The 59,452-nt window shown below is 42.1% G+C and overlaps 2 protein-coding genes across 5 annotated transcripts; one reads left to right on the forward strand and one right to left on the reverse strand.

Moving 5' to 3' along the window:
• Nucleotides 1-1,246: 1,246 nt before the first annotated feature.
• Lrrc34 (leucine rich repeat containing 34) lies at nucleotides 1,247-33,264 on the reverse strand. Of its 2 annotated transcripts, XM_006971152.4 has the most exons (11): nucleotides 33,058-33,264; nucleotides 31,085-31,205; nucleotides 29,589-29,710; nucleotides 29,426-29,490; nucleotides 28,893-28,976; nucleotides 12,188-12,316; nucleotides 9,858-9,953; nucleotides 6,495-6,649; nucleotides 5,775-5,930; nucleotides 4,574-4,700; nucleotides 1,247-1,894 (listed from the first exon to the last, which is right to left on the reverse strand). In XM_006971152.4, the coding sequence occupies exons 2-11, from the start codon at nucleotides 31,192-31,194 to the stop codon at nucleotides 1,691-1,693; spliced, it is 1,248 nt and encodes a 415-aa protein (XP_006971214.1). In that variant the 5' UTR covers nucleotides 31,195-31,205; nucleotides 33,058-33,264; the 3' UTR covers nucleotides 1,247-1,690. The 2 variants fall into 2 exon arrangements, with proteins under 2 accessions (XP_006971214.1, XP_076430029.1); XM_076573914.1 differs by lacking the exon at nucleotides 12,188-12,316 and having other exon boundaries at nucleotides 33,058-33,258.
• A 6-nt stretch (nucleotides 33,265-33,270) lies between these two features.
• Nucleotides 33,271-55,854, forward strand: Lrriq4 (leucine rich repeats and IQ motif containing 4). 3 transcript variants are annotated; one of them, XM_006971194.4, is made up of 6 exons: nucleotides 33,271-33,651; nucleotides 35,308-36,363; nucleotides 41,901-42,074; nucleotides 45,200-45,338; nucleotides 46,081-46,277; nucleotides 55,689-55,854. In XM_006971194.4, the coding sequence occupies exons 2-6, from the start codon at nucleotides 35,326-35,328 to the stop codon at nucleotides 55,839-55,841; spliced, it is 1,701 nt and encodes a 566-aa protein (XP_006971256.2). In that variant the 5' UTR covers nucleotides 33,271-33,651; nucleotides 35,308-35,325; the 3' UTR covers nucleotides 55,842-55,854. The 3 variants fall into 3 exon arrangements, with proteins under 3 accessions (XP_006971256.2, XP_042134839.1, XP_076430027.1); XM_042278905.2 differs by lacking the exon at nucleotides 46,081-46,277 and having other exon boundaries at nucleotides 33,273-33,651; XM_076573912.1 differs by lacking the exons at nucleotides 45,200-45,338; nucleotides 46,081-46,277 and having other exon boundaries at nucleotides 33,273-33,651.
• Nucleotides 55,855-59,452: the final 3,598 nt, after the last annotated feature.

Raw genomic sequence — 59,452 nt, forward strand, 5'->3', positions numbered from 1 at the left:
AACAAATGTCTCTGTAGCAGGATTAGAGTCCTTTGGGTATGTGCCCAAGTGTGGTATAGCCACCAGATCTTGAGGTAGATCTCCAGCTTCCTGAGGAACCACCACACTGATTTCCATAGTAGCTGTACAAGTTTGTACTCCCACAAGCAATGAATAAGTGCTCCCCCTCTCCCACATCCTCAGCAGCATGAACTGTCATTTGTTTTATTAATCTTGCCTATTCTGACTGGTATAAGATAAAATCTCAAAGTAGTTTTAATTTGCATCTCTCTGATGACTAAGGATGTTGAACAATTAAGTGTTTCTCAGTCATTTCTATTTTATCTTTAATTTCAGATTATTTTTAAAGTGTGCCACTTAATTTTTTGCCTTCAGAGTTAGAGCATTATTAGTATAATATGATCCATGACTATAATCAGCTTTTTTAAAGCAGGATCTTAAAAGACAATTGCTAAAAGGGAAGTAGAAGCCATATAAAATGTTGTAATTTTATTCAGTGTAAGATGTACAGAGGAAGTGGAGTTCTCCCACAGAACTTATATGTCTCCTCGAGTCCTTGCCTGAGTAAGGATAAGTCTAGTGGAAAACAGCTTCTTAGCCTGCTCATCTTTTGGAAGAATGCTTTCTACCTTATCTCTCAGATGGTATCCAGATGTATAGAGGGAACTAAATGACATAAAAGCATCAGAATAAATGTGTCTGAGCATTCTGCTGGCCTCTGAGGCAGTAAACAAGGACCTGTAAAACTGCATTATCAAACCTTCCCTAAAAAATAACTGCTTCCTTGTTAGAACCAGTACTTGTCCACTGAACTGGCCTGACCGCAGTTATGTGTGGACAGCTCATTAAGGCTCCATCTTTAGTAGCCCAGAATAGTTCCAAATACAGGTTGATCATATACCTCCCACTGCAAGCTCAGGCAGACTTATTTGCTGTCCCTTTCTATCTTACCTGCTACACCCCCCCTTGTAAGAATATGTAAACATTTGGCCCTACTGTAGCACACAGGAGTAGACTGAGACCCACGAAAGCCAACTGCATTGCTAAGGGATGCTTGAATATCTAATCCTGAAAGACCATCTCTACAGACTCCTGTGGGTTCTTCCTCAGCGTAGGATGGACTACTACTTCAAGGCAATAAGAAATGGACTGCAGCTGCAATGAATAACATGAGTGAATTGCACTAATATTGAGTGAACAAGAGCCAGACACAGAAAGGGTGTATAAACTCAGGATAGTCACTGTCTATGCAAGAAAACTTTTTATTTTCTTGTGTTATTGGTACTAACACCTGTCTGCAATGCCTAAAAGTCTATGTGGAATACTTTGGAACTTTAAACTTGGAAATCTGAAATCCTCGGGAAATTTCCCAGCTGCATCCTTTCTACTATACCATTTGGTTAAGATGTCTGTTGTGACCTTTGCTTGTTACTCCACTGTCTGTGTTTTTTGTGTTTGTTACTTGTTTTTCATTATAAAAAGAATTAGAGTGGTCCCATGGTTTCTTCAGGGTTGACAGTGTAGTCTATATTAAGAATCAGTTTTTTCTCAACAAGGGGCAAGTACACAAAGTTTTAACAAATTTGATTAAAAAAAAACTTGTTCTAATTTATAAAGGAAAAATAGACTATAAAATATTAGTCTCTAAAAATGATGAGACAAATGTGTGAAAACTATTCAAGCTTGTTTCTTATAGATGTTGGCCGACTGGAACAAGAGCAAAGCCTGCAGTAGATGCATGGTCATAAGCCTCTCCATAAGTTGGCGTCCAGTAATAATGCCTTTTAAGACCATTGGAGACTTCTGCAAGGTAGACATGTCCATCCACCACATATGGTTCCACATCTGTGTTATCTGGCTTTAGCCGGCCACTCTTCATCAAATCTGAATATGCCTAGGATTTTTAGAAAACTTTCATTAGGAATATAATTTATTTAATTCACAGTTGTTGGGCAAACAAATAATCAACTTAGCTGTGTTATTTTGTAGATTGAAATAAAATATTCTTATTAACATTGCTTAACTTTAGTATTATTCCAGATAGTATAGGTAAATTTTATTATTTAGTTATACATAATGGAAATGTAACTTATAAAATTGATTTCTAAGTTTTAACATGTGAAGCATGTTTTCATATGTAAGTCCTTTTGTGAATCTCTGAGTTAATTCTCTATAATACCAATTTTGTGACCCATGGCCAGAGGTTTTCATGTACTCTTAAGAGGTGGTAGTTGGCAGAGTGAGGAGTCCCATGTACTGGCACATGCTTTTATTCTCAGCACTGCAGAAGCTGAGGCAGGAGGATGGTTGAGTTCAAGATCAGCTGACCTGCATAGCAAAATCCTGCCTCCCTCAAATAAATCTGATGATCAGTAGGGCCTCACACCTCAGAATAAACAAATAAATAAACAGCTCCACATGGAGTTCAGTTGATAAGTCCCCTCAAGTCAGTACGGAAGTTTAGTTTTAAAAAAAAAAAGACAATTCCATAGTGTTAAGTCACCATTTAATCGCCTATCAATTGTTTTTTTACTCTAGAATTTTCTTTGTGTGTCCCTGTGGCTTCTTGGTGTATATGTTGAGAGTGTCATACACACTTGTGAGCTGTTTTGTCAATAAAGTTGATATTGTAAAACAACAGGGGAGAACTTTTGACAGGAAAAAGATTTCCAACTTTGGTTTTGCTTTCTGTTGTAGCTTTTCATTATTTTTGGTTCCATAGTCTGTATTCAGCTTGTGCTGTGTGGAAACCTAAAGAACATGAGTGTTTCTCTGAAAACTATGGGTAGTTTTTTAGGCCCGTTATTTTTAGCCCATCCTTTTACAAATCTTACGCTTTTTTCTCCTCCCTTTTCAAATGAAAGCTTTTTGTCACTATGCTTTCTGTCTCTAAAGTAGTATGATTCTCAGTAGCTCATGGAACTTTTTCCAAAACTGACCACATACTCAAGCACAACACAAGTCTCAACAGACACAAGACAATCTGAAATAACATCCTGTATTGTATCTAACCACAACAGAAGCTGTATTAACAACAAAGTTTCTAGGTTCATGGAAACTGAACAGCTTGCTCCTGAGTGGAAAAATAGGCCAAGACAGAAATCAAGAAGGAAATTAAAAACTTTTTAGAATTGAATGAAAATGAAAACACAGCATACCTAAACCTATGGAACACAATGATGGTGGTTATAAGAGGCAAGCTCATAGCACTAAATGCCTACATCAAAAAATTGGAGAGATCTCATTAGTAACTTAACAGCACACATGAAAGCTCTAGAACAAAAGGAAAAAAATAGTATTCAAAAGGACTAGGTGGCAGGAAATAAACTCGTGATTGAAATCAATAAAATAGAAACAAACAAACAAAAACCACCACAAAGAGTCAATGAGACACAGAGTTGGTTTTTTAAGAAAATCAGTAAGATTGACAAACCCTTATCCAAATTAACTAAAAGTTAGAGAGAGAAGATCCAAATTAATAAAATTAGAGATAAAAGGAGGGAAATAACAGATACCAAGGAAATCCAGAGACTCATAAGGATACACTTTAAATGTCTGTACTCCACTAAATGGGAAAATTTAAAAGAAGTGGATAAATTTCTTCATATATACCATCTACCAAAGTTAAATCAAGATCAGATAAGCAATTTAAACAGGGCTATGACCCCTAGTAAAATAGAAGCAGTAATTAAAAATTTCCTAAGTAGGACCTAGAGAGATGGCTCAGCAGTTAAGAGTACTGGCTGCTCTTCTAGAAGTCCTGAGTTCAGTCTTCCAACAACAACAAAGAAAGCCCAGGGCCAGATGGAGATATATATATATATATATTGGCTTTTCGAGACAGGGTTTCTCTGTGTAGCTTTGGAGCCTTTCCTGGATCTCGCTCTGTAGACCAGGCTGGCCTCGAACTCACAAAGATCCGCCTACCTCTGTCTCCCGAGTGCTGGAATTAAAGGCGTGTGCCACCACCACCCGGCTCTACCAGACTTTCAAAGAAAAATTAATTCAATATTCTATCCCACTAAACAGAAGGACCATTGCCTATTTCTTTTTACCCTGATACCTAAACCACACAAAGACCAAACAAAGAGAATTACAGACCAGTTTCCCTTATGAACACAGATGCAAAAATTCTCAATGAAATACTTGAAAACCAAATTCAAGAACACTTCACAAAGCTCACCCACTGTGATCAAGTAGGCTACATCCCAGAGGTACAGGGATGCTTCAGCATAGGTATGTAGTGTGAAGGACTCGGGTTCACACACATGAACACTAAGTGCTACAGAGCTTCTACAGGTGTCTCTGATTCCTCTTCTTGACACACGAGGAACTTTGCTACATCAAATCAATTGTAATTTTTGTTTTCATTTGGAGGAATTGGAAAATTGTGCAGCTTAGTGATCCTTAATACTTGTATATAGCATCAGATATCTTTCCTAGCAGCTACTTTTTAGGGTTTAAGTTAAAAATTACCCAAAGTATAGTGTGACACCGTTTTTTGAAACCATTTATGAAAGGAACTTACAGGTATTGCAGAGTCCAACAGAACTCTTACTTACAAAACACTTACCACACACGTAGCATCATCAAATTTGTTCCCCCAAATGTAGATATGAGATAATATGAGGTTTGTTTTCATTGACTGTGAAAGGGCAACCAGCCCTTCTCCCTCTATCTTGTTGCTGACTACAGACAATCTGTAGAAGAGAAACATCGTGGAATTCTGAAGTCCAGAATCTTAAGTCAGCATCAACACTTACTAAATCCATTTTATCAACATGTTTTAATGTGGTGGTCTAAATATTGCCTGAAGAGGTCCTTTAATCCAAGGAACCTATTTTTTTTTTAATTGAATGTGTCATATACCCAGGAAAGTTCCCAATGTTTTAAAAATAGCCTGCTTGCTTCCCTTCCTTTCCCTTCCTTTCCTTTTTTCCTTTCTTTCCTTTCCCCTTTTTTTCCTTTGCTTTTTTCCTTTCCTTTCCCTTTTTTTCCTTTCCCTTTTCTTTCCTTTCCTTTTTTCTTTCCTTTCCTTTCCTTTCCTTTCCTTTCCTTTCCTTTCCTTTCCTTTCCTTTCCTTTCCTTTCCTTTCCTTTCTCTTTCCTTTCCTTTTTTCTTTCCTTTCCTTTCCTAAGATTTATTTATGTATTTGGGTGCTTTGCCTGCTTGTACGGCTGCACACCAGAAGAGGGTATCTGATCCCATTGTAGATGGTTGTGAGCCATCATGTGGGTGCTGGGAACTAAACTCAGGACCTCTGCAAGAGCAGCCAGTGCTCTTAACCACAGAGCCTTCTCTCCAACCCCTATTTGGTAAATGTTTTGAGTAGATTACAAACGTAAGTATTGTGTTAAATGCTTATGAATTTTCTGTTAGCATTCAGGATAAATGAGAGTTTGGGGGGCTGGAAAGATGGCTTAACAGCTAAGAGCAATTGCAGTTCTTGCAGAGGACCCAGGTTCTGTTCTCAGCACAGGCAGCTCACAACCATGTCTTAACTCCAGTTCCAAGGGATCTGATTCCCTCTTCTGGCCTCTATGTATGCATTTGGTACATGTATAAACAAGCAAGTGGATACACACACACACACACACACACACACACACACACACACACACACACACACATATATATATAAATAAAAAGAGAAATAAAGATTTTTTCTCATGAATTTGAATACACAATTATCTTATTAGAGTCACCCATTTTTAAAAAAGATACTCCTTAGAATTTTCTTTACTTATTTTGATTAAATATAAAACCATACTAACGCTTTAAGACTCCTGTTGTGGGAAGTTAGAGTTTCACTGAGGTACTTTGCGCCTGCGTTTTCTATTCTGTTAAAAGAAAGATCTATTACTTCCAGGGTAGTATTGCTTTTCAGTACATCAGCCAAATACACCATTCCATCACGAGTTATTTTATTGCTGTGGAAGGAAGCATATTGAGCAACATTTAAAAACACAAAGTATTGTTCTTATAGTCATAAGCTACTTGAAACCATATAGTAAACTTTCTATTTCCAGTTAGTTTGCTCAACTTCCAAGAATAAAAATTCTCCATGAGGGGCTGGAGAGATGGCTAAGATGTTAAGAACGCTGGCTGCTCTTCCAGAGGTCCTGAGTTCAATTCCCAGCAACCACATGGTGGCTCACAACCATCTGTAATGAGATCTGGTGCCCTCTTCTGGCAGGCAGACATGCATACAGACAGAACGCTGTATATATGATAAATAAATCTTAAAATAACCATCACAACATTTAAAAAAACTGCATGAAATAATGCTTCCATATGTCTAGCAATCAAGTTATTACGGATATATTACTATATAAGCTAGCCTAATAAAGCCTACAGCTTGATAAAAGTTCAACAACAGTTAGAATTTCTAGTCACTGAAAATAATGTCTAACACATATCTCACATACTCTGAACATTTGTGTAGACTATCCTCAAGACTTAATCTTTGCATTATCATGTAAATTACCACTTACCAGCTGACATCAAGGTAGCGTAGGCTGCTGTTCAGAAACAGCGCGTTGCACAGCTGTTGCATACCAAAATTTTTTATGCCATGTTTACACATATGCAGTTCAACAAGGGAGTGATTTTCTTTCAACATGTGGCCCATGTGAACTGTAGACTCTTCCTAAAAATAGGTAAGGTCTTTTCTGAGTTTGAAGTATTACTTGTCCATTTCAAGAGCATATATTTTCTTAAAGTTTGGTGGATTTTTGTTTTGTTTCTTGGTACAGGGTCTCGTTATGTAGCTCGGGCTGATCTCAACCTTGTCTCTGTTGCCCAACCTCCTGAGGACTGGTGTTACAGGTGTGTGCCACTACATCTGGCCTTAAATTAGCTTGTTAAAAATACTGCATTAAAAACAAAACAAGGCCGGGCGGTGGTGCCACACACCTTTAATCCCAGCATTCAGGAGGCAGAGGTAAGCAGATATCTGTGAGTTTGAGGCTAGACTGGTCTACAAAGTGAGTTCTAGGACAGCCATGGCTACACAGAGAAACCCTGTCTCCAAAAACCAAACACCAAAACAAAACCAACAACAAAACACAAACAAAAAACAACAAGTCTGGGTGGTGGTGGTACACACCTTTAGTTCCAGTACGTGGGAAGCAAAAGCAGGTGGATCTCTGTGAGTTCAAGGCCAGCCTGGTCTCAGAGTGAGTTCTAGGATAGCCAGGGCTATATGGAGAAACCCTGTCTCAAAAAAACAAAACAATTTTATTAAGACTCTTAGTTTAGGGTTAAAGCTACAACTCCCTGGGTAATGAGGACCTGAGTTCTATTCCCACTATTCACAGAAGCCAGGCATGGCTGCATATTCTTGGAACCTCATTGCTGGCTGGTAAAGACAGGCGGATCATGGACTCTTATGTCCAGTTAATCTCAGTGAACTTTATGTTCATTGAGAGGCTCTGGCTGAAGGCAATAATTCGGAGAGCAATTGAGATGACCTTTGGCTTCCTCCTCTGAACCCTGCATGCACCTTTACAGGCATACACAGTCACATATATATGCATATACACATATACAACAAAAAAGAGTCATATTTGCACTTGGCATATCTTTTTTTTTTAAATAAAACTATCATTACTGCCTCAAATTATATCTCGTGTGTGTGTGTGTGTGTGTGTGTGTGTGTGTGTGTGTGTGTGTGTGTGTGTGTGTGTGTGTAAGGGGAGCACAAGGGAGTGGACCAGGTCTCACCACATAGCCTGGGCTGGCCTGGGAATTCAATATCCTACCTCAGCCTCCCAAGAGCACTGGGGTTGTGATGTGTACCACTATGTGTAGTTCCAAAAGAAATGTGTACCTTCTTAGAAATAGGTAGCAGGAACTTGTATTTAAAAAAAAAAAAGCAGTAACTAAGTGACTTACAAAGAGGATGGATAATGGGTTTACAGTAACAGTCATAGTTATTTTAAGAGGAAAACTAGCAAAGCAGTTTTTTATATCTTAGTGCGTAGACTTCGCCATTCCCTCGGTGTGTCACCGGTCATCTTGATGGCTTAAGATACAAAGACAGTTCTCAGTGTTTTGAGACCCTCAGCTCTGTTTTGTCTGCCTGCCTGCCTTTTGTAGTGATTTCAAGTTCTGGAATATGTTTGTTCATTTTTAAAGTTTACGGTCTAGCTGTTCCTAGGTGAAAGATATGTGTGTGCACGTACATTTCCTTCCTCAAAGGTAGTCTTGAGTTTTTATCCACAATGAAGCGTAAGTGGGCCAAAGCAGTTTTGTTAGGAAGTCCCTGTAATATGCTTTGTGAACAAATCATAGTATTTTACTCATCTTAAAAAAGTGTTTAGACTTATTTTATATGTGTTTTGCTGCATGTCTGTGCACCATGAGTGTGTCTGGTGCTTGCAGAAGCCGACTATGAAAAGTAGCACTTTAAAATATGCTTACTTCGCCGGGCGGTGGTGGCGCACGCCTTTAATCCCAGCACTCGGGAGGCAGAGCCAGGTGGATCTCTGTGAGTTCGAGGCCAGCCTGGACTACCAAGTGAGTCCCAGGAAAGGCGCAAAGCTACACAGAGAAACCCTGTCTCGAAAAACAAAAAAAAAAAAAAAAAAAAAAAAAAAAATATGCTTACTTCTCAGTGACAGGAAGGAGGAACAGTGAGCCAGATAATTTTAAATTATGGACAATATCTGAAAGTTTGAGGTTTATGTGAACAGTGAACCTCTGAGTTCATTATTTGAACTAGATAAAATGTGCTGGGCCTTCTTTTCTCCTCTCACTGAGACCTGTCACAGAATGAGTTCTTATTTATGAGTTTGTTTTTGTTTTTACATTTCCCCAGAGGGGGTGAGTGTGCATGCACATGTCACAGTGCACATGTGGAGGTCAGAGGTCAGCGACAGAAATCAGTTCTGTTCCTCCACCATGTAGTCCTTGAAATTGAACTCAGCTCATCAGGTTTGGCAGCAGAAGCTTTTTAACCCCTGAGCCATCTTGCCCGTCCAAGTTTTTTATTTCTTTAAGAAGACTCCCACCCGGGCTGGCGAGATCGCTCAGAGGCTGCTCTCCCAGAGGTCCTGAGTTCAATTCCCAGCAAACCACATGGTGGCTCACAACCATCCGTAATGAGATCTGGTGCCCTCTTCTGACCTGCAAGCATATATGTAGGCAGAACACTGTATACATAATAAATAAATAAATCTTTTTTAAAAAAAAAAAAAAGAAGAAGAAGAATCCCACCCAAAAGGCTGTGGAAAAAAGAAGCCACAGTGTCATCTCCCTCCAACAAGAACCTTAATCTATAGAAGGGATCAAGTTCAGACTCGCCAGACTTTATGCATGCATTTGTGTTATGTTCCAAGATATGGTCCAGCCATACCAATATAACAAATGATAAAACAGCCGACATTGGGTGTAGAACATGGCTTATGAAACTTTAAGCATACATATTCTTTCTGTCTTACACAGAACCTGAGTTTTTTTTTTTTTTTTTTTTTTTTTTTTTTTTTTTTTTTTTTTTTGGCTTTTCGAGACAGGGTTTCTCTGTGTAGCTTTGCGCCTTTCCTGGGACTCACTTGGTCCCAGGCTGGCCTCGAACTCACAGAGATCCACCTGGCTCTGCCTCCCGAGTGCTGGGATTAAAGGCGTGCGCCACCACCGCCCGGCTTAGAACCTGAGTTTTATAAGCTTGCTGCTTAAGTAACAGCAGCTAAATGCATGTGAGTCACCAAAAAGTGACATAATTCTCCTTTAATAGGTTTACAAGCTGCAGTTATATATAATAGGACTGTTGAAGAATGCAGTGTATTCATGTACCATAAACCCCAGTTGGACCCTAGTCTTAGTCCTGTGGACACTGTCATCACTTGAATACTGACCTGTTCTCCATACAGTATAGGTCGGTTCAGGTTTATCCCCTTGATTGCTTGGTTTTGAGTCAGTACTGTAGAAAATGCTATCACACTTTGCAGTCCCTACAAACAGGTAAAAATCCATTAAGGAAGTTAACAGTGTATCACTCTCCCTGCATAACAATTTCAAGATAATTATCCGAGTTCTGATAAAATTGTACAAAAGTTAAAACATCTCTTCTCAGAAGTGAATTGTTATCATATTCCTCCACCATGCCCTAAAGTCTGCAGCATGCATAGGGGGTTTCCCAATGTTTCCGTGCCTGTTTCCTACATGTGACTCTGGGCTCGCTCCTCAGTCATTTAGGTTCTCCACAAATGAGGAGACAGCCCTGTGGGTCCCCACCTAGTCTCCTGCACAGACACGCTTGTGCAGCCATTCCTGTATTCTTACTGGCAGTCAGTGAGTAACTAGGAAGGCTGTTAGACACACTTTTATAGCTCCTGTATGTCTCCAACTCCGCCTGGAGGGCCTGGCCCTCATCTGTGTGAGGACACCACACACACACACAGCCTCTTAGCTGATAAATGGCGATCTCTTGCTGCCTCTCATCCAGTTGGTCGTTAAGTCTAAACACCTGCCTCCAAAAGATGTCTCAAATTAGTTCATCTCCGGATGTTTCTGTGGTGGTTCCTCCTGCCCAAGCTCCTCGCCTCAAACCTGGATGGCTGCAGCAGCTATCCCAATGGCCTGTCGGCTTCTTGCTGCCCTCCACTTCCCACAGAGAAACTGGTGACCCTTCAAAGCACTGATCAGATGTCCCTCAACTTTAAGCCTTTCCATGATTTGCATCTATATCAACTTCCTCTTCTCTGCCCCAGGATCTGTCCATGAACTTCTGTTCCTGAGGGCACTCTTAATTCTGCTCACACAATCACCTCCCTTATGACCTGCCATAGTTCCTGCCCTGGGAGAAGTTTAGTACTGTTTTACTGTTTAATTAATACCATCCTGTTCATTTGGTTTTTTTTGTTTTGTTTTGTTTTGTTTTTTTCTGTGCTGAGGATTAAGCCTAAGCTCTTATGCATACTAGGCGTGAACTCAAACTCAGCCCTTTTTAATTTTTCTTTTATCTTGAGACAGGGTCTTGCTAAGTTGTCTAAACTGGTCTTGAATTCATTCTGTAACCTCCAGGCTTCCTGACTCTGAAGTATTACCTTCTCAAGTTTCAGGCATCCATCTTATCAAATAAAATTGCCTCCTCCCCAACATCAGAGTAGTTGGTTTTCTTGGAAGTACTTTTCTCTGTTGATTGACATTTCCTCCGAGTAAACTGCAAAGCCTCATGAGATCAGCGAGCATCTCATTCACTGTTGCAGCCTTTTAGCGTCTCATGTGACTGGTGTGTAGAAGCAGCAAATACTCACCATTCCCTAGAATTGTACCAGCTATATCTTGCCCTTTAAAAACATCTTTCCAAACCATTGCAGATTTTGTGACCTACTGAACTGGCATTAAATCTGAGTTTATGCAACAGATTTAAAGGTCTCAAGACTTGAAAGCACGACCAAGAAAAGTGTGATTTTACAATTTGAAGACATGCAAAAAATGCAGATCTTGTTATCTGGTGGGTGAAGCTTCCAGGGCCATTTTTTAGCATCATCACCACTTTCACAGTACATACAACATACTCATTGCAAAATATCTTCTATCAGAAGAAATCTATATTAGTATTTATGAAGTAGTATTTGTTGAATGTAAATGAGCATATCATTTTCTGTAAGTCACATACAAGTTGAGTTATGCATAGAGTTTAGAATATCTTTATTATGCTAGTTGTTGTCCAATTATTGTTTGCTGTACTATGATACTTTAAAACTTTACCTTATATACAAGTGTCTTGTCTACATGTATGTATGTGCACCATGCATATGTAGTGTCAGTGAGGCCAGAAGAGATACCAGATCCCCTAGAACTGGAGTTACAGGTGGTTATGAGCTGCCACATGGGTACTGGGAACAGAACCAGAGTCCTCTGTAAGAGCAGTAAATGCTTTTAACTCCTGGGCCATTTCTACAGTCTCTATAATCTGATTAACAGTCTATATCACTGTGTGAATGGAAAACCACATTTCCCGCGAGGGTAGAGTAAACATTAATGTCTTGTCAGGGTAGCAGCATATGTGTGCAGTTCCAGCACTTGGGAGACAGGTGGAAGAACTGTGAGTTAACTGGCTTGGGCTGCATGGCAATCCTTTGCTCAGAAACAAACCAGAAGAAACACGTCTTCTAGCTTCTCGTGCTGTTTCCCTGGGAGAAGACCCACTGCACCAGTGACTTTCTCAGAACCAGCTCACCAGGTCACAGTCGCCCAGATCCAGTTTCTCCAGGGATGCGTTTATCTGCAGCATTGCAGCAAAAACCATGCCGCCTGTATTTTCAATCTTATTTCCAGTCATTCTCAAGTATTTGAGAGTTTTGTTTTTCTGGAAAAGAGAAACAGTCAAAACCTAGTTGCTTAAATTTGAATTCACAAAATTCTCAATTAAATGAGTCAGCAGGTTATATTACTATTTGCAAACTAATTTTTATAGAGAAAGAGTAGGATATATTCTGTGAAAGCAACCTGTAGTGCATTCCTGCTGAGCTCCTGGCTTGGCTCCAGAGAGCAGCACCTAGCCCTAATCCTTCCTTTGTTTAACCACACCTTTTGTTTCTCTTAAACCGCCCTATATGAATCTGGTCTGAGAGTCAAGGATCAGAGAGTCTCCCAAGGATCAAAGGCCTATGCAAAACTTGGTTCTGGAAACCCAGAAAACTGAGTTACCTGATAAATCAAGTAATTTGTACTTGGCATTTGGTCTCTGGAAGCTCCTTTTGGGATTCTTTGAAGGTATGGAAATTAACTGGCTAAACTGTAATAGTAAATAAAAATGCCCTAGGCGAAGGGAAAGTGCTTCAGTCCTTTGAGGCTGGACTCCTGCAGCCATGAAAGGCTAAGTTCGTTCTTAAGGTGCCTCTGAGTCTTTATTCCATGGACCCACGTGAACCCACACACCTTGTGGAGACCAGTTACATTTGGTGCCCAACATGGGGCTTGAAGAAGGACAGAGGATCTGAAGGACAGAGGAGCTGGAGAGAGCACTCTCAGGGTAAGAGGACTCCAGGATTGGCTGGGTCATGGGGAATTTAAACTCCCCATCTCAGGAGCAACAAAATTTACAGTTGCTAAATGCTTGTCAAATAAAAAGCTGTAACTGCACAATCTTTAAAGATAGAAATACAGTAGCTTCTGAGACAGGAAATAAATAAAGGAAAAAGACCTTTCTCAATAGAGAAAAGGAAAAGAAAGAAAATAAAAAAGGAAATCTTCCCAATAGAAAAGAGGGAAGGAAAGGAAATAAAAGGAAATTTCTCAATGGAAAGGGGAAAATGTTTAATCAAGAAAAAAGGATTTTCCCGGTAAAAAGGGGGAAAATACTAAAACTAGGCCTAAAGAGTATAAGGCCCTGTAAAAGAAAAATAAAGAAAAAAAAAAAAGCACCCCTTCTCAGTAGTAATAGAAGAAGAAAAAGTTCTTTCCGATTACAAACATTTCAGGATAGCTAAAACTCTGAGCTCTTTCTGCCTGCAAGCATCTGAGTTACAAAGAATCAACAGGTGGGCCTCACTGCTGCTGGCTGAACAGCAAACCCAGAGCTTAGAATTATGTCGTCTGTTTGCTTAACTTTGGTTTTTAAATGTTTTTTTATTTTTCCCCCAGAGCAGGGATAACTCAACATTAAAGATCCCTTCGTTGGAAATGTTTTTCTGTTTTTCACTAATGATGGGAATAACTCATTATTAATAGTCCTTTCATGGGAGAAAGAGGAAGTTTAAATGGGCCCAACTTCTGGTGAAGAACTGTTGCAGTCAGGACATGGAATGCTAAGTTGATGCTGTTTGAATTTCCAGAGATATTAATCATTCAGTGTATAGAGGTTGTTCTCTTCTTTTGATTGTCTAATACTCTTTGGATGAATGTTTGATTTTCATGGTAGATAAACTAAAGGAACAGGATTCATAATTTTCAACTATATATTGGGTATACTCTTGTCTGTTGATCATTACTGAGAATTTGGCTCTGCTCTTTAAGTTGCTTTCTAGAAATTCTTGGTTAAATTCTATAGAAATGTTAAACCTGAAACAGATTGGGTTGTCAGCTTATTAAATAATATGATTGCTAGGATAAAAACTCACAGAAAATAATCTCTTGCTGATAAAGAGATTACAAAAATTTTTTTCCAGTAAATAAAATACAGATAAATTGTTTGATCCACATTGTTAATAATTGACAAGTTGAATTAATATGTTACTTAGAATCTATAAAAAAGATCCTCTTTTTAAGATTTTATAAAAATACTCCACAGTATTGCCTAAAGTTACCTCTTAAAATCCTATAGAGATTGGATTTAATGCTTTTATAGGATATATATATATATATATATATATATATATATATATATATATGACCATGGAAATAGAAGCTGGTGATAAAATTGCTCAGTTATTATTACTTCCATATCTTAAACACAAAGTGGCACCTATATGTAGGACTGGAGGCTTTGGAAGTTCAGGGGAAAAGGTGTTTTGGAAAACAGTTATCAATGATAAACAGCCTGAATTAAAAGTAAGATTACATGGGGTCGAGATTGAAAGGTTATTGGATTCTGGTGCTGATGTATCTATAATTTCACAAGAATCCGGGGAGGAAGAGATTTGTTACAACAATGGGATCTCAAATCAATATTCCTACAATTTCAAAAACAGCTTATAAATTGATATTTAAATTGGGATATATTCCTGAAAGAGGCCTCACAAAAAATTATAAGGGAAGGTCACAGGCTATTCAGGTTGTATAAAGACAAGATAGGACAGGATTTGGTTATCCAAATTTAGAGTAGGGGCCACTGTCCGTAGCCTAACTTTATATCAATATTTTGTAAATCAACCACTGGAAATGACTTGTAAACAATTTCCTTAGTCTATTATTTATCACTATATGGATGATATTTTATTGGCTGCCTCTGATACAGATACCTTAAAAAATGTTTAACGTAGTACAAAAAAATTTTACCCTGTTGCAGATTACAAATTTATCCTAAAAAATACAAAAAACCAGATTCTTTTAGCTATTTAGGCTATAAATTAAATAAACTGAGAATTCAGCCATGGAAAGTACAGATTAGGAAAGATTGACTGCGTACTCTTAATGATTTTCAACAATTATTGGGTAATATTAACTGGTTGTGGCCTACAAATGGCCTACTCAATAATTAACTAATTTGTTTCAAATTTTGCAGTATGGCTCAGATTTTAAACAGTCCAAGGCAGTTAGCAGCTAAAGTTGAAAAACAATTAGCTCTGGTAGAACAAAAATTACAAAATGTCCATATGGATAGATTAGACCTTACAAAGAGATATATTTTAGTAATTTTACCTTCAAATCATTCCCCTACTGGACTCATTATGCAGAGAGAGGATTATATTTTCGAATGGATTTTCTTAGCTCACAAACAGTAAAAAAATTAAAAACCTATATAAAAAAGTTTCTAAAGTAATCATAAAGGAAAGATTAAGACTTCATCAATTGTCAGGTATGGATCCAGCTGAGATTATGGTACCCTATACCAATTCTGAAATTAGGCAATTGTTGAGAGATCTAACCTCACCCAAAAAAAGATGCTTTTAAACAGAAGGGGAATATGAGGACCCCAGAGATAGACTGCATAATGCCCTACTAATTTTAAAAGTTTTTAAATGCTAATGAAACAGGAACAACATTGAGTTATGGAAAGAATTGCTGGATCGAGTCAGCCCATGTAGTATAAATATTTTAACACCAAAATAGTCCAGGGAAAATGTTAAGTTAGGGCAGAGGTTATGCTTATGTTTCCACAGGAGATAATAAATTGTGGATTCCATTGAAATTGATAAAAATCTGCCATGAGTAAAAGACATCTCCAAGATGCTGAGTTGCAGAATGCCTCTGCTGAAGTGGAGACACCGGAGACCTTTGCCACGAACAACTAATCCTCCCGCCTGGGGACAGATGAAGAGTTTGTATGACAAAGGAGAGAGGATACTTCGCATGACTCACAAGCCTCTGAGTGCTACAAACTTATTTCTCGTCATGCTTTCCATGGTAATGGTGCAGGTAAAAACAATGGATCCTAATTTTGGGCTTACATCCCCCATCCTCCAGTTAACATAGCAGTAGGTTGTGGGGATATGAATATTCCTTGCTACAGGTCACAGGAATATATTATAAGAACTCAACTGGTGATGGCAAAGCCACTCACTACCTGAAGGGATCAAGGAATTCCTTTAGAGGAAGCCAAATTCCAAGGAACATTTGTTGTTATTGGGCTTGTTATATATCACCTGTCTTCTGTTATGAAAATCATGTGTGCCTTCATAGTTTTCCCAATTGATTTTTTCCTAAGAATTGCTAACAGTGTGGACTGATCACTATTTGGACGTATACGTTCGAGGTATTTGGAGAACAACCTCAGGAAAGACTTCCTTCCCTCAGGCCCATCCATTCTTCTTCTTAGAGCTGGAATCAGATCTCTCCCTTAGCCACATTCAAGGACTAACAGGAATAACAGTCCAGACCACCACATGCTAGTCTCCTGATTTAAGGTAAATTCCACAAGGAGACACCGCCTAGGCCAGGTGGAGCTTAAGTAATAGCTTTGCACAATTTGGCTCAGACTCTCCTTTTCTTACAGCCTTACTAACTTTATAGACCTCTAACTACTTACCTAACCACTTCTAGGGATATTTAGATTACCTTCTGAGCTGACAGCTATGCTCAGCCAGAACCCCAGTTCAAGCCTCCCTGTAATTATCGCCATTAGCAGCATCCGGCCAGGTCCATCGCCAGATGGAGGAAAGTACCTTATCAGAGATACCTCTGTACTCTCTAAGAACAGACTTAAGCATCCAGACTACCCATTTGAGAAGGCCTGGCGGATGTGCCAATTAAGCTTAACTTTCTCTTTTCCCAAATCTTACCTCTAGTTCCATATCTCCCTTTAACTATCACCAGAGGCATCTAGCTGTACACAGGTTGCCTAGCGACCGAGCATACTTTCCCCCACCTGGCAGAAAAACAGCAGATAGCTTGGGCAGATAAGGGTCAAAGGGATAAAAAGGCAGTTTTATTTTCAGAGAAGGATAGAACATAGAGGTATAAGGAGACGGGGAGGAAGAGAGGGTAGAGAACTTGAGGACAGAGAACAGAGAGGGATAAGGAGGATTTTGACCAGAGAAAACGTGTGGACGAGATGGAAGATGAGGAAGAGCCAGATGGGGAAGTACTAGCTGGGTAAGAACAAGATGAGAAGGACCTAGATGAGGCAGAATTAAGATGAAAGAATTAAGATAGAACTTAGAGGGAGCAGTGGATAAATATAGAGAGAAATCAGGTAAGGAAGGAGGTAGGCACGAGAACAGAACTGAAACTGTGTAGATAGGATGTTATCTCAGAGGAAAAAAGCAAATGGACTGAAGAACTTGGTGTACTTAGATTCATTTCCCAAAAATAATTCTCACCACTCGTAGGTTTATCTTCTGAGCCCCTGGGAAGTATATTAAATAAGGCTGGTCCTTTATTAACATACAAGAATTCCTGTAATGGTTAATGAATCTTCTTGGCTACCTGGTCCTTATGACAACAGAGGTCCCGCTCAGCCAATGGAGGAGGGTAAAGTGATTGACAATTGCACCATTGGAGTACAAGGAATTCCTATTTGCATGGGAAATGGAATTCAGTGCTTAAATATAACCTCTCAAGTATGGCTATCCATAGTCAATACTACCCAGGATTATGGTAATAAGTTTTATATGCTTCATGCATCCTGTTTTAAAGGACAGAAGATTAATACTACTAATTCCATAAATCTACCATTCTGTGAGATGAGGGTTACCAACAAGGAATCTGACTGGGTACATTGACAACAGTGTAAGAGTGAGAAACCTTGAGTGCTAATTAATATTTCCCAAGGAGACATCATTGATTAGAGCTTTTATGGCTCCTCTCAAAGAAAATATTCTCACCCAGAGTTAAAATGGAAATGATGTAATATAAATGGAACTGTAGAAATCAGTGCTTCTATTAATGAACCTACTCAGTGGCATGGAGTTGGAATGGCAAGTCCTCTCCTACAATTGGGTGATTCAATTCAGACTAACTTGCAGAAATTGGAAAGTGCCTTCCACCCTCTTAAGGTGTGGGAAGGAAAAATAAACATTAAAGATAATAAGTACACTGTCTTTTCGACTAAATCAAAGCCATCCTGTTATGGCATGTGTACCATTACCTTACTTGCTATTAAAGGGGCCTGTACAATGGCACCCAAATAATTACAGCATCACTTGTGAACAGTGCCCTTCATACCTGTGTTAATTCTAGTATGTTTTTAAATTTGACCTTTAAAAGTTTATATATTCTTAGAGCAAGGCCAACAATTTGGGTACTAATGTTGTCGAGGTCATGGTGTAGTAGGTAGCCATTCCAGCTTTGGTCTGGAAGTTCCAACCCCCATTGAGGCTTTGGTAACTGTCACGCCTACAAGGCGGGGCCAGGAGAGGACGCTGAAGACCCGAGATCCGGAGGGGCGAGCTCTCTGTTCCTGGACCCTGGACGGTGGAGGTTGACCGAGCAGAGCTCCAGAGAACACCTCTGGACTGCAATACACCTTCCCCAGACCCTGCGACCTACCTATCCCTTCATTTGTAAGTTACGCCATTAAATAAATCTCCTTTTAACTACGTGGAGTGGCCTTAATAATTTCACCAATATCATGGCATGGTGATCCTGGTACAGAAGCTCGCTGAAAGAATATTATAAAGAACACGTCGTGTGGCTGGACTGGTGGTTGCAGTTATTGTGGGAATCATTGCATTGACAGCTCCGGCAGCACGGCTGGAGTAATACTTCATAAAGAAATCCAAACCGCATTAGAGACTGGTGTAGACATTCAGAAGAACTTTGGACTGAACAAAATAATATTGATAATGAAATAGTAAATGAATTAGCTGAATTAAGGCAAGCTGTTGTGTTGTTAGGGGATCAGTTAGAGATTTTGAAGGAACAGGTAAAATTAAAATGTGATTGGAATGTTTGTTGTTATTGTATCACACCCTTAAGATTTAATGAAAGCAAATATGATTGGGAAAAGGTTAGGATGCATTTTTTTGGGTCACCCTAATTCTTCTCAAATGTTTTTTTGATTTACAGAAAGAAATCAAAGAAACTTTTGCAAAAAAAAAGTTACCTGATACAAAAGGAATGGACATTATGGAAAATCTAGCAGATACTACAGCCTCATTCAATACTACAAATCACTTTAATAGATTTCTTATCCTAGCAGGTATTACCCTTGTTCTAGCAATAGTAACTTTATTGGCTTTGAAATGTGTTTTGGTCTACTTACATAAGATTGTGAGACAAATAGATAGGAAGAAGGCTATATTTACTGTAAGGCTACATAACCTTCGAGATAATTGATTTTTTTTTAAAGGAAAAGGGGGATTTGTAGTGCATTCCTGCTGAGCTCCTGGCCTGGTTCCAGAGAGTAGGGCCTAGCCCTAATCCTTCCTTTGTTTAACCACACCTTTGTTTCTCTTACCTTTGTTTCTCTTATCGCCCTATGTGAATCTGGTCTGAGAGTCAAGGATCAGGGAGTCCCTCAAGGATCAAAGGCCTATGCAAAACTTGGTTCAGGAAACCCAGAAGCCCAGGATAACTGATAAATCAAGTAATTTGTACTTGGCATTTGGTCTCTGGGAGCTCTTTTCAGGTTGCTTTGAAGGTATGGAAATTAACTGGCTAAACTGTAATAGAGAGTAAATAAAAATGCCCTGGGCAAAGGGAAAATGCTTCAGTCCTTCAAGGCTGGACTCCCTGCAGCCATGAAAGGCTAAAATCATTCTTAAGATGCCTCTGAGTCTTCATTCCACGGATCTGCGTGAAAACACACACCTGTGTCGAGACCATTCAGTTACAGTAACCTCTAATGTCTCATAATAGCTGAATATTTTAAAAAGAATGACCAAGAAACAAATACCCAGCAAATAAAGGAGATTTTAATATTCTTTCATTGGAAATTCTATAAATTTGTTTCATAAGAAAAATGTATTACTGAGTTGAAATTTACATGGCAAGAACTGACCATTCTGAAATGTTCAATGGCATTTACTTCATTCGCCATGTTGTGTAGCCAACACTGCAGCTAGTTCCCAAACACTTCCCACCATCCCTTGAAGCAGCCCTCTATCCAGCCATCATTCCCCATTTGTTGGGGGTGGCGGGATCAAAATCAGTGCCTCATATGTGCTCATGGTGGTTCTCAACATGTGAGTCACAACCCCTGGGGGTGGGGTTGAGCAACCCTTTCACAGGGTTCACATATCAGATATTCTGCATACCTGATATTTACTTTATAATTCATAACAGTAGCAAAATTCAGTTATGAAGTAGCAACAAAATAATTTTATGGTTGGGGGTCACTACATCATGAGGAACTATATTAAGAAGTTGCAGCATTAGGAAGGTTGAGAACCACTATGTTAGGCAAATGTTCTGTCATTGAGATACATCCACAACTCCGAATTTTATTTTATGTGTATGTGTGTTTGCCTGCATGTACATATATTGTGTACATGCCTGGTGCCCATGGAGACCAATAGATGGCATTGGATCCCCTGGAACTAGAGTTAAAACCAGTTATGAGCTGCTGTGTGGATCCTGGGAACAGAACCCAGGTCCTCTGCAAGAGCAGCAAGTACAGGCAAAATAAAAACAAATAAATCTTAAAAGCAAAAAGCCAACTGTTGTCTGAAAACAGCTCACCTCATTAGCAAAGGCACAGGACTGAACACGGTCTAAGAAACAAATCAGTCTTAGAAGACAGACGACCACCATGGAATCATTAGGGAACACTCCACCCAGAAGATGCAGTGATTGCAAGTACATGTGTAACAGACACTACTGGACATAAAGTGAATACAATGATAATCTATAATTTCAATATCCCACTCTCCTCAAATATGTGTCAGAGAAAAAGATCAACAAAGAGACTGGAGTTAAACTGCCATAGCTCAACGTGGATTTAACAAGCCAGGCATGCCAGTGTGTGCACTCTGGGGGTAGAGGCAGGAGAATCAGGCGTTCAATGTCATCTTTGGCTATACAGTGAGTTTGAGACCAGGTTGGGTTACACAAGACCCTGTCTCAAAAAAAAAAAAAAAAAAGGGCTTCATAGACATCTATAAGATATTACTTCTAGCATCTGTGGAGTGCCCAGGCTTCTCCACAGCCTGCAGGACTTCATGGGGCAATTAAATTTTAGTCACAAAGTAATTTTCTATTTTTTTAATTGAAATAATGTCTTGTATCCTATCAGACCATAGTGGAATAAAACTAGAATTCATGGCAAGATAAAGTATAATGAAGTACAAACGCATGGAGATGAAGGGTACACTCAGGAATGGTAGTGGGTCACTAAAGAACTCAGGTATTTAGAATTCCTAGAATCCAGTGAAAAACCAACCTCTCAGGATCTTAGGATATAACAAAGGCTGTTCTTAACGTGTAGCCATGAGTACTCAAATTAAAAAAAGTCAGAGGAGCCAACAAGATGTCTCAATGTATAAAGGGACTTGCTGCCAAGTCTAACAACCTAAGCTGGATTCTGTGCTTGCTGGTTTTGTGTCCATTTATCACAAGTTAGAGTCAGTTGGGAAGAGAGAACCTCAACTGAGAAAATGCCCCCAACCAGATTGGCCTCTGGGCATGTGTGTGGTACACTTTCTTAATCAGCGATTGATGTTGTTATTTTTAATCAGAGGACTCAACTAGATAATTATGCACCAGAAGATCTTAGAAAAGTAAGAACAAAGGGTCTGGGGAGGTGTTTAATGGGTAAAATGCTCACTGTATAGGCAGGAAGAACTGAGTTCCAACCCTAATCACACAGGCACAGTGGTGCATCAGTAACCCAAACCCTGGGGAAGGTAGGGGCAAGACAGGCAGTGCCCAGGGACTCATTGGCTAGCTAGTCTAGCTAAAATGAGCTCCAGGCTCAGAGACCCTGTCTCAAAAAATAAGGTGGTGAGTAATAGAGGAAGACATAGCATCAGTCTCTGGCCTCCATACACATGGACACACGTGTTTACAACACACACATACACAAACACACACACATGGGCATACACACACAAGCAAAGCAAGAATGAACCAAATCTAAAAGTGATGAGATGGACACTGAAAGGATAACCCACAGACTCCATTATACAAAAGTTGACTCTTTGAAAGGATGAGCAAGAGTAACAAACCCTTAGCCAGACGAGCCTAGAGAACTCTCATCAAAGCTAGAGGTGGTAAAGGTTTGTTACAAGATGAAATCTAAGATTCTTAAGGAACAGTTTGAAAGCATATTCCAACAAATTGGAAAATCTGAAAAAATGAGTATGTTCCTAGGCACATGTGAACCACCAAAATTAAATCCAGAGGCTATAAAGAAAGTAAGGAAAGAAAGGTAAAATCATCACACAGAACATGATCTTATACCATATATGGAAAGTCTCCAAAAAGCTGTTCAAACTGATAGGTTCAGGGAGAGCAGAATGCAAGATTTACCTAAAAATCAATTCTATTTCTATATTCTAGAGATGGACAACCCCACGTAATATTAAGAAAATAATTCCAAGCCAAGTGAGGCAGCACACATCTTTAATCCCAGTACTCAGGAGGTAGAGACAGGCAGATTTCTGAGTTAGAGGCCAGCCTGGTCTACATAGTTCTAGGCCATCCAGGGCTACATAGTGAGACCCCCTTAAAAAAATGAAACTGTTCCATTTTAGTAGAATCAAAATGCATAAAATATAAGGGATATAGTTAACAAAACAAGGATAAGATTTGCACACTGAAGAATGTAAACCACTATATATTTCAAAGGAAATGAGCTGAGTTGTCAGAACATCCCATGTTTGCGGACTAGAATAGTTGACATTGTTAAAACAACAGTATTGCCCAAACTATCTGTAGACTCAAATCATTACAGTCCAAACCCCAGCTGCTTTACTTCCTGAAATTGACAAAGTGCTTTTAAAATTTGTCTGGAAATGCAATTGACCCACCCAGAAGAATCAATATAATCTTGAAAAATTATTACAGATACATGACTCATGCCTTCATTTTTAAAAACTACAATTAAGAATCAAGACAGCATGGAATTAGCATGAAGACAGACAGATTCATAGAGCTTGAAAGTACCACAGAAATAAGCCTTACATTTTTGTTCAACCAAGTTTTTAAAAATTATTTTTTATTTGTTGAGATTATGATAGAATTATATTGATTCCCCCTTGCCTTTTCTCCCTCCAAACCCCATATACTTCTCCTTGCTCTCTTTCCCAACTGATGTTTTGAAAAAGGTACCAAGACAAATGAATGGGAGAAGGAATAGTTTTTTCATGTATGTCCTTGTGATAACTAAATATCCATATATAAAAGAATGAAGTTAGACTGCTCCTTCTCACTATATACAAAAATTAAGTCATAGTAGGTGAATAAAAGAAAATTATTAGAATCAAATAGAAATGTAAACTTTTCAACTTTGGATTAGCCAAAGCTGCCTTAGATAGATCACTACAGGCATAAGGATCCTACCAACTAAATAAATGTGAGTTTTGTCAAAATCAAAACGTTTTGTTTCAAAGAACAGAAAGAAAGTGAGAGAAAATATTTTCACATCATAAATCTGATAGGGTCTTAGATCTGCATATATGAAGAACACTACAACTCCAAAAGACCACCAGCCAGCTACAAGATGCACCACTGTAGGTCCATGTGCTCAGAAAATTGAAGCCAAAGGAGCCCTTGAGCAGAGGTTCAAGATTAACCTGAGCAAAATAGTGAGATATCATCTCAAAACAGACAAAATCTAGGCTTTAAAAAAGGGCAAATGGGGGCTGGGGAGATGGCTCGGAGGTTAAGAGCACTGACTGCTCTTCCAGAGGTCCTGAGTTCAATTCCCAGCAACCAGATGGTGGCTCACAACCATCTGTAATGAGATCTGGTGCCCTCTTCTGGCCAGCAATCATACATGCTGTATACATAATAAATAAAGAAACCTTAAAAAAAGGGGGGGGGGCAAATGATTTGAACAAATGTTCCTCCAAAGGAAGAACACACAAAAACCATGGGAAAATGTGAAGTCCCTTATTCATTGGGGCCTCCTCACACACACTTACTGAGATGACAATAACTATTGTGTTGAGGATGGCAGGACCTAGAACACTCACATTGTCGACAGAAGTGTTCAAAGCGGCAGCTACTTTGGAAAACAATTTGGCAGTTCCTCAAAATGTTTTACAGAGCTATAACATGACCCAGCAATTTCACTCCTAGGTATATACCTGCTACAAGTTATTTGCACACTGTGTGAAGGTGTGTTGCTGTGATTGGTGTAATAAAAAGTTGAACAGCCAATAGCTAGGCGGGAGCGCATAGGTGGGACTTCCAGGCAGAGAGAAAACTCTGGGAAGAAGAAAGGTGGGATTTTGCCAGCAGACTAGGAACAAGATGGGAGAGGTTAACTGAGTCATGTGGCAGAATATAGATTTTTAAAATGTGGGTTAATTTAAGCTAGTTGAGAAAAAGCCTAAGCTAAGGTCAAGCTTTCATAACTAATAATAAGTCTCAGTGTCATTATTTGCTGGCTGGCAGTCTCAACGAGAAAGTGCTACTACATATACCCTCCACCAATCAAAAATATTTGTCTGCGTAGGAACATGAAGGTGCAAATTAGCATTATTCATAACAGCCAAAAGTAAAAACCCAAATGTCCATCAACGGATGAACACAATGTGATATACCCCACAGAATGCAATGTCACTGAACAATAAAAAATTTGTTATGGGACTGAAGAGATGATTCCACAGTTAAGACACTGGCTGCTCTTCCAGAGGATCTAAGTTTGATTACCCAAATAGCAGTTCCCAACTATCCATAACTCCAATTCCAGGGACCCTGACACCCTCTTCTGGCCTCCTAGTGTACCAGGCAAGCATATGGTACACAGACATGCATGCAGACAAAACACACACACAAATAAAAAAGTTCAAACTGTGCTACAACATTGACAATATTAAGCCATCTATTATATAATTCTATTTATATGAAATAACCAGAATAAGTATAAATGATGAGTGGCTGTGAAGGCTGAGGAGTAGAAGCAAGGCTTCACTAACAGGTGGAAGGGTTTTCTTTGGAGGTTATAAGAATATACTAAAAATGGGCTGGGAGACAGCTTGGGAGAGAGAAGCACTGTTCTGCAAACATGAGCATGTGAGTTCAAATCCCCAGCACCCAGATAAAAAGCCAAGCATGGCCGCAATGCCTGTAAGTCCAGCACTGGGGTGCAGAGACACCTGAGCATTCATTGCCTAGCCAGCCTAATCTAAGTGGCAGGCTTCCCGTTTACAAGAGATTGTCTTATGGCAATAATGTCGAGGTAATAAAGGAAGACACTGGACTTCCTGCTCTGGCTTCCACATGCAAGCATTCAGGCACATGCACCCACATATGCATACAAACCCCTCCCCAAGTGAACACATATGTATACATACACATAAAAAAATTTTAAAATAGTGGTGGTGGTGGTTATGCAACTCTGTAAAGAAATTTATTTATACACAGGGTCTCACTATGTAATCCTGGCTGGCCTGGAACTATGTATGTAAACCATACCAGCCTCAAAGTTACAGAAATCCCCCTGCCTCTGCCTCCCAAGTACTGGGATTAAAGGCATGCGCCACCATTCCCAGCCTCTCTAAACACACTTTAAAATTTTCCCTTGAACTGAAAACATTGAGAAAATATGTTTTGTATATGCAAATTACATTGCAACCAATTTTGTTAATGTTTTTAAGGAAGAAAAGACTTGTGTGGGTGTGCCGTTCAGTTTGAAGGTAGAGTTTATCATAGAAAGAGAGTGACGTGGCTGATCACGTTGCAACCACAGTCAGGAAGCAAAGAGAGATGAGTGCTGGGGCTCATCAGGCTTTCTCCTTTCCCATGTTTTATTTGCTCTAAATCCCACAGCCCATGGAACAGCGCCACCCACATTTATGATAGATTTGTTTTCCTCAGTTAAACCTCTGCAAATGTCTGTTTTGACAGGTGTCTACTGTGTGATCCAAAGTCCAGGCAGGTCGAACATAAATTTAAACATAAATCTACTCTTTGTCAATTTGATACCCAAACATAATCTCTTATAAACTATACCCACCACTGGTCCTCAGAGGCACATGGCCATCTTGTAAGCATCATGCACCAAGCTCAATTCCAATCCCCCACTAAGTCTCAGCAGCTCCAACTTCATTCCAAAGTCTAAGTTCAAAAGTCTGCTCTGAGACTCAAGGTACTCTTAACTGTGAACCCCTGTAAAATGTCAAAATAAGTTACACACTTCCAGTATACAACAGCACCAAGTACTCTGCCGTCCCAACAGAGATATACGAGAGGACATGGAAGGGTCAGACTACAGCGAGATCAAACCTGAAGCTGCATGTCCAGCATCTGGTCTCCACTGGAGTTGCATCACTCTGCCCTTCCAGCCCTGTTCCCTGTGGCAACTATGGCCTCTTTCAAGGGCCGGCTCCTCTTGCTGCCTACAGGTTTCCTCAGGAAACAACCCATATTTCTGCTGTCTCCAATACCCCGCCTTACTGTTACCACTTAGACCCCACCCCTCATGTCTTCACACACAGACCAGAAGGCCCACGGAGGGATCTGACCCTGCTGCACCTTGTATGGCCTCCGTGTTAGTCTGGAGCTGTGGTGCAAGTCTTCACAAACCTCCCATGCTTGCATCTGGCATGCCTGCAAAACCTCCACTACAGGGAAGATGCCCCTGAGTTCGGCTGCCAGCTCGTGATATAACCTGGCCTCCCTGGACTATAGCAGCCTCTGCATGCCGTCATAGTTGAACCTGGAGAGAAAACTTCCTTAGGTGCCCATTTTCCAACAAGGTACACTGAAGATTGTATTTCTTTCTTACATGAAAGACATGTACTTTCAGATGAACTTGCATTCAAGGCAATATTTCTACTGCATGGTGCAAAAGTGTGAGGTTTCTCTTTATGATGGCACTCACCTTACCAGACACAGATGCTCTGTCAGCACCTGCTGTCTCCAGCCCTTTAGCCAAACTGTGCCTCTCTCCAGGCTTTCTGCTGTCTTTCACTGTAAATCTGACTAAGAGCCCCGACTGAGCAGTCACCGCACACAGCCTGGACATTACATTGTCTTGAAATTGCCTCCACCAAACAACTTGGGCCATTACTCTTGACTTCAGCCTCCCTCGAGATCTCAGGACTAGGAAGACAACTAGATTCTCGGTCAGACTACACCACACGTGCTCTCGAAGGCAGCTCCTGGTGGAGTCTGTTCCCTTCACAAGCCCTGGCTCCCCGTCCCCATTTCTTTTTCTTTCTTCCTTAGATTTTATATATTATTATTTTATGCTCTTGCCTGTGTATACATCTGTGCAGCAGTTGTGTGCTTGAGGCCCACAGAGACCAGAACAGGGTGTCAGATCCCCTGGAACTGGAGGGATAGACAGTTGTGGATGCTGGGAACCAAGCCCGGGTCCTCTGCAAGAACAAGTGTTCTTAACTTCTGAGGCATCTTTCCAACCCCTTATTTTTCTGTTACCATCATCATCATTGCGCTCATGTGCGCTCAGGTGTGCTCACCTGCCATGGCAAACGTGGACAGCAGAGGACAACTCTTGGGGGTTGGTTCACTCCTTCTACCATGGATTCCATAGAACAACTCAGGTCACCAGGCTTGCATGACAAGCCATCTCGGTGTCCATATTTTTACCAGCACCCTGGGCTTCCAAACTCCCAACACAATGGCTCATTAAACCCCACTTACACCTGCGCACGGTCCCCAATGCTTCTACATTCTTTCCACATACTAGTTCTAAAGGCCTACAGACTGTAGAAGTTTATCACAGCAATACTGTCTCAGTAGCAATCTTCTGTATTGCTTATATCTCTTCTTGCTGTGACCAAATCCTTGCCAAGAAGCAACTTGAAGAAGGCAAGGGTGGTGTCTGGTTCACAGATCAGGAAACAGCCTACCACGATGGGTATGGCAGTAGGGATGGAAGGTGACTGGGTCAGGCTGTACTGCAGCCAGGAGTCAAAGAAAGAGAAATGGGGGCATTCCTTCAGAGACAAGGTCTGACCTGTGTAGCCCGGACTACCCTTGATCTCAGCCACCCTCCTGCCTCTCCTTCCAAGTTCTGAGGTTCCAAGTGGGCACCACCATAACCAAGCAAAGCTGTTTAGTATTTTTTTAATGAGTTCAAAGTTCTCAAGTAAGAGCCACACTTACATAAACTGAACCACACTAAAACTATATGTTTAAGGGGCTGAAGAAATATCTCCAAGGTTAAGAGCAATTACTGGTCTAGAAAAAGACCTGAGTTTGGTTCCCAGCACTCACATGGTGGCTAACAGTCACCTGTCACTCCAGGTCCAGGAGATTCAATGCCCTCTTCTGACCTCTACAGGCACCGGGTACACATGTGGTACACATACATGGAGGCTCATACACATAAAAAAAAAAAAATCTTTGGGGCTGGAGAGATGGCTCATCAGTTAAAAGAACTGTTCTTCCAGAGGACTTGGGTTCAATTCCCAGCATCCATACGGCATCTTACAACCATATGTAACTCTAGTTCCTGAGGACCCGACTCCCACTTCTGGCTTCTGCAGGTACCAGGAATACATGTGGTGCATAGACATATATGCAGGCAAAATATCCATATACATCACACACACACACACACACACACACACACACACACACACACACACACACACAAAATTGAAATGGCATAAGCTCACATTAGCTTTGGTTATGTTGTTTCCAAACTACAAGAAATTAAAGTTCACAAATGAAATACTACTTTGAGGTATGTAAATACTACTTACATGCAATGCTTTAGCAATCAATTCTCCACCTTCAGGTCCAATATCATTAAACATAAGGTTTAAGTAAGTGATATTTGGCTGTTTCTATAATAAGGAGAGAAAAGAGCTATTGCATTTGTATTACAGGAAGTGAATTAATCTATACACATAATTTATTCAATTATAATTATCTCCATATAAAATCTAACAGAATTCCAACCAAGGCAATGACCATTTAAGGAGAAAAAAGGAAGTCACTCTTCTCTTTCAAACACTGCAATCGCAGTATCATTGAAAGGAAAAGACTGAGTTTAGTTTCACCAACAACTGAATGTGTGGACATCTTTGAGTGTTTAACCATGGTTTGCAAAAGACAACTCAGCTCTGCTGAGACCAAATCCAAGTGGATTTCCATGTATTTCAAGAACTACACCTAGAGCTGAGACTTGAGATCCTTGTGTTTTCCATACATGGTGTTTGCCTGTACACCATTCACCTATATGGTTTCATCTCAGCAGAACAATGCATACGGACAGCTGGTATCAGAGCAATACCTGAAGCAGTTTCGAAGCGTAGTAGGCACCAACATCACTTATGCTGTTATACCTCACATCCAGACCTGAAACACACAGGTGAACAGAAACTGATAGTCCAGACAAAGAATGCTGAAAACAGGCAAGTGAAAAGCAGGCAGTGTCTATTCTTAAGCAAACGTACCGTGGATACGTAACTGGTTCTTTAAAACTTTGGTAAGAAGCCAAAAATCTTCACCTGTTACTTTTTGTACTGGGACTAAGTGATTGTTACCAGCAACATTTAATGTGATTCCTCCTTCTGGTCTGTCAAAATAAAAAAGACAAAGAAAGTGATAAGGAGGACAATGTTGACACAAAGTTTGAAACCCTTCGAATGTGACCTTGCAACCAGCTTAAGATGGCTAATTTCCCCATCACTTGATTTCTCTCATGCACCCCACTGTCTTACTTTTATTTCTGTTGTAATAAAACATCCCACAAAAAGAAATTTAAGAGTCAGGCTCTGTTGGTGCACACCTTTCTTCCTTCCTTTCTTCCTTCCTTTCTTCCTTTCTTTCTTTCTCCCTTTCTTTCTTTCTCTCTTTCTTTCTTTCCCTCTTTCTTTCTTTCTTTCTTTCTTTCTTTCTTTCTTTCTTTCTTTCTTTCTTTCTTTCTTTCTTTCTTTCTTTTGTTCTTTCTTTCTCTCTCTTTCTTTTTTCTATCTATCTATTTATTTTTTATTTAGTTTTATTTTTTTAGACAGGGTTTCTCTGTGTATCATGCATTCTCAGTTGCTTCATGTATTCAGCTGGATTTCTCCAGTCTTATCCAGTTCAGCACCCCTGTGCCAGGAATGATGCTGCCCACAGTGGGCTGCATCAGCTCATGGTAATTAACTTAAGACAATCCTCTATAGACATGGGCACCAGCTAAGCAAATGTAGGAAATTCCTTATTGTTCTCAAGTGATTCTCAGTGTCAGGTTGACAAAGCTAACCATCCAACCCACTTTAGACTGAGCACTTTGAGAATGCTTTAGGTTTCTGCTGTGATAAACACCATGACAGAATCAAGTTGGGGAGGAAAGGGTTGATTTCATTGTTCAACTCTTGGGTCATACTCCAATACTGAGGGAAGTCAGGGCAAGAACTTAGGGAGGCAGGAACTGAAGCAGAAGCCATAGAGGAACTCTGCTTCCTGGCTTGCTCAGTCAGCCTTCTTGTAGCCCCCAGGACCACATGCCCAGGGTTGGCACTGCCCACAGAAGGCTGAACCCCTCTGCGTTCATTATTAATCAAGAAAATGTCCCCAGTGGCCTTCAGACAGGCGAGCTGGTGGAAACATTTTCTCAGTTGTTATGTCTCTCCCCAGGTAAATCTAACTCGTGTCAAATTGACAAAAGAAGAAGAAACAACAACAACCAGGACAAAGGATACGCCTGAATTCACCCAGCTCATGGGAACTGGGACAACTGCAGGCGCCCTGGCTTGAGGGCCCCTGGACTAGCACTCTCCCCAGTGGCGGACAGGGGACCTAAGACCTCAAAGTGTCCCATGTCTGCCCATTTCCCTGAATCAAAAGCTATGTCTGCCTTACCAAACCATCCTCAAACGGGATAAAGCCACTGGGTGGTCTAGGATTTCACAGAAATGAGGATCCGTGGGTACTTTTGATACAGCTGAATATTTATCTTCCTTACCTCTTTTTAATTTCTTCATCCAGTTTTTGTAGTATATGCAGTATATAAGGATTAGTTTTCCGTACATTTTCTGAACAAAGCTGACTGTACTGTTCCTGGAGGGCGTCCATAGACGCGGGAGCTTTGGAAACATAAATCCATTCTCATCACATATAAATTATGCCCAAAGTTTCAACAACTAAATTTCTTTCAAAGAAGTGTGTGTGTGTGTGTGTGTGTGTGTGTGTGTGTGTGTGTGTGTGTGTGTTGAGGGTGAGGAAGAAAGAGAAAAGTTGGGAGGGGGAGCAGGGGGGTCAAACAGGATATAAATGCACCAGAGAAGGTGGGCAGACTGTGGTTCCAGTCAGCACCCTAGCTGAAAGGGGACGACTAACCTCTACCATGAATTGGGTAGCTGAGGGAGACGTGTCCAGAGAAATTACTCTGGGCGAACTCAAGCATCTAAGGGAAGTTCAAACTCAAACTGTGTCTAAAGTCTTCCCAGGTGTCCCTTTGGGTTGCAATGATCTCACACTTTAACTAGGCTGCATTCTTAGAAGCTGCCTTCTATAATTTCCACATCTCAGATCCGTCCATTGCTGTGGAGCGGCATCTGTATGTACTATCAGAGTGTGCCACCCACAGCTGCAGAACAAGATTTAAGATCCGGTATAATTAAGTTAAAAGGAAATTAACTTTTCATATATATATTTGGTTTCTCGAGACAGGGTTTCCCTGTGTAGCTTTGCACCTTTCCTGGAACTCACTTGGTGGCCCAGGCTGGCCTCAAACTCACAGAGATCCGCCTGGCTCTGCCTCCCAAGTGCTGGGATTAAAGGCGTGTGCCACCACCGCCCGGCTTCTTATATTTTTTAAAGATGTATTTGAACTTTATTCTTATTTATTTGTGGTGTGTGTGTGTGTGTGTGTGTGTGTGTGTGTGTGTGTGTTTAGACAGAATTGTAATCTTTGGTCTAGTTTTATACCTTTCAATTAATGTTATACGGTGAGTAGTTCTTTCAAACATTACTCTCTAAAACATACATCAGGAAGGTGCCTCATGTGGATGGATGTACATGCATACTAAATTCTATCACCCATTTTAGGAAACTTTTGGCTATTTAAATAATGTGGCATAATATTTTCCAAGATGATCAAAGAATCTTGGAAATGAGTTTAATTTGTCAACTACTTTTGAAAAGTGGCGATTTAAGTGAAGGTAAACAGAGACCTAAGTAGGACACTTCTCAGGACATTTAAGTCACTCAGGTGCACGGAGATTCTCTGAATTGCCCAGGGGAAACCGGGTCAGAATGCAGCATCTCTGAGATGTATATGGAACACCATTTACTAAGTGCAGTATTAGCATCCGGGAAACACAAACACTCTGGTAGTTTCTAAACCGACACCACTTCCCTGCCTCAGGCTACTAACTTCTTGAGATGGAATACCGGCGCTTCTGGTGTCTGCCCCTACAAGCGCCAGGGAGCAGACAGAAATTGAATCTCTAAACTGTGCTTTCTTCAGAGGCCCAGCGACCGTGCCCATGGAAAGCAAACTGCCTTATTCTCCCCTCTAGGGAGCACGACAAGAACAGTCAGGCATTCAGCCTGAGTACACCTCTAACTTTATGCTTAATTTGTTAAATTCATGGACGCAGACATACTCAAAGTGCATGTGGAAGTATACGTATGAATAAAAATGTCACGATCATTCACTTTCTATATACTAACTTAAAAATGAAACCAAAATAGATGAAGAGGTTAAAAGAAAGGAAAATGTGGATGGTCTAGAAGTGAGAACTCGGAAGTCTCAGGAGCTTCCTGCTTGTCTGGGATGGTTTCCTGGGGCACACACTCGTGGACTCAGAAGAGCCCCCAGCGCACCTCCCCCAGACCCCAAGAGCAAAGCCACAGCCACTATCCTGCCACACCTCTCCTCACAAACCAGGCGAACCGGTGGTGCTCAAGGGCGCCCCAGAGTTCTGCCCCTACCTGGGGCTTCTGCAGATGGGATCCGCCGTCCTTCGGTTGGCCTGCAGCTGCAGGGCCGGGTACCCCTTACCCAGCTCGCCCCGCAGGTCCGACCACTGACTGAAGAGGAAGGTTGTGGCTGGGCTTTCTCTGCAGAGTGCGCCTGGGTCCTCACCGGGCTGGGACCATTACCAGGCCAGCAACCCGAGTCGCTCCCATGGCAACCACAGAGCTTCCTCCAGAAGGAAGGGGGAAGAGGCGGGGCCACAGTTGAGAGGGCGGGGCACCCCGTAATCAGTAGGCAGTGATCGCTCACCTTAAATTTACCTACTCTGTGTTATAGTCACTGAGAGGAGAGCTTCAAGGGTTGGGAGCCTAGCCTGCTGTGCTAGGGACCAACTACAAATCCTAGTGACCTAGCCTTTCTCCCCAAAAAGGACGCGAAAGGCTAAGCTCGGAATCTGGTGGTAGAACCTCCAGGTGTAAAGGGCGTGGGGCTGTAATGTCTTAAAGGGTTTTGTGAAGAGTGGAGCCCTTTGGAAAGGTTTTCTGGAGAAGGTGACTTCCCCACTAGTCTGAGACAGCCCGCCCCAGGGCCAAGCTGCAGAGGCACAGGTACAGTCAGTACCTTGAGTATGGACGCAGGCAAGGTCATATCCATGTGGAATCTGGTGTATAGTAGGGCTGTGAAGGGGTGGGGCCGATTGCAGACCCACCGATGGAGGGTGAATTTAGAGGACAGCCCAGAAGCGGAGCCTGAGATAGCCTCAGAAGCCTAAAAGAGGCAATAAAGCCTCAACTAGCGCTGGAGACCAGGGGTGCCAAGGAGTATTACAGGGTGTCTCAGTCAGGATGCAGTATTGAATATGTGAGGAAGGCCAGCGAGAAAGAGGTGGGTTGGGGTTGGAGCCAGACAGATCCCTGGAGGGTAAGAGTGGATGAAGGCCGGCAAGGTAAAAACAGTTACAGGGTAAAGAACAGTCTGTGTGGTGGCGCGTTCCAGCACTCGGGAGGCAGGGACCCGGAGCTCTGTGACTTCGAGGGCAGCCTGGTTTACAGAGTTCCAGGAAAGCCAGAGCTACACAGAGAACCCTGTCTCAAAAAACATGCTGCATGCTCTGTGTGTGTGTGTGTGTGTGTGTGTGTGTGTGTGTGTGTAGTGTGTGGGTAGGGATGTGCCTGAAGCAAGCAACACAGAAAGACTGAGACCAAGATCCGTCTTAGCGGGACCTGCACCTTCCTCCAAGCCCTCTTGGCCCTGCCTAGTGGAGAACTGCCCCTGCACTTGAGAGTTCTCCAGACTGGCGGAGCTGCACTCTTGACCCCCATGCACTACTGCCAATGGTTTTCTTTGGCAGGTGCTCCTGCCGCGTGCTGGTTCGTCCCTTTGGTTGGCTTTTGCTTTGCCTGTTGAAGGCTGGCTTCCCTGTCTCCCAGCCTCACCAGGCCGGAGGGGGCCTTCTCACAGGCCTCCACTTACGGGGAAAGAGTGGCCGAGAACTAGATTTTCACCCCTTAGCCTGCTTTACAGATAACAACTCGGGTGACTTTATGAAAATACGTAAGATATAAATTTTCCCAATATTTCCTGGGCGTGATCTCTGGCAAACTTCCACAACTCATTTGAAACTAAGTCAAAATAAGTATCTTAAAAGTTAATTTTCCTCCTGTTGTTTTTGAGACTGGGTCTCACTGTGTACCTCTGGCTATCCTGGAACTCACTGGGTAGACCAGGTTGGTCTCAAACTCACAAAGATCCACCTGCCCCTGCCTCCCCAGTGTTGGGGTAAAAGGCATGCACCACTCTTTGCTCGGCTTTGAAAGATTTTTTTTTAAATTATGCCTATGTGGTGGCGTGAGGGAAGGTATGTACATATGAGTACAGGTGCCCACAGAGGAGAGAAGAGGGTATGGGGTCTCTCTGGAGCGGAGTCACGGGCAGTTGTGAGCCTCTAGATGGGTGCTGGAACAGCAACCGAGGTCCTCTACCAGAGCAGTAAGTGCTTTTAAAGGCTGAGCCATTTCTTCAGCCCGCAAACAAGCCATGTACAAAGACGAAATTAGGCGATCTGTGTGTTAACACACGTGCACAAACTTCCTAGAAAGAGGTGTTCACGCTTTAACTCTTACCCTAACATGAAATACAAAGAAACAGAAATTTCATGTTGCAAAATCGTTTCAGTCATTTGTCCGTCGTCGCCATCGCCCTCGCGTCCCGTTACTAAGTCTGGTTGTCAGGGAAATCTGATTTTTTCCCCCTCCTCTTCACAGTATTTCAGATTTGGGATCATGGAACTTTATAAACTCGTGACAAAGGAAGTACTAAAACAAGAACATTTACCCAAGGTTTTTCAGAGAAATGACCCCCAGCGGGTCACTGATAGAACGTTTTTCATGGATGGTTCCAATCAGAGTTTGAAAACCATCCCGCCAGACATTTTGGCATTAAAGGAATTAGAAGAACTGCATCTGGAGAACAATCAGATTGAAGAGATTCCCCAGGGCATCCAGCATTTAAAGAATGTCAGGGTTCTCTACCTGCACAAGAACAACCTGCAGAGTCTGTGCCCGCAGCTGGGGGAGCTCAGCAGCCTGGAGTCTCTGGACCTGAGCTGCAACCCGCTGTTCTATTGCTCGCTGCCGGTACTCAGCTGCCTCCGCACCCTCCGGGAGCTGCGGCTCTACCGCACCGGCCTGAGAGAGGTTCCCACCGTGATCTGCAAATCCCTGCACCACCTGGAGCTCTTTGGACTGTCAGAGAACCACTTGGACTCGCTGCCCAAGGAAATCGTGAACCAGACCAAGCTCAGGGAGATCTACTTGAAAAAGAATCAGTTTTCGGTTTTCCCTTCCGACCTCTGTGTGCTCTTGAACCTGGAAGTGATCGATCTAGACCACAACAAACTGAAGGCCATCCCGGAGGAAATCGGGCAGCTGAGGAAGCTGCAGAAGTTGTACGTGGCGTTTAACAACCTGCCCCTTCTACCCGAGTCTCTGAGCCAGTGCAGCAAGCTGTCGGTGCTGGATTTGACCCAAAACCTCCTCCGCTCCCTCCCGGCCACCATGGAGCAGCTCTCGGAGCTCACGGAGGTCGGGCTGAGCGACAACCGCCTGGATAAGGTGCCGCGCCTCCTGTGCCGCTGGGTGTCGCTGCAGCTGCTGTACCTGCGCAACACCGGCCTGCGTGCGCTGCGGCGCTCCTTCAAACGCCTGGTCAACCTGCGCTTCCTGGATCTCAGTCAGAACCACATAGACCACTTTCCCTTGCAGATCTGCACGCTCAAGAACCTGGAGATGCTGGCGCTGGACGATAACAAAGTGGGACAGGTACTGCTTCCCTTCCCGCTCTCACTCTGCTCTGCCTTTCCTTGATGTGGCGCTATGTCCAGCCAGCATGTTGAACCCGCTACCGTAAACAACAAGCAAACATAACAGGCGTATCAAAGATATCCCACAAGGTGGCACTTGATATTCTTCCGTTCCAAATGATAGTAATTCTAACCTCCATCTAATGTTCACTTAGGACATGGGCCACAGCCACTGGGGTGTTCCCATTCGCAAGGACACACGAGACAAAACCGAACTGAGTTGTTTTAAGGACCAAACCAAGGGTCTCTCCTAACATAGGCCACCTGACAGTCTCCATAAGAATTAGACTTCACCCCCTGGCCCCTGGAAATACCTTAGTCCTTAAGTTTCCATTCACGAAACACTGAAGAACAGGTTGGGTGTTTGTTTGTTTGTTTGTTTGTTTGTTTTTCCTGGAGAAACTGTCCCATGGGTGTGGGGGGCACTTTGGAATTAGTCACCACAGCATTCATTGTTGGGCATCTGAAGAATGGCAGACCACTATGTCAGTGGGGGCACAGGCAGATAAGATGCAGGTTCCTTATAGAATTGGATACCATACAATGAAAGCTAACTGAAGCTGTATGTGCCAGTGTGGGGACAACTCAAACCGGGATGCTTATTGAATGGAGGGGGGGACCCGACAAAACAATATATTCATTGTTGAGCCGTACAAAATTACAAATACAGAGACCAGTGACATGGCCCACTGGGTAAAATTGCTTGCTGCTAAGCCTGGACACTTGAGTTTGATCCCGGGAAGGCAGGGGGAACATTGTGGAGGGACAGACCAGACTTCTGTGAGTAGTCCTCTGACCTCCCTACTCACCGTGAAGCATACAGGCCCACAAGCACAAACACACAAATAAAGAAATGCCACAAAATTTTAATAATACACATATAAATAAACACACATATATACCACTCATTTAAAGAACATTTATAATAATAAAAGTATAAAAAGCAATAAAAATATAATGAATTGGAAGGAAAGTCACCAAGTTCCCAAGAGTGGCTACCTTTAGAAGGAGGGATCAAGAAAGGTATTAAGCTCAGTGCTTGTCTGCCATGTGGAAGTTCCTAGTTCAATCAGCAGGGCCATAAATAAGTAAATAAATAAATAAGCACAATAAAATAGGGACATGGAGATAGGAAAACCACCTGGAAGCCAGTGGGCAGTGAGCTGGGAATACATAAAATAGTGGGAGCAAGAGAGACGGCCTCAAAAACAAGGTGGAAGAGAACTGACTTCCAAAAGCCACCCTCTGCCCTCCATACACATGTACTGATTGTGCCCCGACACACACACACAGAGGGTGACCCAGAGAGAGTCAGAGAGAAACAGAGAATGGAGGAGAAATTCCTTTCAGTGGAGAAAGTGTTTCATCTAACAGTTGGAGTAACTCAAAATAGAATGCATGTAGGAAGATTTTCTAGTTAGCTTTCTGCTGCCGCGGTAAACACCACGACCAAACACAACTGGAGGAGGAAAGGGGTTATTTCCTCTCACACTTCCTGGTCAGTCTGTCACTGAGGGAAGTCAGAACAGGAACTGAAACATCTCAGGGACAGCACCCACGAGGACTGATCCCCACGGGCTGCCCCCAGGCTCGCATTTGGCTACCTTTCTGATACAGTCCAGACCCACGGCACAGGCATGTTTTGTACCGTGGGATGGACCCTCCCACATCAATTAGAAATCAGGAAAATGCCCCCACAGACATGTTCACAGGCCACTCCGGTGGAAGCAGTTCCTCAAGTATGGTTCCATCTTCCCAGTGTGTTCAGTCGAAACCAAAATTAGCCACCACAGAAAGGTAACACTGTCCTAGTCATGGCTAAGTCATGAGCAATAGCTAACCTTTTCTTGAGAGAAACTTTAGTTCTCAAAAGAGAGACTTGCATGAATTTTGCTTGCTAACAAGAGAATCTCCAGCTTACCCTGTAAACCAAACTGTGCCGGAGTATAGACATGTAGACAGATATTACTGTACTGAACATGAAAATCTTTATGAACTATTACTTATAGTTTCCAGTTATTCTGATTATATTTTTTGCACTTTGGTCTCTCCATGACCAGTTTTGTCTGATGCTGTAACTTATAACCACGAGGCTTATTTCTCTTCTTTGTGGTGTATGACTTTTACCTCTCCCACACAAAGACTCCCCTGATTGGTTTCTGGCTCTTGGAGCCTGGCAGCAGCTTCTCCTTGCCTAGGTAGGTGTGAAAACAGCTTTCAATGGGCACCTAAATTGATTTTACTTGTACAGTAAATTACTATTAAAAGAGAAAGTAAAAACAGAGTATTCAACCTCAAAATGGTCAACTATGGTATCATAAATAATTGCTCCATGTTGATACTCTGCAGATGTCTGTGTCCAGATCTTTCCATTTTTATATTTTGTGTGTGTAGATGGATAGATGATGTGTGTGTGCCACAGCATGCATATGGTGCTCAGATGACAACTTGGTGGAGTCAGGTTTTGCCTTCTACCTTTGTGTGGGTTCTGGAAATGGAACTCAGGCCAACACCAAGTGCTTTTACCCACCGAGCCACTGTGCCAGGCCCTGTGTGTCTACATTCATTTCCGTTATGTGTTAACATGAATTGATGAACAATTACGAGGCCTTGAAAATCCTGGACAAAGGGTGAAGACTTGTGAGTATTCAATGTACTTTGAAAATGAAATGTTGCACCAGTGTGTTAAGTAAACAATGGTGAGGGTAGAATTACCAGGTTGTAATGATGGATGAGGTTGAAGTCTTCCTGTTTTCCATTTTATTGAATGCAGGTGCCTAGTGTTGAAGGGGAGCCAAGTGCCCTGTGAAGAATTTTTAAACTCATTTTCTCTGGAGATCCACTTGATCTGATATTTTAAGTCAATAAATAAACTGGGTTTGGTGACCTGTACCTCTAATGCCAGCTCTTGGGAAACAGAGGTAGGAGGATCAGAAATCAGAGGTCATCCTCAGCTACATTGCAAGTTCCAGGCTAGCTTGGGCTACACGAACTCCTGTCTCAAAATAATAAAAGCAAACTAACAACCCTCGCCCCCCCATACCAATGGAAACATTCTTAGCATTTTTAGAAAAATAAACCTTCATCTTACATTAAAAAAAAATGGTCTAAGAAATTCCAGTTCTGCAAAACTTTTACAGAAATTTAGTTTATTCTTATAGTATGCTTCCTTCTAACCAGAGTGGGAAGGAGGGCGGCACAGACTGCAGAGAAGGTAAGAGGAAGACAGGAAATGAGGAAGGATTTCCCACCAGGAAGGAAGTCGGATAAAGGGGTGTGCGAGTTAAGAACAGGAAAGGAAAGCATCTTTGCTACACAGTGTGTGGGGTGGTTATGTAAGTTAGAGTAAGGTTTTTCCCATGAGATTCTAGAGGACCAGAATGAGAGCGTAGTAGACCTGACAGTTTTCCACTGGTGGTGATGCTCTTTGCTGTCTGGGAGGTGGTGCCACCTGGCTAGGCAGCAACATATCCAGCCGCTGTGTTGGAGGGTTAGAACACAGAATCTTCTTAAGGATTTCCTCTGAAGTCTGGCAGTCTGTAAAATAACCACCTAACTTCCAAATAAGGCGCAAAAGCCTTGGTGTTCAAAAGAAGGCAAAACATGATGAGACGGATCCTAGTATCTACACGGGGTGTCCTAATTAGAAACACTTTGAACATATGTTTGCTTCCAGCTGAGTTCAAAGGCAGTTTCAAAACTGTCAGGTGAAAGACCTTGGGAGCTAAAAACCAGGTGTCACCAAATGTATCAATTCCAGAAAATAAATGTATTACAAATATTATTATTATAATATTCTATATAATTATAGTGCTCTTTCTTCCAACATTATCAAGCATTTGACATTCTCTAGGTAACACATTTACAATGAAGCAACATGAACTGACCCAACTTGTGAAAAGCAGAGGAGTGGCAGTGTTAGCGTAGACAGGTCTGGCCTTGTGTTTTCAGAGGCTCAACTTCTCATCCGAAGAGCTGAAAATTAGAGCCCACACCAATTTACACAAGAAGCAAGGTTATATCATTTGAGCAAAGTAATGGCACAGATTATAGACAGATACACTGTCAAGATCAATAGGAGACCACATGAGTAAGGATGCTCATGGGCCCCACACATTCTATGCTTCATTCTGTGGGGTTAAAGAGAAGGAGGGACTAGTTACTTGGGGTGGGGGTAGTTTGGATGGCTCTCTATTTTGATTGATAGATTAGATCATACATTCATTTTTTTCCTAATGCACATGTTCCTTCCTATAATGCATCTAGTTTTAATTATGTCTCATTTGTTATACATATACATAAGCTAGTAAATAGAGGACGATCCCCAAAGATTACTAGAGAACACAATTTTGTCTTATTGCACGTGCAGCCCTAATCTAGTTTAAGCCATGTTGGCCCTCCTATTAATCATATCTAGATACACTGGGGATATGCTTGAAAAGACACCGTCCACATTCAATTGTAACCAGAACAGGACGATTTATACATTTGTTTAGAGATGGGAGTACACGTAGCCTGATGCAGGTGGGAGTCCCAAGGGCCTCTGAGCTTACTAGGTGCATTGTTTGGAAAGGGATATATGTGCACGGTGTCTGCAGTGAAAGAGCTAGCCAGCCAAGTGCATTATTACAAGAGAGGGACAATGTTGTGGAATGTTATTTTAAGGTGTGTTACTTTTGTTTATGTTGCATTTGTTTAACTCTGTGAAACTGTGATACTGTGCCTGTCTAAAACACCTGATGGTCTAATAAAGAACTGAACGGCCAATAGCAAAGCAGGAGAAAAGGAGAGTGGGACTAGCAGGCAGAGAGAGAGAGAATATATAGAAGGAGAAATCTGGGAGGAAAAAGAGAATAGCCAGAGAAAGAGGAGGACTCCAGGGGCCAGCCACCCAGCTATATAGCAAGTCACAGAGTAAAATTTATGGAAGTAAGAGAATGGGAAAAGCCCAGAGGCAAAAGATGTATGAACTAATTTAAAGTTAAGAAAAGCTGGCTAGCAACAAGCCAAGCTAAGGCCAAACATTTATAATTAAGAATAAGCCACTCTGAGAAATATTTTTGGGAACTGGGTGGTGGGCCCCCCAAAAGAGCAAAAACAAACAACAATAGGACAGGGTATGGCTGAACCCAAACCAAATACTGCCCCACACTTGCCTGCCTCAGCAGGAAACAGGTGGAAGCCCAGTCTGCAAACACATATGGTAATTATGCAGTACACATATGAACATATACGGAAGCATCCATTGCTAGGAGACATTGACAACCCTACTTTTTGTTTAACAGCTTGTTTCAAAGCCAAAACTCAACTTATTCCTTATTCCTTAAAATTCTCATCATAAAGTCAGTTAAATTTAGCACTGGGGATTTGTGTACAACTTTAGTGACACTAATGTCAGTATTGATAACCCACTACCACCAGACAAGCCAGACAACTTAATTTTGAGTGTTTAAAAACTATCTCAACCTTAACTTTAGCTTTTTGGAATACTTCCAGTTACCACCGACTGTGAGCTCACTTACAAAACTGAAGACTCTTGGACTCACAGGAAATGACTTTTTATCCTTCCCAGAGGAAATCTTTTCCTTAGTGTCTCTGGAGAAATTATACATTGGACAAGACCAGGGATTCAAGTTCTCCTGTGTGCCAGAAAAAATCAAGAAATTGCAGGTAAGCCCTCCTAAGGAACAGACAAGAGGTGCATGCCACCCTGCCCCAGCGCCTACTGCTGAGAGAGCATGAGGCAATGTTTCCCACATTGCATAAAGGATGTATTTGTATTGGATTTTCAGCCCCAAACCATGGGTTTTACATTTTGGGGCTCTGTTACTGAATAAGCCCTACAACACTGTACTGTGATTGTTATTTAGTATGTCCTGTACCTATTCTTTTTCTGTCCCACCCGCCAGCTCCCAAATAATAACACAGAGATTTATTATCAATTATGAACGCTCAGCCTATAGCTTAGGCTTGTTTCTAACTAGTTCTTTTAACGTAGCCCATGTATAGTAATCTACATTCTGCCGTGTGGCTCGTGGCTGTTACCACTTGCCATGCACATGCTGCTTGCTCTGTGTCTCCTGGTGTCTCTCTGCCTCTGTTCTTGCCAGAGTCCCCTCTGTCCCCAAAAGTCCTGCCTAATCTCTTCCTACCTACCTATTGGCCATTCAGCTCTTTATTAAACCAACCAGAAGGCACCTTGGCAAAGACACATCTTCACAGTGTAAATAAATATTCTGCCACAATGTCATTTTTAAAAAGATATCTTATAGCCGCTCAGTGGTGGCGCATGCCTTTAATCCCAGTACTCGGGAGGCAGAGGCAGGTGGATCTCTGTGAGCTTGAGGCCAGCCTGGTCTACAAAGCAAGTTCCAGGAAAGGCGCAAAGCTACACAGAGAAACCCTGTCTCAAAAAAAAATATATCTTTTGTTTATTCCCAACAATTTCATATACATATGCAATGCATCTTGATCCTATCCCACCCCAACTCCCCTGCTTATTCCCCCAAGACACCCCCTTACATATCTGCCTGTCTTAGTTAGAGTTACTATTGCTGAAGTGAAACACCATGATCAAAAGCAACTTGGGGAGAAAAGAGTTTATTTCACTCACAGTTCCATATAGCAATTCATCGTCAGAGGAGCTGATACAGGTGCCGTGGAGGGGTGCTGCTTACTTGCTTGCTCCCCGCATGGCTTACCTAATCTGCTTTCTTATAGAACCCAGGACCAGCAGCCCAGGGAGGTCACCCACAGTGGGTTGGGTCCTCTATCATCAATCACTAATTAAGAAAATGCCTTACAGCTGGATCTCATTTTCTTAATTGAGGTCCCCTCCTTTCAGATAACTCCAGCATGTATCAAGTTGACATAAAACTAGCCAGCACACCCTCCAACCTTCAGGTCCAGTCTTCTTTTTTAGTCCCACTGTATCCATTTCTGCTGCCTGCTAGAATGCTGATTGACCATTGTATGGCTTGCTCTTGTGCAGGTGACCACAGCTTCTTCTAGTTCATAAGTCATGTCCTTGTCCAGAAAACAGCATTTCCCAGCACTCCTTCCCATCCTCCACCTTTCTGTCCACCGCCTCTGCTATCACATTCCCTGAGGGGATCAACACCAATGCCATATACGGGTTATTTAAAATCCGCTTATTTTCAGCCTTTTGACCATTTTGAGTCTCCACATTAGCTGCTGCCTAATACAGAAAGAAGTTTCTCTGGCCAAGGTTGAGGACAGAACTAACCTATGGGTATAAATGTAAGTATTATAAAGGCAGTTGGCAACATGAGCATTTAGCAAAACCACAGAAATAGTTTCTTCACTGGCACTTATGACCTCCCAGCCATGGGCTTTTGACCAGGTTTATAGTACCAGGCACACATTCCTGCCTGTGTGGGCCTCAAATCCTAGCAGAAAGTGATTGGTTACCATCATAACTTACATGCCACTGTTGCATCAGTGGCTCTTCTTTCTACAATTGCATTTTGGTATTTTTATTTGTAGAAATTGACTCATACTATTTTCTATTTAATTTATATATTTCATAAGTACCCCCTTGAAAAAGACATTGTTTAGAAGTTAAAGTGTCCTATAAGTAACATGATTGGGAGCCTAAAATTTTGACACCCAGAATTCCCTATAAGGAACACTATGACCTGACTTTCTTGCTTGGTGATGGGCAATCTGATGACGGGTCCATAGTTCTCTGCTGAATCCTGAATCAAAATAACTTCATCCACAGTAGTGTTTTCATATGTGTATTTGTGGAGAACTGTTTGTCCATATTCCTCTTCCCTCTTAATGATAATGATGTAGTAGCTCTGGGCTATTCATAACCTTTGGAACAGAACTGAGCAATGATGTGTATAATACTGATAATTCTCACTGTGACACAGAGATCCTATTCTTAATTCTCCATTACTCTGTCTATGCTCAAAGAACACCTTTCACCATCTTGTTCCTTGTACAAAACATACCATTACCATGGGGTTAAATGCAAATATTAAATATTATTATTTTATTTTGCCCAGTAAAGTTGAAAATAGGTAATCCAAACCAATTATCCATGTTTTTTGGCTACCTATATGACTTGGGGCACTTAGTTGAATAATTATAGCAATTGCCAAAGATAACTAGCTATTGAAAGGGAGTACATGCTGTAATGACCCAAGTTCCTTTTTATGAGGTTTTGATAAAATTATGTCCCAGTATTCTCATTTCCTGCGTAAATGGAAACTAAATCCAATGGCTTTACTCAAAGCAATTGTATTTCTTGATATTAATTATGTAAATATTTACTAGTTAGTCCTTTTGCCATTGGGACCAGTATACCTCACTAAACCATCCAAGGAAAGATGGGTTTATTTGGGCTCCCATTGGAGGGATTTCAGTCCTAAACACTGGGGAAGACATCATGGCAGGAGGGCTTTGTGTATGGCAGAAGGAATATGTAGCAGAGGCTCCTTAATCTTGGCAGATCAGGAAACAGAACTAGACCAGAGCTAGGGGCAGGTATGACCTCCCATGGCCTGCATCTGGGGCTTGCTTCTGCCAGCTAGCCCACATCTTAAAGGCTCCTCCAACTTCAAGAAGCACTGAAGATTGGGGAATAGGTACTGAAAGCATGAGGCTTGAGGGACAGTTCAGATTCAAACCACAACAAACATGTTTCTCCATTGTCCCAAGGCATGATTTCCTTACTGCACATGAATGGATACTCACAGATAAGTCTGGTTATTGTAATTCGCTTATTAAGATAAGTGTCCTCACCACACCCTCTCATGTTATGGCAGAATCTTAAAGAACTATACATAGAAAACAACCTTCTGGAGTCCCTGCCTTCATCCTTGGGGTTAATGTCAAACCTGGAAGTTCTTGATTGTCGGCATAATCTTCTTAAGCAACTCCCAGATGCCATTTGCCATCTTCAAGGTGAGGAACTTCCTAGAGCTACAGCCTGGTAGAGTGAGCCCCACATTGCCCAGGAATGGCCTCCTTGACTTAAGAAAGACCAATTTCAGAGTCTGTAGAGCTAATTACAACTTTTTGTATGTAATTCCTGTATCATCAGCCACTGACAGGCTCTCTAACAACACAAGGGAAGCCAGGTGCCTCTATATTTGTATAGCTAAGAGTCTTAGTAGTTTATGATTTGAATGAAAAAGAGAAGCAAATAGTGGTTGCTTAGAAAATTAGTATACATCCATGCTTTCATTACACCACCATCAGCACAACTGACTGAATGAACACATGTGATATGACAACATTTAGAGTTGGGATCCTGATGTAAATGTTTATCTAGGTCACTAAGTCATTTGAATAAAAGGAAAATTATTGACCCAGAATGATGAAATCAGCAAAGGGGATTTTTATAATTGCATGATTGACTTGGAAAAAGTAATCACACTTGATTCCTAAACACTCAAGTATTGTTTGGCTGAGTCACTCCTTATCATAGATCCATCTACCCTCCCATGTAGCAAGTCTGAGTACTGACTGGGTTCTTCCTGCTGTGGAAGATCAGACACAGACAGACATTTGATTAGATGGTGTTAGAAGCCATGGGTTTGGTACCTCCCTCCTCTCCAGCCACTCATCAGTGGATCTCACCTAGGTGGGTTTAGGCACTGAGATCCTAGGTTACATCAACCAATTAAAATGAAAATCTTTGCAGATTTGAGAGAGCTACTGCTGGAGGACAACTTACTCAGCCGCCTCCCGGATAGCCTTGATCATCTGGTGAAACTTAAAGTCCTAACACTAATGAACAATCCCATGAAAGACCCTCCAATGGAAGTGTGTGTCAAAGGCAATGAAGCCATATGGAAATACTTGAAGGAAAACAGGATTAGGAAAATAATGGCCACAAAGGTAGACTCAGTACAGATTCTTTATTTTTTTATTTGAAAATTTTTATTCTTGGACAACTTTTTGTGTGTATATGATGCATCTTGATAACACTTGCACCTCATTCCCCTCACCCCTGTGCTCAGACCTCCCTCAACCTGTCCTCCTTCATGTCCCTCCTCTTCATGCCTGCCCTTTTTAATAACTCACCAAGGCCAGTTAATGCTGGCTGCATGCCCATGAATGTGGGGCAGACACTAGAGCATGGGAACCCTACCAGCAGTCACACCCTTAAGAAAATTGATTCCTCCAGAAGCCCTCAACTGCCAATAACCCTTCAGCAAGGGATGGGGCTTCATGAGCCTGTCCGTGATGGGTTGTTGGTGGCTTGATCGTGTGTAGGCATCCACAGCTGCTGTGTGTTAATGACTGTGATGGCCACGTCGTGTTTAGAGGGTGACTCACCCTCCTGGGATCTTATATTCTATTCTCTTCTGTGATGTTTTCTGAGCTCAGGGACTAGGGAGTGAGCACTCACCACTTACGTATTATCAACTCTGACCAGTTCTGATTCTCTGCACTGACTGCCACCCACTGCTGTAAGAGGCTTCTCCAAAGAAGGCTGGGTGCAACACTAGCCCATGGATAATAGTCAGTTTCCTGATGGGCCCTGCCCAACCTGTCGAACAGTCCAGAATAAAAGAGTGAGGATTGAGAAATAATAAACAGGAAAAACAGAGACATAGACATAAAAGAAAAATACAGAGACACAGGATAGCTCCAGGGGGCTCTGAGCCAATACCACAGCAGCCCCAAGTTTATTTATCATAGCCTTTTTATACCCAAAGCAAGGGAGGCAAAAGACCTCTTCCTCTCAAGGACACCATGGTTCAAGGCACAAACAAGTGTAAACACATCCTTAATTCTCAAAACATCTAGTAACCACACCTTTGGCAAAACATCCTGTTATACAACCTTGAAGACTAAGACATCTGGGAAGAGTTGGGCAGGAAACAACACCAGTAGTGAAACCTTGGACCAGACATTTTTATTTGGTGTGTAGCATCCTTTGTGCATTAGGTAGCCATGATTATTTGGGGCAGACATCTGACAGTTGAAGTTAACCATTTTATTCTTTACCTTGGGCAAAATCTCCCTTCCTGATCATTTTAATTTCTGATGTAGAGGAAGGACCACCCTAGAATTGAGCTTTAACCCTTTCATTTCCTAATCGATCAAAAGGCGTTTCTGTTTACCATGTAAACTCTGAGTTGGAAAGAAATATTTTGCCGAAGGAACTGTTCTAACACCTACTCTGTGTTCTGGAGTGGTGTAAATGGGCCTTGAATAAAGGATTGGAAGGATTAGACATCTGGTAACCATGCCTTTGGCCAAACATTCTGTTATCCAGCCCAAGACAAGCTTGAACTCTCTGACCTTGAGTCAAGAAGGAATCAAGGCACAATCTGGGTCACTGTGGGATCCCACAATTCCCCCCTTTTACATTTGTTTATTAAAGGTCCTCTGGACCCCTCAGATGACTGTGCCTGTCGTAGGTTGCCTTTTCAACCATCCAGTCTTACCTGTCATTGGCATATGAATTCCATTATTTGTGGCCTGTCTTAGGTTGAAAGGTGGTGAAAAGGACTTAACTGTCTTGACTACCAGCCTCTGGAAAATTACAAGGTAGAGTGCAGAGCTTAACTCTATGCAGCTCTGATTCTACCAAGAGTTCACAAATAGCTTGATAATTATAGGCAAGCAAATAATGTTCCCATGGTTGCAATACCTCCTAATACAAGAGTAAAGGATGAATAAGATGGAATGACCTTTTTACACTGGTCCAGGATGTCTACAGCAGTTTAGTTGCATCAAAATCCAACTTTTCCATATTTAAAATCAGTAATCTCCTGATGTAACTTCATCAAATTTAAGGACTCATTAGCATCATACCAAATTCCTCTCAGATGAGCCCTAACATTTTCCTACCCAGTAGCATTTTTATTGTAAACAGAAGAGGCTACACAAACCTAGTTATATTTAACAGGGAATTTCAAATGAAATCTTTCTTTAACTTTTGAATCTCATCTCCTAACAACTGTACTATTTCAAATAAAGCATTCAGCTTATGCTCCATTTTCATATCAATATCTTCTTGAGTTCTTGAGGCTCATAAATACATTTTGAGACATTTGATACACATACTCTGCAGTCTGATAGATTGAGACAATGTTACTGCAGTGGTAGTGGTGAAACTATCAAGGAAATTAGGGCAATAATTCTGGCAGTTGCCATTTGTCATCATACCATGGTTCACTAGCATTAGCAGGTTAACACCATAATTCTAGTATAATTATTAACAATGGACAAACAATTGATTAAATTACAATTCTCAAAAACTTATATCAAAGCTACATTTGAACTGCTCCAGTCCTGAATACCAAATATCAGCAGCAAAACTTTTATCCTACTCCTATTCATCAGTACATTTTTAAAAAAATTAAAATAAAGAGGGCATGATATGGTGACTGAGAATATAATTCCCCTTATTTATATATTTTAAGATGTATCTTGAGACTGCCATGGGCTTATAAATCAAAATGTCCATTGCCATGGAACCGCTTCTGTCCATCCCATTTCTGAGATCTGAAAACCTATGCATACATTCAAAAAGCCAGTTCTGATATTAGTCTTAGCAGTTTTCATTGAAAGCTCAAGATCAGGGCCCAGTTTGCCAGCTTCCCTGAAGTCCTTGTATGCTGCTCAAGCCATAACACAAACCATTCCCTTGCACCATGAGCATTGCGTTTTTCAGTTTTTGGGTTTATCCAAAAATGCACCCATGCTTAGTAATGAACTGGGGAGGGGGGCAAGGTCTCAAGGGCTCTCCAACCACATAGCCACCCATATCACTCCCACTGCTGGCCCATCTTCGAGGGATCCCAGTGTCAACTGCCTCTTACCCCATGGGCTCAAGTGGCTGCCCCTGTGTCACCTCAGTCCTCTCTATTCAGCACCCCAGGTCCCAGAAGAAGCCCAGCCTCGGCTGCCATACCCCAGCTCTGTGACCTGATCTGCCCATGCCCTGCATCCTCTGTGCGCTCATCCTTGCTCAAATGGCCAAATGCTAACCCCAGGGCAGCTGGCCTGCCAGACTTGGGCCAGACGCCATCCCTCAGCAGTCCACAGTTACTCCCTTACCACTGCTCCATGGACCCTCACAGGCAGCCCTGCAGCTCTGCCTCACTTGGGAGGCACTGGGAGCCTGGTTCAGTCAGCATCAGCAGCTTCTGAGCTTCCTCCAGCAGCATGGTTCCTCAAGGTTTCGGAGTGCAGCCTCCAGCCACACCAGTCAGGTTCTCACAGACATCCCGGCTGTCTGTGTTCTCCCTGTCTAGGCTCCTTCATGGCAGAAGGCAATACAGACCCCCACTGCTCACACTGCCTCTCTCAGCACCCACTGCGATGCTGGTAGGTCTCAGGGATGCCGGGTCAGGGCAGCTGCTGCTGCTACCGCCGCCGCCACGCTCCTGCTGCTGCGAGCAGTGGTGGCGTCTGAAGTAGCTGCTCATTCTCAAGCTGCTGGGTTCTTGGTGGGTGCTCATGGCGGGTACTTGGTCCCAGACAACTTTCTAGTTCTCCTCCATATGTCTGTATCCAAGGTTCCATGCTCAGGGAAACCAAGGGCGCATCTGCTCTATCCTAAGTTGTTTTTTTTTTTTTTAAGCCTCCATATATCCTTATTCCTTAAACCTACATTACTCAGATCTCATAAAAGCTTTTATGACTTACTTATAACTTTAGACCTAAGTTAGGCCTGTATCCTCAGCACATCTAGATCACTCATTCAGACTAATGCCACCATTCATTCAAACCCATATGACATACTCAGACATTTTTATTTTCAAACTATTTTCTCAGACTTAAAAAAAAATAAATTCAAACCTAATTTGCTGTAGCCCTAATTTTAGCTCCTCTGGCTTTTAAAATATCTTTAAATGGCTGTCTACTATTACCCTGCTCTATATTTACAATTTATTACTGAGTTAATCACCACATTTCCATTTAATCTTATCTGAGCACTCACTTTAACTTGTGGTGTCCTTCATTGGATCCTCTGTATTCAAGTCCCTGTTTTGGCACCATTTTCCAGGCCCTGCCTAACCCTGTCTAACAACCCTGAACAGGGGAGTGAGGATTGAGAAATAGTAGATAGGAAAAACAGAGACATAGACATCAAAGAAAAAGACAGAGACACAGGATAGCTTCAGGAGGGCTCTGAGTCAATACCACAGCAGCTCTGAGTTTATTTCTCACAGACTTTTTATACCCAAAGCAAGGGGGCAAAAGACCTCCCCCTCTCAAGGACACCATAGTTCAAGGTACAAACAAATGTAAACATCTTCTTTTGTTAAAATATCTTGTTATCCAGCCTAAGAGGGCAAAGACAAGCTTGAACTCTCGGACCATGAGTCAAGATGGAATCAAGGCACAGTCTGGGGTCACTGTGGGTTCCCACAGTTTCCCCTTCCACTGTGTGTCTGGCCATCGAACTTGGGTTGTCAACGTTGGCAGTAAGTGTCTTTACCCACTGAACCTTCTCAAAAGCCCTCTTAAATGATTTTATTGGAGTGAAAAAATATTTCATTAACAAAAGCAATGAAATGAGGTTAAGACATTTAAGATCAGAGGCTTAGAGACCAGGATCCGGCCATGAGCTAGGATCAAAGGGGGAAGAGCCTCGGGATCTTGCTCTCAGCTAATGACTCATGGGACATACAGTACCACAATCTTCAACCCGTTCAAGCCAACATCATCTCATACACAAATGATATGTTAGCTCCCCAACTATCATCCTGCTCCCACAATTGTTTCCCCACAACATGCCTTCCACTTGATAGTCAAGTGGAAGTGTGTCTCAGTAGGCTCTGGAGAAATGGACAATTCTTTGTTCCATCTGGAATAATAGTCCAGTTCCTGAGTCTACCAGATTCTCTACTGCAAACCTTCAAACAGCCATCCACTTATACTAAGCAGTTAGTAATACTTCTGTTTCTTTGTCAAAATTAAACTATGCTAATCATCATTAAATTTTAATAAATCAAATAATACCTAAGCTGCAACATAAAGAAGGGAAGTAAAATAAGATATATTTTTTGTTCAAATATTTTTTCAAGATACATCTGCTTACAATGACTGTTCTGGAAGAATGGAAGCTGTATTTTTATTGGTTAGTTCCTAAAAGCATTTTTGAAAGATCATGTACTCTTCTTGCATATTTTAAAAATGGGTATTCAAATATTTTTGCTAGAAAATTGAGATAATTACAAGAAATTCAGTTTCCAAAGCATCTTAAATATAGTTGAGTATTTTATATGTGCCTAGTGGAATCTCAATGCCATTGCAACACCATTATCAATATCTATTCATAACAATTTGGATATGCCTATCTTTCATAGGCAGAAAGTTTGTTCTATATTCTTTTCTTTCTTAAATATGGATTACAGGTTACCAAGGATCTTAGACAGTGTGTGTATGTTAATTCTATTTTGGACATTTTGGTTTAATTGTTTTCTTGCTGATGGTCAATGCTGGGGACAGGGCTGTTTTCTTGCTGACGGTCAGTGCTGGGGACAGAATGCAGGAAGCTGCCAATGCTGAGAAAACACTTTAGTCCTGTGTGGCACCATCAGTCATTGATTTGTCCATACACCATCCTTTTGTATTTCTAACCAACAATTTTTTCAGACTGTTTTTATTTTGAAATTTAAATTTGGAGTTGAGGGGTGGTTCAAGAGATGAATTGTTGCCATTAGGTCTGAGGACCTGAGTGTGGTCCCTGGAGCTCAACACGGTGGAAAGAGAGAAACATCTCCTGCAGGATGCTTTCTGACCAGTGCATGCTCACTGTGATACTCACACACCACACAAAGTCCATAAATAATGTAATAATGTTTTAAAAATTAAGCTATTTTTTTCTGTGGCCATAATTTTTAAAATATTCTATATTATGTAATATTATAATTACTCATACTATAAATCATATAAACAATCACTTATTGTAAATTTTGATCATCTTTAGGCAGATAAAATATTTTAGAAAGACAAATAAAAAAGACCCCCCCCACACACACACACTTAGTTTGTACATATGTGCTTAATGACTACTAGTTACAAAATGAGACAGATTTTATCATAGATACCACTTCGTTTTAACAATGGAAGTCTCGAGATACTGTTGACAAAGATGAATTAGTGAGAACAAGAGAAGCTGTTTTCACTTTTTGCTTTGTATTATTCATTTTTTTATAATAATGCAGTACCCATTTCCAAACTTCCTTGAGACTTCAAGATCCCCAGTCAAGACAGTCTTTAGCTGACACACTCACTGGTCTTGATTTTGTCTTGAGGCAGAGTTCGCAGCCACACAGCCTGAGAAACCCTGGTCCTGCAGCCCTTGAGCCATCTCCTTGTCAGCACCAACCCAAGTATTTTGTTCTGGTTATTTATATCAGAGATCTTTAGAGTCCTGGGCAAGATGCCATGGGGTGTGAGGTGTGCCTGTTCTTGCTAACATACCACCTGGGTAACTGTGTAGGGGACAGGGTGATGAGAAGCTGCATTCCTGGGCTGAGCTTGGGAAGGGTTGCATCTGGAAGCTGAACTCAGGAAGCTGATGACCCTCTTGTGGTCCAGGACACAAGTCTACTTAACTTCAAGATAACAAAAGCCCTGTAAATGTCCAAAATGCCTCCAGAGGGCAGCACTGTTCCCAAATAGTCTGCCCTTAATCCTTCCACTTATTTCTTGACTGGTGCTCAAACTGGATCCTGGGAGTTCTTGCAAAGACCAGTCTGCCCAGAGATGATGCCCCCCAGACAAGGTGACAATCTTGGCCTCCATTCACTCTGCTAAAGCATCCTAGTCAGAGCCTCTTTCCATGAGTCGTCAACATAAGACCCAGCCATCTCACTAGTTTAATCACCAGAAGTGGCTTTCTCTTTTTCCCCAGACAATGTTCTAGGCACTGGAGATGCACCAGTGAGCAAAACCGACAAGTGTTTCTGTCTACTTATTGCTTAAAAGCTAGTGGGATTGCATTAAGTGTGAAAAATAAAACAAAGTTTTGTATATGTATCTTTTTGTTGTTGTTTTTGTTTTGTTTTTAAGATGGGGTTTCTTTGTGTAAAACTCACTCTGTAGACCAGGATAGCCTTGAAATCACAGAGCTCCACCTGCCTCTGTCTCCTGAATGCGACATTGTTCATGCATCTTTTCAGTTCTTGAGAGGCAGAGCCCAGTGGATTTCTGAGTCCCAGGACAGCCTGGTCTACATAGTGAGTTCCAGGCCAGCCAGGGATAACTAGTGAGATCTTATCTTTAAAAAAAAAAGTAATGAGTGTTATTTGGGGGAAAAAATCAAAGTAAAGGGAATTGAAATTGCTAGAAGATTTTCCTTCTTCAAAAGATTATTATATTTATTCAGTGTGAGTGGGTGGGTAGATGTGTGTGAAGGCACATGGGTCCCACAAGTCAAGATTGAAGGTCAGAGGGAACGCTGAGAGGGGGAGAAATAGTTTTCCCCAGGGAAGAGCACACCAGCTGGTTATTCAATACCAATGGACAGCTCTGAAAACACACACACAGGTAACGTCATACAGACTGAGCAGGTTATATTTAGGAATATCTATGTACATACGTGTACATATATGCATGTTACAACAATTAGTACAAAAAGAGGCCATTAATTTGAAAAAGAGCAAGGGAGATATATAGGAGGGCTGGAGGGGGAAATGATGTGATTATATTATAATCTCAACAATAAAAGAAAAAGAATTTTTTTCAAAGTGTGGAGATCAGACAAGAATGTGCATGGTCTGTTCTCTTCCTTCCAGCAGGTGGGTCCTGGGGATCCAATTCAGGTCACCAGGCTTGGCAGCAACCCTGTAGCTGTGGAGTCAGTTCCTCGCACTCCGTGTTCCTCCCTTCCTTCCTCCTTACCTCCCTCCTCACTCTCTTTCCCCATTCTTGTGTGTGTGTATGTGCGTGTGTGCGTGTGTGCGTGTGTGCGTGTGTGTGTGTGTGTGTGTGTGTGTGTGTGTGTGTGTGTGTGTGTGTGTGTTTAGGTTGAGAGGGTGTTGATTTGCCTGGGTGATCAGGGAAGATCTCTTTGCAAGCAACATGCCTGTCTTGGCTTGGGCTGCAATAACCAATAGCACAGAACAGAGGGCTTAAAGGGCTGATTTTACTTCCTCCCAGCTCAAGAGATGGGGAGTTTGACATCAGGCTCCAGCCTGACTGGACTCTAGTGGGCTCTCTTTTCCTGGCTTTCAGATGACTTTCTTCTGTGTCCTTATTGATATTTCTTCGGAGGACACTAATCCCATCATGAAGGCCCAGTCCTCATGATCTTATCTAAATTTATTCACCCCTGCTCTAACTCTATCTCCAAATACCATTCCGCTGGTGGGGGGCAGGGCTTCAGCATAAACGGGGATCCAGGTCAGTCTGCAGCAACAAGTGAGCAAGCTCTGGAGAGGGTGAACCATCTGAATACTGGAAAGAAGACTTGAGGCACAGCAGCCACCCGATGCAGAAGCCCGGGGTTAGCCTGGCACCCGGTGTATCCAAGCAAGAGAGAGGCCCCTGTGTCTGGAGCAGACGGCAAGGAAACAGGAAACGAGAAGTGAGAGGGTGGGGTCAAGTCAGTGAGCCTTGACTCCGTGGTGAGGACTCCAGCTTTTGTTCTGAGAGAAATGAGGAGCCAATCATTGGAGGCTCTGAGCAGAGTGTGCCAGGAGAGGACAGGCGCTCCCAAGTAGGTGGGCAGCAACAGCCTCTGGGGAACAGTGGGGGCTGGTTTTTAGCAGAAGCCAAGGCAATCCTTCAACAAGAGGGAGGCAGTATGGAGAGTTGCTGGAGGGCTTCTCTCCAGGTCCCACCAAGCCCCGCAGTCCCACAATCCACGAATAAAATAATCACTCAGACGCTTATATTACTTATAAACTGTATGGCCGTGGCAGGCTTCTTGTTAACTGTTCTTATATCTTAAATTAACCCATTTCTATAAATCTATACCTTGCCACATTGCTTGTGGCTTACTGGCATCTTTACATGCTGCTTGTCCTGGCAGTGGCTGGCAGTGTCTCCCCCTCCTTCCTGTTCCCTCAATTCTCCTCTCTCCTTGTCCTGCATATACTTCCTGCCTGGTCACTGGCTAGTGTTTTATTTATATAGAGCGATATCCACAGCAACAGGCATATTATATATCAGGTGCTGGGGATTTGAACTTAAGTTCTTATACTTGCAAAGCAAATGTTCTTATCCACCATGTCTCCCCAACCCTTCAATATGTTTTGAGAGAAGTAAGCCACAGTAAGAGCATAGCAATCATGATTCAAGCTAACTCTAAGTTTGGGTCTATCTTGTTTCCAGATTCAGGCGTGGTGGCGTGGAACCATGGTGCGGAAAGGATTTGGGTCTTTTGAAGAGCTACTAAAAGCCAGAAAAAAAGGAAAAACCTCTCCAAAAGATAAGAAAGGCAAAAAGGCTGCAAAAGGAAAACCTGCAAAAGGAAATAAAAAATAATTGTGTAAATGAATGAATGACGATAAGGATCACTAACAGAGCAGAAAGGCAACATGTCTAGGGACCAGACAACAGCCACACTAAAATCCACCCAGTTCAGGTTATTTGTAATAACAAAAGAGTCTTAATTTTACTGAAATGTTCATGGGAAGAATGACATAATGCCTGGTAACTGCTTCAACATAGCATGCTAGAGGACAGATATGGGGACATGGGTTCAGATGAAGCAAGGCAGGACCCGCCGTGAATTAACATCTGCAGAAGTGGGCGATGAGCATGTGGTGGTCCCTGCATTCTCTTGTCTACTTAAAAACATCTGGGGGAATCATGGATTTACAGGAAGTTCCAGGGAAATACACAAGCATGTCTAATCACCCCTACCTGTGACAGCTTTGCACAACACTAGTTTGAAAATAAGACTAAAAAACTCATTGGTTCAATCAACAGCACTCACTCAGATTCCATCAGTTATGTGTGCATGTGTGCACACGTGTGTGCATTGTGTAGTTCAATGCAATTGTGTCACACATAGCTTTGTACAAACACTGCTGTAGTCAAAGGCACAGGTTGCTCCTCACAAGTCTCCATTGTGACATTCTTTTGTATTCACACTTCTCTCTGTGTACCAAATCCTAACTTACCATCCATTTCCCATCAAATGATAGGGACCTGCAACTTTTCATTATATTTATTTACTCTGTGTGTGTGTGTGTGTGTGTGTGCATGCACACGCATGTATGTGTGAACAAGTCTGCCCCAGCGCACAGAAGGAGGTCACAGGACAACTTCAGTTCTCTCTGTCCACTGTGTGGGTCTTGTGATCACACTCAGATCAACAGGCCTCATGACAAATGCCTTTATTTCACCGGCCCTGGGACTGACTTTATTTCACCAGCCTTGGGACTGACTTTATTTCACCGGCCCTGGGACTGACTTTTTTTTTTTAATTCTTCAAACTTTTATTGATTCCCTGCAGATTTCATATCATTTATCCGATCCCACCCATCTCTCCATTCCTCTGAATTCATCCTCCGCCCTTGCAACCTCCCCTCAAAACAAAACAAAATTTAAAAGAAAAACCAAAACCAAACAGACCAAACAAAACAAAAGGGAGAAGAATCTCGTCATGGCAGCTGTGGTGTGACCCTGAATTTCACACAATTCTCCCCTTAGTCCTTCCATCCTCACTTCCAAGTGTTCATGGCCACGAGTCGTTGGTCTGTTCCGAGGTCTCTGGCCCCTGCTACACCACGGATAATGGGCTTTCCTGGGGCTCCTCTTGGACATCCTGTTGTCCTGTGTCATGGAGATCTGCAGTTTGGGATCTGTAGGTTTGTTTCCTTCTCAAGCTCTAACAGTTCATAGATGAGGTGGATGTTGAGATGGGTCAGTCAACTCAGCCCTGGTTCTGGGGCTGGGTGGTAGCTGGGCTGGTCAGCCCGCCAGCTCTCCCTCATCATCACCACCCAGGTGAGCTCTCCAGCACCACCTCAGCCAGGCCACCCAACACAGCCTACAGCACAGGGTGGGGCCAGTTCTCCTGCTCCCAGACCCTCAGATTCAGTTCACCCAGATGCACACCACCAAGGCTAGCTCCACTGTCTTTTCCCAAGCAAGGTGCAGGGCCCCCTCTCCCAAGGATTGCTGTAGAGGGGCGTGGGGGAGGGGCAGTAGGGTCAGCTCTGTGCTCTCACGCTCTCAGGGCTGGTTCACTGGGTCAGAGAGCACTAGTGTGCTGCCCTGGTGGGGTGCAGGGTCTGCTCTCCTGTGTGCTGCAGCTGGTGAGGGTCAGGGCTAGTTCTCCAACTCTCGTGATCCTGGGCCCGCCCTCTCACCTGCTGCGGGTAGTAAGGGGTGGGGCATCTTTCCCTCACCCAGGCCACCACGTGACAGACAAGGGGGTGGGGTCATCCCTGCTGCTCTCATGCCCTCAGGGCTGGCTCACCTATGACCCAGCTCTAGTGTGCTGCCCAGGTGAGGTACACACCATTGTGAGGGGTGGGGCCATCTTTCCTGATTCTGGGGTCCAGCTCTCCTGCTGCAGTTACAATGACACATCTTCACACAGTGTAAAGGAATATTCCACAGCAAGCGTGTTCCTCACCACCCTCACCTCTTCAGATTCGCCTCTCTCCCTAGCCCATGAACAGCTCCACCTCCCTCTCTCTTCCACATCCCCACCCTGTGCTCGCTCACTGTAACGGTGTCCGACTGTCTGGTGCCTCTGCACTTGGTTGAGTTCGGCTCCCACCAGCCCCATGGCGTGATGCGGAGCTGTTGCTGTTGCTGTCTCTGGCCCAGGGCTAGAGAACCCCCTGGGACTGGCTTGTTACAATGCCAGTAGTTGATTCCTCTTCGCATGCACATGAGTGTGCAGGTGCTTGGGCCCATGATCACACATGCCATGATCTCAAAGGCCAGAGTAGGACACTGGGTGTCCTCCTCTATGGCTCTCCGACTCATTGCCTTGAGACAGAATCTTTTGCTTAACCAGAAGCTCACCGGTTCAGTGGGTCTGGTCAGCTCATGCCCCTTGTTGCTGGGTACATGGTCCAGTCTTGCCATCTGTTTAAGCATTCACTTGTTATTGAAAGGTTATTGATTATGAATAAAACTTCAGTGAATATTCACACATACGTCTTCCCATAAACATAGATGCTTATGAATTCATGGGGGATACTCAAGAGGAAGGAATCCACAGAGCACCCTCTTCTAATGCTCTCAAAAGCACCTCATCCTCTTGACTTTTCTTTTTGAACAGTACTGATTTTAAATGTAACTATCATATTTTAAAATTTATTATTGGAGGAGGCACATGCATGCCATGGTACATGTGTGGAGACCAGAGGACCACTTGCTTCATGTGGGTCTTGGGGATCGAACTAAGATTGTCAAGAACTTTTACAAGCTGAGCCATTACATGGGTTTTGCATTTATACATCTTTAAGCAATCAATGGCTGTTTCTAATTATTCATATAGCATCATGTAGGGAAAAATTGTTTACTTACATGTATCAGAAAACAAATGTATAGCAAACATCCTTGCTATTCGTTGAATTACCTTCTAGGAAATGGAAACGTTTAAAATTTGTGTAGTGTAACACAAAAGCTTTCATTAACAGACAAAAAGCAAGAAATTTCCAGAGGAAATGTTTATTGGAATTTGTTTGTTCTGGCCATAAAAGGTTTATTTTATTTTAGAAAATGCGATTTTTGACACTGTCTTTTAAATTATTGGCTACATAAAACAAATAAAAACAAAAACAACTTACATATGGTGTCATTGTTATTGCGGACAGTTTATACCTAAGAAAAAACTATAACCAGACAAATCTTAGTTTACAATGATAGTCAACAGAGTGCTGGGGGAGGCTCAGTGGATAAAGCACTTCCTGTGTGAGCATGGGAACCAGAGTGGACCCCAGAGCCCACATAACATCCAGGCTCATATAGCAGCACTCGGAAGCAGAGACAAGGAATCCCTGGCTAATCCCTGGCAAACCGGCTGATTGGATGAGCTGGGTTCAGTGAGAGACATTGCCTCAGTAAATAAAATGGAGAGGCAGAGAAGACACCAGATAGCATCTTTGGGCCTCCATGTGCAGACACAC

This window comes from Peromyscus maniculatus, chromosome 6 (assembly GCF_049852395.1).
Source record: "Peromyscus maniculatus bairdii isolate BWxNUB_F1_BW_parent chromosome 6, HU_Pman_BW_mat_3.1, whole genome shotgun sequence".
NCBI classification, from domain to species: domain Eukaryota; kingdom Metazoa; phylum Chordata; class Mammalia; order Rodentia; family Cricetidae; genus Peromyscus; species Peromyscus maniculatus.

What these genes read in the sequence shown, in the direction of transcription:
- Lrriq4 (XM_006971194.4), top strand. Translation starts at nt 35,326, where the DNA reads ATGGAACTTTATAAACTCGTGACAAAGGAAGTACTAAAACAAGAACAT. An exon ending in ACGATAACAAAGTGGGACAG is followed by an intron (nt 36,364 to 41,900) that starts GTACTGCTTCCC and finishes GAATACTTCCAG; the next exon opens with TTACCACCGACTGTGAGCTC. An exon ending in AAAAAATCAAGAAATTGCAG is followed by an intron (nt 42,075 to 45,199) that starts GTAAGCCCTCCT and finishes ATGTTATGGCAG; the next exon opens with AATCTTAAAGAACTATACAT.
- Lrrc34 (XM_006971152.4), bottom strand. Translation starts at nt 31,194, where the DNA reads ATGGACGCCCTCCAGGAACAGTACAGTCAGCTTTGTTCAGAAAATGTA. An exon ending in ACGCTTCGAAACTGCTTCAG is followed by an intron (nt 28,977 to 29,425) that starts GTATTGCTCTGA and finishes TCCTTATTATAG; the next exon opens with AAACAGCCAAATATCACTTA. An exon ending in CGCTACCTTGATGTCAGCTG is followed by an intron (nt 5,931 to 6,494) that starts GTAAGTGGTAAT and finishes TTCCTTCCACAG; the next exon opens with CAATAAAATAACTCGTGATG.